This window comes from Pavona decussata, unplaced genomic scaffold (assembly GCF_977016875.1).
Source record: "Pavona decussata unplaced genomic scaffold, jaPavDecu1.1 SCAFFOLD_245, whole genome shotgun sequence".
In the NCBI taxonomy this organism is placed as follows: domain Eukaryota; kingdom Metazoa; phylum Cnidaria; class Anthozoa; order Scleractinia; family Agariciidae; genus Pavona; species Pavona decussata.
In genome coordinates, this window is record NW_028145650.1 from 38 (window position 1) to 71296 (window position 71259).

Here is a 71259-nt window from a genome sequence, read left to right on the forward strand (position 1 = left end):
TTCCAACTGTAAAGATTCTGATAAATTGATAAAATAATTTCAAGCCCAGCCATCAGCTCGGTAGAGTCGTGTTCATGTGTAAAGACAGTCAATTTGCCCATTGGACTGTTTTCCCCCGGGGTCTGAACAATCGATGAAATAGATGATCAGAAAATCAATTGATCAGTTGATCGTTTGGCATCAGTCAATCGATGGCCAATCGATAATCACACAAAAGTTGTTGTGAGCTTCATCGATTGCCTGCCATCAATTGGCATTCAAACCAAATTCAGGTTTCCACTGGTATCTTCAGTGTACGCAGTGCATATGGTATTTTTTTAAACCCCAGTAGTGATGTTTGAGATTATATAAATTTAACCATGGAAACGGTGTAAGACAGAAACAAATACACACCTCGCTCTCATCCATATGTTTGTACAAACGCTCAGAAAACCTTATTAAAAGTCTTTTTGTGTGGAGAGTAAAATATACTCATCCTTCATGGGCACTTAAAAAATAGTGAATTTATCAGTGTATATAAACAATGAATTATGGCATTTTGCCATAGGGCTTAAATATTATCATTGATGGCAAATCTGTGAGTTCCTATTTGTTATGTTGTGTTGACACAGGTACAGTTGTACTGAAGGAAAAACATGGAGGAATGTGTCACTGGATAACACGGTATTAGTGTACGGCATGGTGACTGAACCAGGAGAAACAACTCTTATAGTCAAGTAAGGAACAATTCTTGTTTAAGCAAACATTGTTCTATAAACAAAGAAAGTACATCATTTAGTTTTAAATTGCAAAACTTTGCAGTGGTTCTTAAGGGGAGTTACACCTCAACGCCATTTTTCCGCCACTTGACATCGCTTTAATGGAAATATCTTGTTCACATTTCAAGCAATCCAAAAACCCCATTATCATATCGTGAATCTGTGTTGTGGGGTATTTTGTGAATTTTTGGGTATATTTGGGAGGACTAGTTTTTCTAGAAAGATTGGTAAAATTAAGAGAAATAAGAAATATTGAAGATTTAGTGAAGTTTTAAAGTTGGAATTTGTAGTTAATAATTAATAGACGGATACCAAGTTAGTCCACTAGCAACCTGGGGTGCTCTTGCGTGGGTATCAACTGTCTGTTAGTGTTCCAAAAATCATTTTCTTTCCTCCATCCCTTCTTAAAACCTCTTCAAATTTCATTCAAATTTTAGTGTATTACCCCCTTAATTAAAAAAAATCAGTCTCAAATGGAATCAAACCCATCAGTCATAATGGAAGCTGCTGCAGTGTATTGAACGGCTGAGAGCATGACCGACCCAAATGACTTTTCAGATTCCTTTTTTGTTCTTTTAGCTCAGATTCACTGTAGTTTTTGTATGTGGCCTTTAATTTCTTCGGAAATGTTGCTCCAATCTTAAATCAGGGGATATTCCGTAAGATTGAGCAGGATAATATTTTTTGTTTTATTACACCCATTTTGAAATCACTGGTGATCCCTGCAATCTGATTGGCTCTCAACAGTGGGATTTATTCCCAAATTGCACCATTTTTTGCTCTAAATCGCATCCTTTAGCCCATCAAAATGGAAATGAAGTAACAAAAATAGAACATTAATATTGACAATGATACTCTGTGATTTCAAAATACGGTGTAATAAAGTGGTAATCAAACTTTTTGTCATGCAATTTTGGTCTGAAATCATACTTGTGATTTCAAATCAAACTCACGCTGCGCACTCGTTCGATTTTGAAATCACGCGTATGATTTCAGACCAAATTGCACTCCACTCAGTTCAATTACCATTATTTATTATTCCACACATTGATAGCAAAGCACAGTTTTATTGCAGAAAAACTGGAGACGATCTTTATTTTGCCATTTTTCTCCCCGACACATGAAAGTACTTAATATATTGTAGGATATCTATTGTGTATGGATGGCAAATGTTCAGTGCACCATGACCATAATTATTTGTGCAGTGTTACAATGTGTTGAATAATAAAACCAAATATTTGTTTCCATTGCCCAATGATTCAGGACCACAGTTTGTTTAGAAACTAACCACCTTTAATATCTGTTAATTTTTCTCTCATCAGTTTGTTTGGCCAGTATCCACAAAGGAAATTCCAGTGGCTCTCAGTTAAGCTGAACTTCACGTCAGTTCTGAATCAGAAGTGCCAAGCAGATAACTACACTTACTGGTCTCCTAATGATGAGGTATGTCGTCTCCACTTTCTTTTTCAAAATAGATCAATGAACTTCAGCGTTAATTTGTACATGACAGAATTTTCTTTATTTGCTTGATACATATATACATACATAAATAAACAAAGAAACAATACAATGATTGCTTCACTCAGTCGCAGGAGTGCTCGATGCAAAAACATGCAGAGCGAAATATAAATTTAAGATAGAAAATGTAACACAGTTACTCGAGTTTCACGCACTAAGCGATCATCAGACTGTACCTTTAGAGTTTGTAGAGTTATAATTCAAGGAGGGCGGTTGGAGCGATCTTGCTTCTGATTTGCTGCGTAGAATTTATTTTCATGCCTGCATTTTGTAATTAACTCAGATCGTTTATTGAGGAGGGTAGATTTGTCAGCAGATAGGATGCAGAGCTTCTCAGATAAGCACAAATTGCAGCGCGAGGGATGTCCGTGATATGGATTTGCTCGTTTGATAATGGACCATTTGATCGTGTAACCGGTGCCATTATCCTTCTGGTCCCAGATGTATTTGGAGAGAACAGTGTCATGTGAATGTTTGCGGTGGTTGAAGGAAAGCTTGTGGTTGTTATATCGCGTTTTGAAAGTATGCTCAGGGCAGACGTCACCACCTCATCTGGCGATAATAAGATTTATATAGGAATGACGGAGCATACTTTCAAAACGCAATATAACAACCACGGCACGTGTACTTTAGGAAATAATCCACTGCTAAAAGGGAAGGGTCATATAAGAACTAAAGGTTGGTTCTGAGAGTGAAAGGGCCAACCAAATCAACTGGCAAGTGTTTTTTTTGTCATTGTTGATACTATATTTATTTTAACATGGTATATGTTTTTGTTTATGCTTCCTCAGCGAGTGGATGGTCAGTGTTTGTTAGGTCAGCACCTAATATACGAACGCCGCAAGTCAGGAGATTGTTGTTTCAATGGAGAAGAGTATGAAAGGGCAATCAACATTTCCGCTTGCACTTGTGGAGCAGATGATTTTGAGTGGTAAGGCCACAACCTTTGTAATACTTTTTTTATCTAAGGCCCAGTTCAGACGCCGAACTTTTCATGAGCCGAACTTAATTCAAATTAAGGTCGACCCAAATCACGAAAATCCCGCCTTTTGATTCAGACGCCGAACTTAATTAGCCGAACTTAATTTACTTGAAGCAAAACCAATCGAAATGTTAGTGTTTTTTTTTTTATTTGAAATACGTTATAATAATTTATGCATTAGGTTCGGCTCATGAAAAGTTCGACGTCTGAATCAAAGCCGTTCCAAAGCCAAAATTCCCGGCTGAGCCGTTCCAAATTGAAACAGCTGTTCTCAACTGATTCAGACGCCAAACTTTTCATGTACTTAATTCGAGGTATTAGGTTCGGTTCATGAAAAGTTCGGCGTCTGAACCGCACCTAAGGCCCCGTTAAGGAGGTAGACCAGAGGTTGTGCAACTTGTGCAACTTATATGCACCAAAATTGCATATTAAGATAATATTGTAAATGGTTTGAACCCAGGAGTCATGTCATAAGTACGTAAATTATATTATGATCATCCGGGTGAGTGTAGTCCTGAGAAGGACTGTTTGTGGTGACTTTGTCAGCATTATCAAATGCTGTGAAAGAATTAACATAAGTGAAATATATATAGATATATATACCTGGATTTATGGTTTTCCTTTTAAAATGTTTGTCAAAATCGATCTTGTTGTGAGTATTGTTGTTGTTGTTTTTTTTTTTTCAGTTATTCTAAGAAGATTAAATGTTTTATTTTTTTTCAAATACTGTAGGTAAAATGCTGTACAAGACCCCACCAACTCCACTGATATGTTTTATTTTGTGCACTTGGTCAAATTCCCCTTTTTTTTCACAAGTGAATACAAGGCAAATTTGAAAGGAGAATCTAGCACTATATCAGAAGTCACTTACAGAAGGGCTTTTTTCCAGGCACCCCTTCAAATGTACCTTGGCTCGTCTTGTTGTCTTATCTTCCTTTTTTATTTATTGATTACAGTGACTTTGGTTTTGTGCATCATGAGCTGGATGAAGTGTGCGTGGCCACTGCTTCTGCTAACCTTGTCCCTAATCCATGTCCAGAGGGAAAAACCTACCAGCACAGTCACGGGTGAGTTTATTTGTATTTAAAAAAATTGCTACTAACAGCAACTGTTCTTGGTGAAAGGGACGTGGTCATAACAAATTTGCTCGAAGAGGACCCACCTTGTCTGGTGTAGGGGGGCTATCAAAGACACCACCTTTCTCGTGCACATTACCGACGAAATTTTACGGGCTTAAAAATTTGAGTTGACACAGATAAATTAGAAAAGTGAGGTTTGTATCTCATAGTCGTATTTAACTGCTGGATTTAGGGGTGGCTATGCAATAAAGACACCACATCTTGAGGTTGAGGAAGAGGGGCAGGTAGAGACTAGCATCTATTTTGTGGTTTGGTACTCCCTAACTGATCCTAGTAGCATGCAAGGCATATGTAGACTAAAAACAGTTCCTTGTTTTTCTAAGGGATAATAAAGCATTTGCTGGATGAGCTTGTTTCTACATCTTGAACTTTGCAGTAATGGTGCTCATCACCTTGGTTTCAATCGAACTAAACAGTACTTTGTATTTTGTCTCAGGTACAGAAAAGTTGTTGGAGACCGTTGTGTTGGCGGGATAGAGGGCAGGTTCAAACCAGAGACTAGATTTTGCCCAATAACAGGTAATTACAATGTTTTCCAAATCTCCATTTTGTTGGGGTGTGGGATGACTTTTAGAATTGAATTGGGATGCAGGATATTATCAATATTAAGATAAAAACATGGGCAGGAGGTGGTATCTGCTCTCATCTTACGCTATGATGTCGAGAAAATATTGAGATCTGTTGAAGCTGTATTGCTATGCAAGATGCTAAAAAGAATCATCAATTCTCATTATTTTTAAAGAAGATCCTGTTCATTCGAAGCCTGTTAAACACCCTAACTTAATGTAGCTCGTCACCTCTTTCTAACAGACAGTTGCGTTTAGTGTAGTCCATACGTAGCAGGCAAACCTGCTTACAGGAAGGGGAAGTGTCATTGAGTTTTTGAACTCTTTTGTTAAAAATGCGGAAAGACCTTCACTTAGCTACAAAATAATTCAAGCTGAACAACGAGAGGGAAGAAAGAAACTCAATTCTTGAAAGGAACAACTCATGATTTTTTCTAGTGCATTTTGGAAACAAATGCGAGGACTTGCAAAACGTTAGCCTAACGTTTTTCAAGTTTCAATCCATTCTGACCTACTCTCTCACTGGCCAGAGGCACTAATCGACAGTTTTATTGCACTGAGGTAATAATAATAATAATAATAATAATAATAATAATAATAATAATAATAATAATAATAATAATAATAATAATAATAATAATAATAATAATAATAATAATAATAATAATCCCAGCAGTGTCTGCCATAGTGGTTTCCTAAACGTAAGAGTTTTTTGTTTTAATTTTTTCTTAGTTCCAAAAGATCTTAGCATCAAGTTTTCAGCACATTCAAATGCTGTGGAAATTGACAAACCTGTATACTTCAACTTCATCCAGAAGAAGGTAAAGTATAGTTTATATAGCCCGAGTAAGCACACCTCATTTCGCGGAACCACTACTTGTCTCCCTACGAAACTACGTCTTGAGTAATAACTGCAGAAATACAGTCGACTCCTGATAACTCGAACCTTCAAGGGAAATTGAAAAAGGTTCGAGTTATCGGGAGTTCGAGTTATCGAGGGTAAAATTATATAGAAAATGACCTGAAAGGAAAGGAAAATTGGTTCGAGTTAGTGCGAGGTTCGAGTTATCGAGGGTAAAATTATAGAAAATGACCTGAAAGGAAAGGAAAATTGGTTCGAGTTAGCGCGAGGTTCGAGTTATCGAGGGTAAAATTATAGAAAATGACCTGAAAGGAAAGGAAAATTGGTTCGAGTTAGCGTGAGGTTCGAGTTATCGGGAGTCGACTGTACCATACTGTTGACTTCAGTTATAGGCCATTTCCGAGTTGCCTCACTATGAAAGCGAGGCTAAGTGCAAAGTTTTTATTATGAAAATTAGTTCTAATTCATATGCAAACAACAAAACAAGTGCAGAAAAACGAAGTTTAACATCATGTTCATATTTTGGGGCATTTGTATTTCATTTTAATCTGTTGAAAAATCCGTTAAAAATAAGCAGCACAGTCCACCACGTACATGGAGGGTAGTGAACCTGTGTTCATGCATAATTTTAATCCACAGACTCAAAACTTAGAACCACATTTACTTCATGAATCATACCTGACAGCATCACCTTGTTTAACTTACAGGGTTCCACAAAAACCACACAGTATCTTTGGGACTTTGGAGATGGTAGCTCCATTAAGAACGTGACAGGCCTGAATCACGCTAGAAGAGTGTCACACACGTACAGCAAGCCTCGTCACTTTGTTCTGACTGTCACAGCAACTAACGAAGCTGGACAGTCTTCGGCCAAGGCAGACGTCATTGTCCTGGGTAAGACACGAGGGGCTACATTTTCTGTTTTTTCCATAGAAATCTTTAAATTAGGCTAGAGATTCTTGATGAAAAGCATTTCACAAACTACACACCCAAATTTACCCTGGCACTTTCTCAAAATTCTAAATTTACTTTCTTTAAAAGGTTGTTGCTACCGTGAGCTTCTAAGAAATGTCTACCGATTGCCGAATTTTTGTGCTCAGCAATGCGTCGATGACGATGTTGGGCTGTGTACCCGACATATTAATCTGCATTGCACCGATCATATGAAAAAAGGCAGGCAACGTCGATTGTGAATTAGCAGTGTTTTGGATACCTTTTTTTCATGTGATCTGTGCGATGCAGATTATGTCGGGTATACATCCATATAAATCACCAGGAAAGCTGAGATACTAAACGTTTTGGATTGGATTTGCACTTCTGAAACCTATGTCAGTCCAAACCATATGGCGGATTATTAAGGGAATTTTTCAGACTCTGGGCCAGAAATCCGGATTTCCAAGGGGTGGCGTGTGTGTGTGTGGGAGAGGGGGCCTCCCTTATATATGCTATATAAGTATGTTTCTTTCAAAAGCATGTGGTTTTTTAGCCGTTTTGGTCTGATACTCACCTCCGAGAACAAGTGTACATTTTAGAAGTCTGAAAACGGGTATGGAAAAAATACAAATGCGGGTCTGAAATGGGGTTAGGGTTTAGAGAACTGGGGTATTCTGAAAATCCCCCCCCCCCCCCCCCTCTCCAGTGCAAAAATCTACGCTGTCTGTAGTTGTCACACATTTGCAGTTGTACAATTAGCGTTGTATTTTGGAGATCTGTTTCTTCTGGATTTTTAGTTAACATTTGCATGGCACCACAGCAGTTTGGAAGATTGGCACTTTAGCCTTAATATCAAAGAAAAAATTCTCCTATCTTGTCTCCATGCTTTTCTTGTAAAAGTACTGAGGAGAAGTTATTAAAATATCAAGAAAATTCACCTTGGGTTCTCATATTCTTAATTCTCATGACCTCAGAGGTTGAATAAGCATTGGCATTGCATGGAGAATTTTGATACTGGTCTCAGTTAAGGCTTAAGGGTGTTAAGAACCTTACAACAATTATTGATTATTTTTAAGATCCCATCAAATCAGTGGATGTTGATCCCCCACATGCAGTGGTGGTTCATGAAGAAGCTTGGTTTAACCTCACACTTCACACCAACCACGAGGACGACTCTGATGAATACGCTCCCAAATATGGCTATGTGCACTTCATGTGGACTTTTGGAGAGAATATCACTCGTAAACCATTTCTCACCTGGGATTATGAGGTATCTCATACATTCACCACAGCTGGGGTGTATCAGGTCTCTGTGACAGCTATCACTCTCATTGGAGTTACACATGGTCACGCCACAGTCACTGTGTATGGTGAGTATAGATGGATAGCGAAGAAATTTTTAATAAACTCCCTTTGAACATTGTGAAGAGTGAAAACATTCAAACGTTCTGCCGCCGAGCAAGACATTTCTTTTTATCTTAACTTTGATATTTTATTACTATTTTAGGCTTTGAATGTGATTTTGCGTTATATTTTCAGGCTTTGTATTGTAGTTCTAATATTCTGGTAATATATTTTTTATTAGGCATTTTAAATGTAATAGTTCATGAAAATTCTTGATGTTTTTTTTTTTAAGATACAGGGCCCCTATGAAGACCAGCCTTAGAGCTGAATGGGCTAGCCTGTGTAAATAAAGTTTTACTTAGTATACTTACTTACTCACTCACTCACTCACTCACTCACGTAAATTTGTCATGAGTGCAGAGAGACCTTGCTTTATATTTGGGGTGGGTGGAGACGGTGGTGGTGGTAGTAGGAGTGACATTGCTAGTAACATGACTGTTAGTATTAAGTCCTAGGCGTTCAGATAGTGCGGAGCGGCGTCGTTTGGGCTCGTCACGCAATGCGAGGGAGCGCGTTGCGTGACGAGCCCAAAAAGACGGCTGCGAAAGAGACTACGCGAAGCGGGGCGTAGGTAAAATGAAAAGAGACTAAGGAGAGCTTTTATTTTTCGTTGGCATCACAATTTTATTTGCGCCTTTCCCTAAATATTGTGCTAAATATTTCATGGTTATTTTTTGAAGGAAGTAGAAAAAAATTTGTTTTTTCTTCGTTAGAATAAATAGGAACACTTGAAGAACTCTGGGAGAACTCAAAATGGATGTGAAAACACCGTCTACAGCTTATCTACAACAGTTTCTTATCAGTTTCTCATTTCCGTTTCTTATCAGTTTCTCAATTCTAGCTCTACAGAAGCAAAGAAAAGTTTTCTACGATTTGTCACGAGTCTTAGGTTGCGTTCGATTGATCGTATTCCGGAATAAGAATAAGCGGAATAGGTGTTAGATTTCTCTCTGTTACATTTCTACAACCTTTCGCTGACACATGATTTTTATTGCAATTGTAATTTAATAACTATCAATCAATTAATTAATCAACAAGGAATATATAGAAAAATAGCCGTACTCCAGTGACTCCTAAAACTTTTTATTAGAAATTTTTTTGTCATCATTGCTTGTATTCCTATTCCGGAATAGGGTCAAAATAAGTGATTAAGAACAGTGGCTCCTAATACAGAAGTATTTTTGCACAGTTTATGACTATGCAGGAAAAGCAGATCCTAATATGGGCTACTGAAATTCAAAAAGGAAAATTGGAGGTAATGGGGCATTTTGTAGAGCTAATTAAGCAACAATTATTCTAAAAAGCAGTAAAATACAAAGCAATGCATGGCGTTTTTTTCTCGTAATTGAAGCCTTATTATCTCTGAACAATGCATTGTAACCGCCAGTTTTCTTTTTGGATGCCAAGAGCACTTGCTAAGTTCTGCTTTCTCCGCATTGTTTTAAGCCGTACAAAATTATCTCTGCATTAGTAGGCACCACCCATAGGAAACCCGAGTATCTTGAGATGCGCAGAACGTATGCGCAGTAACAAAAGTAGGCACCGTCCTCAAACAGGTATCATGTACTCAAACAGTTGACCTTGTTCTTTCAGAGTATCTTACCACTGTCCGTCTGTCGTTTGACGTTGCTTTGGATGAAGCGAATGACAACACAGTGCAATGGAGAATCTGGCTGGCCAAGCGTCTGCAAGCTCTTATGCACAGTGTAAGGAGAAGTAAAGAAAGGAGGCAATCTATATCCGGACAAGACACCCCAGCCTTAATCGGGATGGGAGTAGATACAACCTCTACCCCAGGGGGGGGGGGGGGGGGAGGTCAAGGCCCTTTGGACCCCAGAGATTTCACTCATGCATCTAGTAACCTCGTTCCAGCGGCGAGGTTACTTAAGGCGCGTTCTTTTGGGACTATTCCGGAATAGGAATACTCGGAATAGACGGTATTTGTGTTCTTTTGGGAGCTATTCCGTTTTTGGAATGAACGGAAAATCCATCGTGCAGAATGCCTGGACATCGTTAATTATTCATAACCGGTCAAGCGGCAAATTCAAATGCGTGCGTGCCGTGAAATGGCTTGAATAAGAGAAGAAAGGGCCCAAATTAGCCCACTAGGGTTGATAAAACTTACTTTTCGAATTCTGCTCATTCTGCTCCCGATAGCAGAATGAACGGAATGGAAGGAATACGGTTTACTAGGAATAGACAGAATACGCTTTCTTTTGGGAAATTTTTGGCGGTCTCCGCCATGGGTATTCCGTTTCCATATTTTAGGAGCGTTCTTTTCTAAATTGAAATTCCGTGTATTCTGTTATTCTTAAACAAGAATAGCTAGAATGGCCCCAAAAGAATGCACCCTTAAAAATCGGGGTTACAGGTCTAACCGAAAAATGTATGTCATCAGTAAGTGAATCCAGTGTACAAAAGCTTTTTAAAAACCTTTTTAATTAGTTCTTTCCTGGATAGATGAATTTCTTGAATACTACTTTTCCTCTATTTGCATCGTATATGGCAAAGTTTTTCTTCTTGTGTGGTGAAGTTTTTCTTTAGTGTGGTTTGTTCAGACCTTCAGAATTCGCTTGATGTATAACTATTCCTTTTTAGAACATTTGTGTTTGAGCAAAATGTTCCCGGTCTCTTTTTTTAAGCATAGTTTGTCAGTGCTATGGCCGGTCAGATACAGTAGACCTGCACCTTTCAAAAGCTCTATTTTCACTGGACCCTGATAACCTGCAGCTGCATTGTTTTATAGGGTTGGGAACATTGTTCTGTTGTTCGTTCTTTTATCCTCTCGACCAACCATGTGAGACGTTGCAAACGGTGCAGGTCGCCCAAACAAATCGACCTCTTATTGGGCGTATTTATCAACCTCAATTCTTATTACTAACAATATACGAAGTTTAAGGGAGAAGCACATCAAATGAAGATTTGAATCTTTTTTGTCTTGTGTAGCTGCTGGATGTTGATGCAAGTCGTTTTGAGGTTGTTGTGTTACCTGGGCTGCCCACCAAGGCTGATGTATCCATAACACCTGCTCCCACAAATGAAAGCAAGACAAGGCAAGAGGTAAACAGACGTTACGACAACCTCATTAAAGGTGCACTGTCACGGCGATTTTGCTGTATTTTAGTCAAAACAGCTCAAATTTTTGATGAAAAACTTTTTTGCTAACAAGAAATTGCTCTGTTAGAACACCGGGACGAAAATATTAAGGATTTCTCGAAAGAACTGACTATGATTAGTTTTTAGCGTCTTCTCTAAAATACACAGGAAGAACTTGAAAAAGATTGGCCATTTTTTTCAAGTTACAATCCATTTTCATCCTTGCCATCCGCACCCAAACATAACTAAAACTAGTTTCCGTGCACTAGTAGGGTTATTGTTAACAAAACTGAACCATTATTTTAACGATTCCATCGGTTGAAGTATGTTTTTTGGCTATTCAAAGTAACACCAAAATAGGTGACACCTCCCCTTTAAGGAAATGTAGTTTTTGCAAGAACGAGTAGGCTTGAAATCTCTTATCAATAGTATAATGGTGCTTGTCTTTTCCACGCCCTCAGATAGTGGCAAATGATGGATCGGAGAAGTACTTTTCATTGTGTGTTTAAGGGGTTTCGTCACGCAGATGTTGCTGTATGTTTGCCAAAACTGCTCAATATTTGACAAAGAACCTCTTCTTTAACGTGAAATCGCTCTAAGAGCACCGGGAGAAAAAATGAAATGATTTTTCCGAGGAAGAATAAACTATAATTTGTTTTTAGCGATTTATCTAAAATACGCATGAGGAACTTGAAAAACATTGGCCAATTTTTTCAACTTACAATCCAGTTTCCATCTCAGTTAATCGTCGCCCGAGCCTCGTATTTCAACCTACTCCACGGTGTTTGGAAATCGCATGAAACACTTTTCCTCGTGTTTGATATATTACTTACATGTAAATAGCAGTGAACATTTTTGTCTATGACGAATTTCTGCTAACTCATCTTTCCGTTGTACTGTATTATATCTTGTGATAGATTGTGCAACTGATGAGAGAGAAGGTGTACGAAGGAGTGGCAGAAATACATCTACCCGATGTTACTGTCAGAGTCACTGGTATTGAGGTGCTACCTGAAAGAGGCGAGAACCATATCTTTTTAAGTACTACTCATGTAGCAACAATTTGCAGGGAGACTCTTCTTAAGCCACCGTTACACGTTGAAATTATTAGCTAATTTTTGTGTGCAACGGCGCTGCGAAACAAGTTTCAGTAGGCGTTGCACCGTGTAACATGGTCGGTTTCGTGAAACTTTTTCGCACTTCCGTTGCGAGACAAGTTTCACGAAAAGTAGAACCACTTTCTACCTCTGCAACGGTCGCAGTGGTGAAATAACAAGAGTTTAACCGTGAAACTGGTCTCGTTCGGTCTTGTCACGCTACGTTTCGTGAGCCACTCAGAAACCGGAGCAAGTCCGCCATGTTTCATGGTAACAACATTTTGAAACCAGTTTCAACATTCCCGAACAAGTTTCGACATTTTATGTTACATTGTGCAATACCACTGCAATGCCTGCTAAAACTTGTTTCGCAGCGCCGTTGCACGCAAGTCTCAGCTAAAAGTTTCAACGTGTAACGGCGGCTTTACAGCTTAGTTGTGTTCATTAGAATTATCACACTTTAAGGCTGGTTTACACACTACGATTGATCGACCTGAGTTGTCGGGCCGACATGATCGGAGCGCGAATCGTTCGTGTATTTTGACACCTGTTTTACGGCCAATTCAACAAATGTTGCAGTGCAACAGATAGCCTGCGTATCTAGCGGTATTGTCCGCGCTCTAAAGAGAGATTTAAAAATTGCACTCACGGCAAACGTGAGATTCGCGTTTTTTATAGATGTGAATAGTGCAGAATAATTATGGCCTTTGATGCTAACGCAAAACTACTGAATTTTACTGAGAAACTGAAAACAGCGAGTGGCAAATATAGGCCTAAGCATGCCCACGTTGTCATTTCTATCGTTTGCCGTAAATGCGAGGGAGGCTAGTCTGAAATGTCAGCCGTCTCTTCCCCCCAACCTTTCTCTCCCGCGCCCCCTGCTGGTTAGGGGGGGGGGGGGGGGGAGACGGCTGACATTTCAGACTAGAGGGAGGCTGTAAACGTAATTCTAAGGGCGCGTTCTTTTGGGACTATTCCGGAATAGGAATACTCGGAATAGACGGTATTTGTGTTCTTTTGGGAGCTATTCCGTTTTCGGAATGAACGGAATATCATTCTGCTCCCGATAGCAGAATGAACAGAATGGAAGGAATATGGTTTATTCGGGATAGGCAGAAGACGCGTTCTTTTAGGAATTTTTGGCGGGAAATCGTACACGGCCGCTCGCGCGCGCAGACAAAGTAGTTTTCAGGTCACCTCCGCCATAGGTATTCCGTTTCCAGATTTTAGGAGCGTTTTTTTCGAAATTGAAATTCCGTGTATTCTGTATTGGTAAGCCGCGAGAAAATACCTTTCATTTTAAATCGCCTTTTCCTTATTCCCCTCGGCGGCCATCTCCATTTTTCTTTCGTGCCCAACCTTCGCCTTCGCCCAATCTGCCACCAGCTATGAGCGCTATGCAACAGATTTTTTAAGTCGGGGCGACACTAAAACAAACTGCCACGTCAATCAAAATTCTATGTTAAAATCGGGTGTCGAAATACACGTACGATTTGCGTTCCGACATTATCCGACCTTTAGGCTTCATCCACAGACTCAAAAGTTATAACCCTCAAACACAGTAGCACAGGAAATCACTGCTCGATAGCTTTCATTTGGGTGGTGATGGCGATGGTAATGTATGTATATTTCACACATATCACATAGTCTCATGGTGGTTTACAAGTTGCTGTGAACCTCATTATGAAAGCGAGGCTAAGTGCAAAGCTTTTTATGAAAATTAGTTTTGTTTGCTTATGAATGAAAACTAATTTTCATAACTAAAACTTTGCACTTAGCCTCGCTTTTACAATGAGGTTCATAGCAACTCGGACATGGCCTATTCTTCTCTGGGGTGAGCATGTAAACGCGCCACTGGCAGCCGCTATCAGTCCATATTTTTTTTCGCACCCACTCACCCAATCCACGCATGAATGAAATCAGAGATAGAGATAGACCACCACACCGAGGACTACGTCCCCTACTCTTTTCGTGATACTGTAAGATGAATGTTCATGCTGTTGGAAGGATTCACGATCAAAGATTGCTGGTGACTTTTCATTGTCATTGTATTTCAGGCCTTGGAGTTGATCCTACACCATTACCAGGTGGCACATCTCGAGGAACCAAGCTGTTGATTGGGATTGGTATCGCAGCCTCTCTGGTTGTCATTTTCCTTGTAGTGACGCTGGTGTATTTTCTAAGGTTTGTAAGAAAGAACTGATATTAGAGAGATTAGGGCAAACTGTAAACGGTAGAAATGACCACGTGACCATGTTTATCCTTCATTTTCCGCTCGCTGTTTTCAATTTCCCAATAAAACTGAGTAGCTTGCGTTAACATGAAAGGCCAGAATTGTTTTGCACAACGTTCATCTATGTGTACCCATTTTTGATAAAGTGCTTGACAATAATCCTCAAAGTTTTCCTCCCATTTTAGTTCAGAAATGATTATTGCATAATGAAAGATTATGAATTAAAATGTGATGAAATGTGTAATTATAACAGAGGACATTTGACATTGTGACATTTTTTTATTTATACTCTCCACTCTTACTGTTACATAAGCACAAAATACAAAAGTTGGAGGTATTAAAAAACATTGACTAGCACGCATTTCAAAAATACAATTCAAATACGGGAGAGGAGAGTAGAGGGGCACCTCTAGTAAAACTTATACTGTGCCCCTTTAAAGGAAGTATATTGATAAGAAAAGAAAGATATAGCAGAAGGAAAACAAAAAACAAAGAGAAACGAAAATAATTGGAATAAAGTATCATTAATAATGAGTAAGGAATGTATCATCAATATTTGAGCAAGGGAATATTTACAGAGTGCTTATAGAGTTACTAGAGAGATTTAGCGTCGCGTTTTACGGTAAACGGCAAACGCCAGGCTGAAATTTTCTCTGTGATGAAAAACAGTGAAGCTTTTTTTAGTTTAAGCTTATCTCCACCCTGTCGGCGACAGCTATCGAGCAAACACGAAAAAGAGAGAAGTGAGTACGAGAAACACAAGTTTATGCATTTTAGAACAAACAGCGGCTTGACGTTTCCCGTTTGGCGTTAGCCGTAAACGCGAAGCTAAATCTCTCTAATAATTAACCATTACTGCACAATTTCTCAGAACCTGATCAAGCAGATATAGGAGCTCTTTTACTAGCAAGGGTCCTGAGGATGTCCGGGGCGATATCCTTACCAAATATTCGATATCATTGAAACTGGGTTTCCTTGAAATATATCGATACCTGCGATACTATATCGGCTGTTTCGATCCCTTTCGATACTGCTCACGTGACGTCTCATTTGATTATTGAAGGTTGTGTTTGTGCCGAAGACAACCATTTTCCCGTTTGTGTATGTGCTGTTACGTTATGCTCGAAGGAAATATCACAGCCCTGTAACTTAAGTGGTCGTAGCCCGGGGACTACCTTGACGATGGCGTAAATATTTTAATTTGGTATGCGGATCGGTGAGAGCCTTTATGAAGTGTGTGTCACATAGATATGCGTTAGTGATAGCATCTCAGAAAAGTTTTAGATGGTAACGTCACACTATCGGTATCGAAATCGAGTAAATATCGTGCTCGTATCGGATCGATTCGAAAAACACTGCATCGGTCCACCCTCACTTCCCTTCACTTCGCTTCACCTTAGCTACAAAATAATTCTAGAACAACGAGAAGAAAGAAATCAACTCAGTTCTTGAAAGGAACATCTCTTGATCTGTTCTAGCGCATTTTGGAAACAAAAATGCGAGAACTTGAAAAAAAATTGCATAACATTTTTCAAGTTTCAATCCATTCCTACCTTCTCTGTCTCTGACTAGAGGCACTAATCGACACTTTCGTTTCACTGGGGTGATAATTTATAACAAAACTAGACAATTATTATCCTGTTTCTGTTGACAGACAAACGTGTTTGGGTTTTCAAATGACATCAAATTCTCGTGATACTTCCCCTTTAACGTTTTCTTTTATGGTCTTGTTTCAGGCGCTACAACAGGCTACAGTCACGCTACACTCACTTGCGCTTGTATAGTGAAGGTGGAGAGTTAAGGGACAGGGACCCCCTTGTAGCAGATGACACTGACACTGAATATGAGCAGGCTTTGCATCCCCAGCCGGGGGGGACGTTGCGATATATACCCATTCCTACCAGTGCAGAGCCCGATCCGGACAGCGATGAAGAACTCATTGACAACTTTCAGGCAGGTTAGTATTACAGCTTGAGTCTGCTTGCTTGTTTTGGAGAGGGAACCATTGGACGGGATTTGTTGGCATTACATTGTCATTTCGTAGTGCAGGGTATTTATTGACTTTTCACCGTGCCTTGCATTTTTGTAACACTTTCTTTATTTATTACAGGGACACTGGTTGTGACGCCAGGTGGACAAAACGGACAAGTGCAAGGACAGAACGTGAACGCCTAAACCAATAATGCGTTTGCGAAACGCGATAAAGTCATGAGCCGGCTAATAGAGCCTTGTCAATGGTTTAGTAAACTCTTTGAGAGAAGAACGACCCTGCAAAAATCGTGCTTAGTATGATTTTAGCACATTGCAGTTGTTGCTTGTACGTAAATTTAAACCCAGTTTTTGCCTCCATACAGGGAGCACAGTTTTTGGTTTCTCAACAAATCAATGCCCCCGGTGTGAAAACCGACAAACTTTAACAACAACGACTAGCGTTAGAGTTTGGGTTACGGCGACTCACAGCGGATTTTGACTCTATCAGAACATTGGAGGATAGCTTAGAGCAAACTTACCCCCTTAGAGTTACTTTCCTAGAAGCTGTACTCTAATTCTGATTGGATGTGCGTGAATGAGGGCCCACACTTGAGACTCGATTTCTGCGTAGCCACTTATTCCTCCTTTAAGCCGCCGTCACACGTTGAAACTTTTAGCTGAAACTTGTATACAATGTCGCTGCGAAACAAGTTTCAGCAGGCGCTGCACCGTGTAACATGGTCGGTTTCGTGAAACTTTTTCGAAATTCCATTGCGAGACAAGTTTCACGAAAAAGTAGAACCGCTTTCTACTTCTGGAACGGCTCGCAACGGTCGCACTGGTGAAAAAACGAGAGTTTCACCGCGTAACACCACTTCGTGAAACTGGTCTCGTTTGCCGTTGCACACAAGTTTCAGCTAAACGTTTCAACGTGTAAACGTGTATCGGCGGCTTTAGAGTTCTTCCCTCAATGTGCTATTTACAATCCCTTAAGCACACAGCAAAGTACTATTATAAAGAGGAATTCCTTGCTTGGTTTTACATGTAAGACGCCGTAATCCTTTAACTCTTGATCGTGAACTCTCCCAACCTTGAACCCAGTGATTATATAGTTGATTGGGTTCCCAGTCACTTCTTTATGGGAAACTTGTTGCTGTAGTGTAACCGTTGTTTCCTCGGAAGTCATTTTTACTATGAATATCTAGCCGTTTTATTCTGTGTACATATGCTCATAGAAATAATTAAGGACCATCCTTAACCAAGCAAATAATATTGTTTACTGGCCCCTTAAATTAATTCGATAAATAAGTGAAGAAAATCAAGGTGTTATTTCATGAAACGCGGGAGTAATATTGTTAACTAAAAGCGTTAAATAGTGCTGCAAGACTAGTGTGTAATTTTTCATTGTGAAGTCATCATGAAAATCGAATACTAAAACAAAAAGAAGAAAAAAGTTAAGTAGTTCTAATTTTAATACGTTTTTCATGTGATTTTGTATATTTTCTTTCGTTTATAGTAAATGTGAATGAGTGATTATGCATTCTTTCTCGGATGCAATTATCATTATGTAATCAGAAACTAAGGAAAGCTTTGCAGAAAAAAAAGGAAAAGAAAAAAACGACGGAGAAAGGTTCCGATCATTTTTAACGGAAATCCCAAAGGTTTACCCATTCAGTTCTCCACCGTACAAACGCATTGAAGGTGCCTTTGTACAGCGTACGTCACAGTTCCTTGATTGTGCTTTGCAGATAATTATGATAGTGAGATTGTGAAGGCGCCTCTGGTCACGGCTGTCATTCACGGCTCACGCACTCAAGCCTTGAACGAATATGACGATAAGATTGCGTGACACTTAGTGGTCACAACCAGAGTATGCCGAATATACGTGACACGTGGCGGATGTTGAAAACAAAATGGTGAACGTTTTAACTTTCAATTTCAAAAGAGTTGACGAAAAAAGTAACAAGGGCTGTAAAAAAAATTGATAGGTGCATGTGAGTAACGTCGATAAATTTGTAAAAAAGTGACTTTCTTTAACATCTGAATACAATTAAGTTGTTCCTTATTTGCGGTAGTACTGTACAGCAACAACAGCGTTTAAAGTAAATAAAATGTCGTTTGCTGTTAGTTTTTGTGGTCATAGTTAAAAGTCCTTTCATTCCCCTTTCGCTGCGTTGTTTTCCAGTCCCCCTCAGTTCGTGCTACACGTATTTACCAATGATATATTTTATGAAAAACATGACACTCCTGAGTTTTACAACACACATGTTTCGGCAGTTGCCTCTGCCATCCTCAGTGTGAAATGAACTTATAGCAAATTACAGTGGAATATAAATGCTTTTGTCGGATTTGTCGGCAACATTAGTTTGCAACAAATTAAAATAAAAATTAACGAAAAGAGACTACGTTTCGAAGATATCCTGGCTTCATTTTCAAGTTAGAGCAGTATGTAAAGTGCAAAGTGTAGCAGTAGTTTGGTCGTTACAACTCGGCCGTTGTCTGAAACAGGAAGATTAATTCAACATTCACTCATACTTGTGAATGATTCTAGAATTATGCTGTCTGAACGGCCTTTCCACTGCAAATTAAAAAAAAATTATTCGACAAAAAGCACGGTCCTAGTGTGATGGAGCGAGTGGTACAGTGGTGTATGCGATAATTCCAGTAAAAACGAGAAAAGAGTGACCTCTGATCCGCGATTATGGCTCCTTGCTCGGAGGTTATTCCTTCTTGTCTGAAAACTTCCCAGTAGAATGGCCCTTTTCAATCGATTTTCCACCAGAACAACCGATTTTCCCATGCAAATGGAAAGCTTTTGAGTTGTCCAAAATCAACCAGGTTATGGTGAGATTTAAAATTTTTTAGCAATCACATGAAATAGGTCGAAATAAGCTAAAGGTCGTTAGTTGCTAAAGACCGATAAAGAAATTGTGGTGATGCATCGGTTGGGAGGTGAAAACGAATGTTTGGTTTCATCAACAAACATTTGTTATGAACTCAAGCAATCGAGCGGTCAAATGAAGGGGTTAATATTTTGCGGAGGCACACTTCTGGGGGTAACCTTGCGATGAACTGGCATCCCATCCAGGGGGCAGTAGCAATACTCCTAGTTGCTTCATGCTACAGAAACCGGGCTAAGCGCCGGCCGTGGGCCACTTTAGAGGCATACTGCGACTTACCTTTACCCTTTACGAATACAAGTGAAAAACCGGTTCTCCTTTGTTCTCGTCTTCACTGAAGTGAAAAAAAAAACTGCAGTGCTGGGAAAAATGAATAAACGAGAAACACACGGTACGGGCGGCCGGGAGGTAGTGGAAAATGGCGGGAAAGTCACTGTCACGTGGTATTTGCGAATCCCTCTCACCAGGCTGAAGACTGGGCACCACAACTTCAAGTTGTTGACTCCCCGATTAGCTTTGTTTGGTTGCACTCTGCCGTTTGAACTTTTGATTCCGCAAATTTCTCGCATCTTTTTCATTAACAGGAATGGAAGGAGCCATTCATTTCTCGGTTACCACTTAAATTAGCTGCTAAGACCTTGAAACTAGTGATAAATATGTCTGTTGGTACAAGACGAAGGCTCGAAGATGCACTGAGTGCGGGAAAAGATATCGAAAGTCGGGAAGAAAGCAGGTGAGACACCGAGACAGGCAATAACAAATAGTTTTCAGGACTTTTCGATACCAGGGTATGGTATGAAACAAAATGTCATAAACAGCTAACAGCAATTCGTTTTCGCAATTTGGAAAAGTTGTAAAATTTATCAGATTTGCATGCATGCAGGGCTTGAACAATCGATGAAACCGATGATCGGAAATCAATCGATCAATCGATGACAATCGATGCCAATTAATCGATTGATATTGATAATCGATGAACAATCGATGCACGGGTTTTTTGTGATTATCGATTTCATCGATTATCAATTTTTATCGATTATCAACGCCAATCGATCAGTTAATTGACATCGATTGTCATCGATTGGTTCTCATTTTTGATGCGTTTTATTTTCAATCAAGATTTACAAACTGTGCCCTATAGTTCTCTTGTGACCGGTGGTAACTGTGTTTCGGACAGAGGCTGTACATGTTGTGTTGTTGGCTTTTTCCTGCCAGCTCTAAGTTTCTCGATATGGCTCACCCATTTAAGCCTGCATGCAGTAAACTTTATTCATTTTTTACCCTGTTTACTTTATGCACCTCTGTTGTGACAAAGAAGTAATAAAGTGATTACCGAAGCCTATTCACGTTTATTCTGGTTTATTTTATTACAATTCAGTATAATTACATCACCCACCATTCAGAGCTCACTCGTCTCCAGTCGCATCTGCATACAAACAATCCGGTGAACGAATTCAAATCTGAAACATTTGTGGGTACTGCGAGAGCGTATACGTACATGCTGGAACGTGTGGAATACCGAAATTTTTTTTTAACACCAATCGATGACAATCGATGAGTTGCGACCACTTTTGTGTGATTATCGATTGGTCATCGATTGGCCGATGCCAATCGATGCCAATTAACTAACAAGGCATCGATTGTCATCGATTGATCGATTGATTTTCCGATCATCGGTTTCATCGATTGTTCAAGCCCTGATGCATGTCAAAGATGACGATCAATCTCTTGTCTTGGCAGTAGTCATCTCTGCATATTATTATTGCTATAGATACCACCAATGCTAACTTCTTGAATGACTCATAATCTCCGTCACAATTTTGGGAAAGTTTTCCGCGCAACACCATACATCAATAATGCAAGGTTTCTTGTCTATCTGTGGTGCATGTACTGTTATTATACATGCACAACAGCAAGACAGGAAACCTTGCACAAACAGACCAATTGTCCCGCCTTCAGCCAGTTACCAGGCAACCACATCAAACCAAAACACTCCATACCAACCAATGCAGCCGCCAATCAGACCTGCCACTGCAACCACCCAGCAAAGGAACTCCACGCAACATCCCAAATATTTGACCTTGTAATGGGTAGGTCTAAACACAGGCAGCCCAAGTTTGCATCACTAGAGAGCGTGTAATAATTAATTACTAGTGGGCATGATGACCTTTGAGTGCAAGCAGCCATTGAGAATTTAAATGCATTATAAGACTTTGTATGGGAAATAAAATACTGTTGATTACGAAGTTTAAAAAACTCTAAATTTAACTTCCATCCAATAAAACGAATAAAACTGCCAAGTTCGCGGCGTCACTAGAACTGAGAGCGTGTGATAATTAATAACTAGTGAGACGATGACCTCTGAGTGCAAGCGGTATTGGGTTACAGGCAGCCGCTGAGAATTTGAATGCATTTTAAGACTTTGTATGGGAAATAAAATACCGACGATTCTGATGCTTAAAAAAACGCTAAATTTAACTTTCATTCAATAAAATGAAAAAAACTGACTCACCTCTGGTGTATTCTTGTGCGTTTTAAGGTTTATTTTGCTGTTTTAGGCATTCTTTGAAATCACTGTCATTACCCTCATTAGACGGAGTCAAGGCAGCACACTAAGATTTCGATCGTAAGCTCACGTAGTCCGCTCAAAGGTGGTTTGCGCCTCAAAAATCCATCCCAGCCGCGATTTTTTCACGCAAAGCTAAAGCCCCATCATTCACAAACCTGGGTGAATGTTTCGTCGTCAAAAGAGCGAACCGCCTCTGAGCAGACTATGCGAGCTTATGATGGAAATCTTAGTGTGCTGCCTTGACTCCGTCATATGAGGGGAATGACAGTGATTTCAAAGAACGCTCGAAACGGTGAAATAGGCTACAAAATTCACAAGGATACACCAGAGGTGAGTCAATTTTATTCATTTTATTGAATGAAAGTTAAATTTAGCATTTTTTTAAGCGTAAAAATCGTCGGTATTTTATTTCCCATACAAAGTCTTATAATGCGTTCAAATTCTCAAGGGCTGCCCGTAACCCAATGCCGCTTGCACTTAAAGGTCATCGTCTCACTAGTTATTAATTATCACACGCTCTCTAGTGACTCTGCGAACTTGGCAGTTTTATTCGTTTTATTGAATGAAAGTTAAATTTAGCATTTTTTTAACTTCATAATCGACAGTATTTTATTTCCCATACAAAGTCTTATAATGCATTTTAATTCTCAATGGCTGCTTGCACTCAAAGGTCATCATGCCCACTAGTAATTAGTTATTACACGCTCTCTAGTGATGCGAACTTGGGCTGCCTGTGGTCTAAAAAATATCCACCTCCCCCCCCCCAACCCCACAGAGGGGATTATAAATTCCAGGGGGTGGAGGATTTTTCCCTTGTGAGTAAATGACTCAGTTAAAAGTAGCTTGTACTGCGGATGCAATGAACTGCAGTGAATACCATCTGTGAATTAGCATCGGACCCAAATCCTTGTTTTAAATAGGCACGTGTGTCCTCAATGTCCTTTAAAAAATGCCTATGCTTTAGGTTATGCTTATGATTGTACTTTGCATTTTTAAACCCAGCCTTGGTGCTTGGCAAGGACTCTTTTTAATGCATGAAATAATTCATTATCCAGTAAGAGCAGAATAAACTAAATTTTAGTTCATAGAGTTTTAATTTTAACCTTTTAATTTCAGTGCCTCGATAAATGGTGTCTCTAAACAGTCATTGGTCAAAGTAGATTTTGGAGATGTAATGGGAATATATAGTGTTAATTTCTCATTCAATGCACAGTACATGGCAGCTGGATGCGGTAATGGTGCAATTCAGGTGATTTTCTTGCAATGTTAAACAAAAGCATCAATGCGCAAGGATATATAAGGTTTGGTGGTGAAATGAGACCGGGTTTTTGAACTGTCTTGAGGAAACAATTTCCATTCAGTCAATTAAAATAATTTAGATTACCATCTTACTCTGAGGACTTTATAATTACATTGTAATCAGATGGCTGACTGCCTTTTCCTAAATAACCCATATTTTTCCCTTTGACTTGCTCTTCCCAGTGTAGTCAGAATTTTTAAGTAACTTTTGTCACAAAACATCGCTTGGGATCATCATTGCCTTTCTTAAAGGCCTTCCAAGGTTTTGTTTAAGATTGTTGTTTAAGTTCTTCAAGGCTGAGTTTATCCCTTTGAAGTTTAATTTTATATTAGTAGGAAAGCAATTAACAAGCACCAGCAATTTCTAAAATTCTTGAAACATAACAAATAAATAACACCTGTTATGCTGAACACATGCAGTGAATCATTGAGACCTTGATGTGACAGCTTGACTGTAAGTTGCAAGGTCAATGTATTCATAACGCAACAAGTACATCTTTTTGTTTTATTAAGGTGTTTGCGTGTGACACAGGAAGGAAGAAACGACCTTTAAAGCATGGCTCTCTCTATGGCTTACCCATCACAGCAGTCAAATTTTTCCCATTTAAGGATGACCAGTTAATTACTGCAAGTAAGTATTGCTTATACGCATGTATATTCAATTCCATATCTTTTATTTTACACTGTAAGAACTATGGTGACCTAGAAATGTGAGTTTTGATCTGACCCATCTCACCAGACAGAGTAATTTTTGATTGAGAAAAATAAATATTGAAATATAAGACACATATTAATTAATTAAACTGAATTGAAGAAGAAGAAGATACTTTTATTTAAAACAGGGTAATTCCTTCAGTAATTATAAAAACAAAATTACTGTTAACAACAGAAGCCCTGAAAAAAAATTCAAAACACTTGGGGAAAAAAAGAAACAATTATAGTTATTGTTAGTTTTGAAATACATAGGGAAATTTCTAAGGGAACTCTGAAATCTTGCTGGCTATGTTAAAAACTGACAATCATGTAAATTTGAAAACTCCATTCAAATTTCAAAAATGGTGGTCTGATGCATGATGTAGATTGACATTTAAAGAACTGGGCCCTAATATGCATGTCATTCCACATGGGAAAAGCTGAAACCATTCTTTGATTTGGAAAATCATTAGGTTCTGATGGGACTATGATATGCTGGGACTTAGAATCATGGAATGTCTTTAAAAAAGTAGACGAGCCTCACAACGAGATAAGTGCTCTGGATTTCTCACATGATGGCAAGATATTTGCTACAGCTGGCAAAGTAAGCTATTCGACGGTAATGTATAGGTTTTTAAAAGTGCACGTGTTTCCAGATTGATCTAAATCTTCATGTACAAACGTAAGCTGCTAGCACACAGATCAGGTGCAGCATTATGGTTTTCTTGCTCTTCTCTAGCAGTCTGTAAAAGTGTTGAAATTTTCATGGTCATTTTCCAAGAGAAACAGGGCTTGCACAGACTTACTGATATCAAGTTACATTGTTTTAAATGATTCTTAGCAATTTATTGAACTAAGTGGAGAACTGACTATTTAGGGAGTTTTAGGGGGACTATTAAGTGGGACTGAGAGATGTTACTAACTTTTGAAGTGAGTGGGGGACTTAAATTGAAAAAAAATACCTGTAGATAAAATTCTATTTCCTCAAGCAGTGTCACTGCTTACTTTTTACTGTCAAAGTAGCTTGGGTGGCCCACAGATCTTATAACTTGACAACCCTGCAGGGCTTCTGATAATTCGCGGGGAAAAAAGTCAAATTTCGCGGGATTTTTGGAGACAAATTCGCGGAGAAAACGGCCGATTTCGCGGGAATTTCGCGGGAATTTTCGGGGCAAATTTTCGGCGAAAAACAAAGAAGAAAGCCAAGAAGAAAGATTCCAGAAAAAAAGATATATTGGAAGGATGTCAAATTCAGGGCAAGAAAGAAAACACAAAAGTTTATCCAACACAGTTCTCAAGGCAATTGGGCTTGTTTCGAGCAACAAGAAAAACATAAGCTGGCTTTACCGAGTTAACCTCCTTTTTCAGCTGCAATTTAGAGCCGAACACAGCAACGCAATAAATTTCTTTTCTCTCCTTGGTCTCTTGTGTTGCTTTGCAGTTTACTAGGCAAGATTGTTCGTGATCGAAGGTTCAAATCCATTTGTGAAGTCAAAACATTGTTGTGTCTCGCGCGTGCCTGCACGTACGATTAAACATGTGCCTGCATTACTACAGACAGCAGTTTCCTTTCCCACTCCGTATAGTGTCACCGAAAAGTCTTCTCATTTCTTGTGCCCAGCTTTTCGCAACATTAATCTAAGAACGCCTGGTAGTTATGGTACGTTATGTTCACTCGAGGCAGTGACGAAATTTCAAGATAAATTTGCATTTATGGAAAGTAAACAGCCCCAGTAGCCAAGATAAGTTTCAAATATGTTGTACTGACATGTATTCGGTAGGATTTTTAACGAATTTCGCGGTATTACGCGTTTTTTTGTGAATTTCGCGGGATTCCGCGGATATACCTGAATTTCGCGGCCCCGCGACCGCGCGAAATATCAGAAGCCCTGACCCTGCAATTTACGGAGGGAGGAATTTCAACATCAGCCTAGAGCTTTACCATCTCTTATTTTCGTAACAATAATGTTTGATGTAAAAATAATATTAATTTTGTTTCAATGATCTTAGGACAGAAAGGTACGAGTTTATGATACAAGTACCTTACAGCTGAAGCTAACATTTGGAGGAACAGATCAGCTTGATTTGACACAGTGAGTCGTAAAAATACAGTGTAAATCACAAGTAAATTTTTTTTTTGCAATTTCCGAGAATGTGATTACCGTAGTTTGTCAACTTAGCACAGAAAGTTGAAAGTAGACATTTTTTTTTAACCAGATTGAAAATCAGCAGCTAGCATATTATAAATTAAGCATCCAGCGATATTAATCAGCTGCAAGTGGGACAGCTTTGGAAGTTAAGGCTGGACAGGTGAACAACATTATAAGCTATGTCCATCCCCTCCCTTGGGAATTTAATGATCAATGCATGAATAGTATGCACATAAAATGGAGAAGTGATTTAAAACAATCAAATATTTAACTGGATTGATGTATATAATTTTTTTGCAAGCCCCACTCAAGTGAACAAACAAAAAGAAAAATAAAAGATTTGAAACAAAAGAGATATTTTTGGAGTAGCAGTGCTATAGCCCACAAAGTTTTTTGTTTTTGGTTTTTGTAGAGATGAAGGTGTTTTTGCTCCTGAAGAAGGGCATGGAAGAAAAGTATTTGCTCTTAGATTTCACCCATTTGATGACAATATATTCTTAACAGGAGGCTGGGATCGTTGTATCAAGGTGTGTAAATAACAGAATGAAGCTGTGCTTAGTCAAAGGAATTTTCAAGGCTGGCTTAATTTGATTGTTGTGACCCAAAATACCACTTTTTGGACAATGTTTGGTTGAAATAGGGGTTGACGTGTGTAAACTTTTAAACTAGCCATGCTGGTCAAAGCACACAATGTATATATGAACCCGCCACTATAATTCTGCATGAAAAAACATATTCCAATCTACAAACTGATGTTTATTGAAAATTGTCTTTTTATAAAGACAAATTGTGAGAATTTGTGCTCAAACGTTACATTTGTGGCCATGTGACATGCCAAGATAAACTTTAGAGTTGAACTTGTGACACTATAGCGAACTATTCCTTCTTGGATTGTTTCATTGTGGTATTTCCTTCTATAGGTGTGGGATGTGCGGGCTGACCAAGTGGTGCGTTCAATTCATGGCCCATACATCTGTGGTGATGGTATTGATATCTGGGAAGACTCAATTTTAACAGCATCTTGGGTGGCCCATGATGCACTGCAGGTGCTTTTTGGTTACTGAGATAATTGTATATGTATATGTTCTCTTGATAAAGTTGTTATTTTTCAGCCGCATGTTGCTTTGCTCAGCTTCACCTTCATAACAATCTTGTTGCTTTGTGAGTAAAATGAACCTGCAACAGTCAAGATCACTCATAAAAGCAAGGTTCTTTCTCAGGTATATAGCTGTAACAGGTGTAATGGGTTACGACCCTTAATGACAGCTCTCTTTTGTACTTAAATCATTATTAAATGACCCTGTTCTAATTTGTTCCTGTTCCTATTGCCATAATCTGAAACAAAGAGAAATAAAAACTGAATTGTCTTATAAATTTTAAGTAAAATATTTATGTTTAAAACAGGAGCAGCAGTGTTTTATTTTAGATCCGATAAAACATGTGCTGCAAGTTTTTTGAACGGCTTCAGAAACATTCCTGGAAAAGTGTGTGTCAAGAGAGTTCATAACAATGATGCTTTTGTGAAATTCGAAATTAGCATATGAGAAAAACATTAAACACCGCATAATAATAAGGAGGAGGTTTTATCGGCTATAAAAAAACTGCACGTGATGTTTTATAATTTTGATAGGTCAATGGGCTTATGAATTATTAATGATTTTTTGAAAGTAACCACCAACTATTTGAACAACTGAGCTCCGATGTGTACTGTGGAATCGGCAAACAATCAATGATCACAACTCATAATTTAGTTAGTTTACTTCTACAGTAAATTCCTTGGCCCTGCTTGTCACACAATTTAAACCAACTCTTTGAACCGAGTTCCAATGTGTACATTAGACACTAAACAATCAACAACTCATATGATGGCATGGATCAGAGAATTAACAATGTAGTGTATTTTAAAGTGCTAAGTGAACCCATGAAATTCCTACTGAGCATTAGCCCTGGGCTCTGATATACCATCCGCCTGGCAACTCATAGTCTGGTTACACACATAGCAGTTTATAATAATTATCATTCAAATATGCATTTTTTTTTCTTCCTTTTCACTGGCCGAGAGCAAACCACGTGACATGCAAATAACTACCTACAAATAATGGTCTGCTCATGCGCAATACTGTCCAAATGTGTTTTGCTGCGAATAATATTCTGCTCATGCGAAATTGAAACCATGCTCTTGTGTGGAAATGGCAGACTGCTTCCCTGATTTGTCAGAGAGTGATTTGATATCGTCAGTTGATCAAAATTGTGAAAAACAAACTTGGTGATTGAATGATAAAACAATAAATATTATTGAACTCGGTTATCGCAAAATATTGTGATTTGTCAGTGTCTCGCAGATCAATTATTTGCCTCAGCCGGCCAATCTTCTCGCTTCTGACAAATTAAGATATTTGTTCAACCTCGTCCAATAATTGTTAATTGTTTGTTTGTTTTTCTGTTATGTGTCTGTGTGTTTCTTTTTCTGTGCTGTAGATGTGGGATTATGGAAGTGGCCAGCTGGTGGAGGTGATCCCATATCCGTTTGATCATCATGGAGAGTTCCTCTATGTGGGTCGGTTTTGTGGCTCAAGTGATGTCGTAGCTGCTGGAGGGAGTGGAACAAACGATTTAAAGGTCATCAACAGAAAAACGCGCACGGTGAGAGTAGGTCACTAGCAATGGAGGGGGAGGTGTAGCTTGATATGGAGATTAATCGATATGTCGGCACAGCAAACTCGCCCACATTTCTTCAGTTAATTCGCCCACAGTTCAGATTTCTTTATTTGCCTTTATTCTTGCCATGATGGCAATGAGAACCTTTTCATTGCCCAGCTGCACACAGACCTTTTGTTTTTTGAAATTCTTACGTTTATGGCTTGTGAGTTATATAAATTGGCAGTGCAGGCAAATCGACCAGCCTTCTTTGATTGTGCATCACCTACGATGCTTGTTTGCAAGGCTTCACTGTGGCTTCGCCCCGTAGCGAGTTCCCCTTTGATTCACTGGTACTCTCAAGAACGAAGAATAATATTTCCGCTGTGCTTTTCTCAAAGGGGGCGAAACCACCTAGCAAGCTATGGTTAGCCACGAGTACAACTCAGTAAACCTTTTGTTTTAAGTTTTTCTCTTTCTGTTTTATGGTTCTTCAACAGGTAATTTCCCGTGTTGAGGATGAAGGAAAACCCATTCAAGCACTAGATGTGTCACGTGATGGAAATCAGCTGGTGATCGGCAGCACGGGAAACAGTGTTCAAATCGTCAAGCTTGCACAAACAGATTAAGGCACTTGGGCAAAATGTGACATCTTGTAGTTACATTAACCAGTCGTGGCAATATCTCGATAAGAAACTTCTTTTTGCCGTGCAAGTGAGGCAAGCTTTTAATACAGCAACAAAAAAAAAAGACAAACAAACAAAAGTTAACCAAAAAAACAAAGAATTTGCTCAGGAAGTTCTTCCCAAAAGGTGCGGCTTCAAGTGGAAGTTCAATCTGCCGTATGAGACCATCTTCAGAGTTTTATACACAGTGAAGTTTTTAATCCAACCCTTACTGAAAGTTGCAAAAGCACCTGTTGTCGATCGTGCCTTTTTGCAAAAATGGATAGTTCTTCGTTTCATTTACATTTTAATTTTGTAGAAAACATCGTGATTTACAAAACGCGTACGTACATGTTCCTTGTAAGAGATATTATATATATGAATATATTTTAAAACATTAAAATTGCTGAACCACGTTATAGATTCTTTCATAATTCCTAAGCTGAGATTCCATCTTATTAACTCTAGCACAGGGTTGTCACATTCAGGGAAAAGCATTTTTCAAGGTCAGGAAAAGTCAGAGACTGTTCTGTATAAGTCAGGGAAATACTAAGTTCTTCCTCAAAGTAAGTGAAAACGGAAAGACATCTACGAAGGTATTAATTTCAGTTGCTTAATCGCTGGCTTTACTGGCGAAGAATTCGTCTTCTGTGGTTAGTGAAAAGTCCGGGAATTTTCATCATCTTAATAAGTGGCAACCCTGCAGCAGTTTCCCCATAATAATGACTCCTCTTAAAATAAGGAACCCTCGGATATTATAGCATTCCCAACAACGCATCATTCGTTGCTATATGAAGACATGGAAACATGCTGTCTATTTGATGGAGTTCAAATTCAACCACAAACATAAAATTGACGCACGGTTTTCAGTGTTTCGCCACCTAACATAGCGTGTAGTTTGAATTGGAGGCTAATGCAAATCGGCATTCACAATTTGCGATCCTATTGCAGCCCTGGCCAAACATAACTGCACCAGGAGTCAATTGCAGTTATGTATTTCCGGACTTACTGGGTATCTGGGGCAGATGGACAAGTTTCCGGCCTTTCTCTCCGTGCTTCAGTTTGTCGGATTCCTATCACCGTCTCGCAAATCTGCCAGTTGTCGCCCAGTCTGTTCCATCCCCAATAGGTTAAAGCCCTTTACTAAATGACCCTCCAGAAAAAAACTCCCAAGTTGACGAAACGTTCCCGAAAGTAACGATTCTAAGAGCTGCTCTTGATCGAGAAACTTGGTTTTTGTGAGCAGGCATGCTGTGTTACAGTAGCCAAACATGAGCAGCTGACGTGAGATCAAAAGCGCTTTCGTTTGTCTTGGCCAGGAGGCTTCGGCTTTTCGCAATCGGATTACTTGTCCGGATGATGCGGGCCATCGTGACGTCACTTCCTGTAAAACCCGGGAAGTTTGAATGATTGATAAACTACAACCTCGCCAAATTTTTTTCTTGGATGATCAGTCAAATAATTCTACGCCAGGCCATCAAAGAATCATAGCTATGTATTAACCTATTACCATAATACATGAAAACAGCATCATCGCTCATGAAGTTAATATTTCAAGTATGAAAACACGCAAAAGTTTGACACTGGTTGATAGCAAATGCGACTAAAGAGTGCCGGCCTGCGCCTCTTTGAAGAAAGATAACTTGAGAATCCAAAAGAATTTAACAAGGAGGGAAAAGTGAGATCTCACTGTGGTTAAGAGCTTTCGATTGGCCATTAAAAACAATTATCTTACAACTTAATAAAAATGATCAGTGGGTTTAAACGCATTTCTCCGTTACTGTCTGGCCGAGCGCTCGCGAAAAGAAAGGCGAAAACACTTTTTTCTCCAGCTATCGGACAAGCTACGTTGCAAAGAACCCTTCAGTACTAAGTAATTTGCCAGTTGGTAATTGTTAATGGGCAATGGAGTTTGCTTTTTTGCTTAATTATCTCACAAAAACAGGAAAATATGACAAGACTTTCCTTGCGAGGTCGAGCAGCTGACGCCAGCTTCAAGGCAAAATAGTCCAAACATTCTGTATCTAAACACCACAATTCTAGGGGCAATGCACAAGTTTTTTTCTCACAGGTTTGGAATACATAAGGAGGGTTCAATTACTCACTGGACTAGTACTTAAGTTTAACTCAACTTTATCTCTTTCATCATCTTACTAATGTAAATCAACTGAAACACAGCATTTTTCGTCGCCTTGCTCATTTTTTTTGTGGATCATAAGTTTATTTCTATGACATGATGTCTCCGTATCAGAGATCTAGAGAAAGCTGAAGATATTGTGAATATGTTTGGGCAGAAAACTGAGTCCGGAGTACACGATTTGGTGTGAAATTTCGAGAAATTTCTCGCAAAAGGTAATGATCAGTTCAAAAGAAAGTCCGTGTCCTCGGGCGTCCGCATATTTTGCAAGCTTTTTCAAAATTCTAGGTTGCTCAGCAAAAGTCTTCTTTACAAAGGTTAAATGGCATGGGTAAATTAAAATAGACTCCTTTGAATCATCATTTTGTATCTATCTATTATTTTAATAATGTTAGAGGCAAATTCTATAACTTCAGGTCAAGTTTCAGCAATAAACACAAACTTATAATTTTCACTGTTTTTCACTCGGCGAAACAAACGCACTGATCATTTTTACAGTTGAATATAACCTATTAATCTCAACTGGAACGTTTTCACTAAGATTTTACCTCGTCCCGAGCCAAATGTCAGTTTCATCAGTACTTTGTATAATTAATAAGATGTATTTTTTCTGGCGCGGACAATCTCAGCTTTTCCAATTAGCGCAAGTACACGTAACTCTTCACTGCAATAATTTCTGCATAATTAATGGATTGAAAATAAATGAACACTTACCTGTATCGAGAAAAGAAGATTAAAAATCTATTCAGCAAGAAAAAAAAACCCCATCCGGAGCCTGGCTGGAAAAAAAAGTCGTTTGATGCAACAAAATCACCAGCGCCATTTTCGAAACTGGACAAAATCCCGCGCTTCACAGGAAGTGACGTCACGATGGCCCGTATCATCCGGACAGCCGAGCCCACGAGTTGACCTCTCCCTCCTGGTCTTGGCCAGGAGGGAGTGATAAACTTAGGCCTGGGCGCTAATGCAGATATCGGCGTTGAAAAAATTCGAGGTGTCCGGCCATCGTGACGTCACACGAAAGCCGGCCCGGGAATTTTAAATGGCAACATATTTTGGGAAGCCATTTGTTTACCTAAAGCCCAATATTTCAAGTAATCCATAACAAAACTATGAAAGAACTCAAGGTATGCTACACTTAATTCAATATAAAGTATTCTGAGTGCTATGTTGTACATAAAACTGAAAATCAAATGACAAAACTACTCAAACGCTGCGATCGATCGATAAGATGTCAACATCAAATTGTAGCAGGCTGCGACCTTTCATGAAGTGTATCTCACGAACCCTAAAATATATAGCATGGAGATAAAAACATAAGCTTTAATGGTATGACATCTTCCTAATTTCTGAAAAATTAAATCATGAAACAATTTTATAAAAATGATCAGTGGTTTTAAGCACCGTTCTTTGTAGGTAAATTGCGTGACAGCCGCGATAAATGGCGAGAAAAACATCAACTAAAACGACTAAAAAGCTCTCGTCGTAAACCGATTACGACCATTGAGTTATATTCTACTTACTAAGTTCAAACCTCAAGTAGATAATTGTTTGATTTTAGTTTAAACCAAATAAAAAAGTTAAGAAATGGTATATCAATAATCGGCGAGCAAGATGAGCTGACGCGGAATTTGACGCGAGCTTCCCTCTGTAAAAAAATAATTATTATGACAAATTTACAATTTATAAAAACTATCGACCTTACAGAAGAACGTAAAAAGTATTCGAAGACTCGGAGCAGACATACAGGAGCAATATTGTAGCCTGGTAAGTGATCTGACCAATTTATGTTAGAATGTAAGGTTACATTTACAGTAACTGGACGGAGTATGTTTCCTCGATCAAGCAACATACTCGTATTGAAACGCGATTTCTCTGAACGATCGAAAACATTCCTTACGAAGGGCCCTCGAACCAATATCGAGAAACTAATGAAGTTCATATTTTCAACGAACCATTGTCAAAACGGGTACGGTTTGATGGAAATATTGCGATAATAAACGAGGAAATTCAGAAAGACTTGTTTCCTCGGGCGTCCGCATAATTTATCCACCATTTACAATATTTCTGCAGCAGCTTACTGGTCTGTTTGACTACAGTAAGCTCATTGAAGACAGATACGGATACACTTAGAATATTCCAGCACTGTTCTAAACAATGGATTTATAGTAATCTTACCCGATTCTTCCTACATATTGAATTTTTATTGTGCCAAAAAATGCATCTCCCCACCAACACATTATTTACATTTCTCTGATGTACATCCTTCAAAAGTGTATCAACGATGTTAATTTGTTACATGTATTTCCTAGGTAATTCTGCAATGTGATCTTCAAAAATGCAGCAATGAGATCAATAGAAAGAAACACAGAGTAATCAATCAAATAAAGAGAGTACCTATGCCAAATAATAATGATGTCAAGGTTGGTATTCAAATAAACCAATATTTATCACTGGTGGTTTAAAAAGAAAAACTATCAAACGTTTATTGTGTACACTGGTTATAGAGCCCCTTACAAAGCCTGAACTTGTCCATGTACCTCACTATGCTTTAGACTCATTTCAGAATTTTTACACTTTCTACAAATGAACAATTAAAATCCCAACTTGTTTAACTGCAGGGAAAACAAGCACTGATGAGGAAATGGAAAAAACTTGCCAAATTAAACAAGAAAAAGAAAAATCATGTGTTGAAAAGTCAGAGAGTGTTATTAAGGATTCAAAAGTTCTGCAAGCAAGAGCCACTTGTCTACAGAAGGCAGTCAAAGGTGTTTCATCATTTTCATAGTTTTTGTTTTTGTTTATTATATGCAATAAGTGCTTTGACATTATACAGTAGCGTTCATTCACTGAACAGAGACTAAATTATTTCACAACAGATTTCGAGAGGGAGGAACCTGGATGACCCTGTCGAAGATGTCAAGAAACTATTTGAGCAGACCTCTACTACAGGTACATTGGAGCATTTCAACAAACAATGATCAAGGAGAGATCCATGGTCTAAAGGACAACCGGTGCTAAAGAAGAAATTTGGGCTCGATATTACAATATTTTATCCTATGATAGCACTCTATGATTCAGCTTCAAACAATTTACACTGGAAATTTTGTATTTGTTTGACAGGAAGCCCTTCTCTTGAGAAGGAAGGTGGGGGGGGGGGGGGTCTGCTCCTGACAAGTATTACTGATTTAAGAAAACTTAAGGAGCTTTTGCAGGGTTTTGTCGACTTTTATTTCAAGAATTATTTTTCCTATAAACCATTAAATTATAAAAGTCATGACCCACTCCCAGATGTCACTAGTATTGCATGACCCACTCTCTTTTTCATGTATCTAACTACCCTCCCCCCCCCAACCAGTCCTATCTTTTAAAAATGCTCAAGCAACAAGACTTGTGACGTTATTGATAAAACATATATTAATATTATTATAGAATGTACATGCTACAAATAAATTGGGCATTTTTATGACCATAGTTGATATACTGGATGACGATGTGGAGGCCAATCAAAAATGTGTCAAGGAGCCGTGCCAGCCAGTAGACTCTCCACTGCTGCACTCATGTAACAAAGATGAAGTTTGTCCCTCAGAACTGTTTCGTGTACTTCCTGTGGGTGGAACAGGAGAAGGTTAGCACTGCTTTTCTCACCACTTGTATCAATACTACCATGATTCAAGAAAATAGAAACACTAAGATTACAGCTGTCTGCTGTTGACTTACTTTTAATTGCTAAACAGTGATCAAGAGTACAATGTAAGTGTTCACTGGTCAAGAGGATTGCAAAACTAAACTCATTTTCAAAATGATAAGTTTGTTACACTGAATGGTATATTATTTATTTTCTGCAACCATCACTGTTCTCCTCTTAAAGCAAGATTTTTTTTCTTTTACCTTCCATTATAGAAAGTGCCAAGTGTGCTTTAGAGGGATGCACAAATAACTGTGGGGCTGCTTCAAAGACATTGCGAACCCTACAAGGATTTTATGAGGTCAAATCAATATTTGCTACTATGAGCAACCTCAAGGTGGCAAAATTAAAAGTCTGTAATGTTCATTACAATAGAGATCGTCGTCGTCATCAACAGTCAAAAAGTCAAACCCTACCTGTGCACATCACAGATTATACGTGTAAACTATGTCACAGAAACGTGAAAGCAACTAAATCCTATGCCTGTCAGAAACATGTTGTTAAATGCAATAACGGGGAGCTTCCAATGTGTGCAGTGCCGTGCACTTTTTTCTCAGAGTATGTGGTGCAGACTGCGACTATTGAAGATCACGAGGAGTTTTATCACAAGTGTAATCCAACTGCAGCATCACAGATACAAGCTTTTGTGTGTAAAAAATGCAATGAACCATTTCTTGAAATGGCAAAAAATCAAAAGAAATTGGAACAGTCTCAGAAGAGATTAAAGGCAATTCTGGAGGAAGTTGATGTCAATGCAAAGAATGCCAAACAAATGGAAAGTAAACTACTTTGTGAAAGTCCAAACAAAGAGAATATCTTCTGCAAAGCAACCTCTGATACAAAGGAATTAAAGGCCCATCAGTATGAGATAAAAGAAGTACTCTATAAAATTCTGGAGGTGACCAAAAATGAAGATGACATGTTTGTGGGGGTCACAAAAAAATCATCTTTGATACTTTCAAAAAACATCCTTCTGAATGGCGTGGTGACAAGCAACAAAAAATTAATTGTCAATTTCTTGAAAGATTCAGTACTTGTGAAATATGAAGTCATTGGAAAGACTGTGAAAACCAATTTTATACTGAAACCACAACACAGAACGTCCATGCAGTCCTTAACCAGAGAAATACTAGTTGCTTTTGAGGAACTACAGAGTCTTTCTGTATGTCTTGGTATTTTTGAAGAACACTGGGTATCTGCTTGCCAGCATTACAACTTGAATAACAAATACAAAGGAAACAAGACCATGTTTCAGATAGATAATGAATATACCCTTAAATACCCTAAACAAGTCACTGCTGTCATCCGAGAAACAGTACGCAGTACAATACACAATGGCAGTGAATGTCAAATTGTTTTGCCTAAATCAGACCGACATGTACATGTGCGTCAGTTGAGATGTGAACCCTGCAAGCTCCTTCTGCGAAACTGTATTCGCAAACTGCCTCGTGCACTTGTCAATCGTAACTTGGAGGATGAAAGAACATCTCCACATTCATTTACTCCACTGACCTCCTTGGGAAATGAAGAACTTCTAAGAAGATGCCGAAGGATGGGAGAATACATTGTTAAATTAAAACAATCCCGCAACAGGCTTTTGAAGTTGTATGAAAATGCTACAAAGAAGGAGAACTTAATGGAATTGCCTGAAAATGTGTCTCTAACATCAGGAAAACTAGGCACTTTGATGGAACTTGCTCTATCCAAAAATCTACTTCAAGAAAATTCAGTCTTATATGCATTGTTATGTGACACTGTCACCTCTTTGATGAAAGCAGAAGTTGAGGGCAAAAAATCTGGTGAGTCTAAGAAGAAAATGCACCCTAAAGGAATGCGCTTTCATCCAGTTGTGTTGAAGTGGTGTGCAGAGTTGGCTGGAAAATGTGGACAAGGAGGTTACAACTTGGTGCGAGAGATACTACCAATACCATCTCTCCCTACAGTGAATAGCTACAGGCAATCTCATAAATCCTACAATGTTGTTTCCCAAGAAAACTTGAAACTTTTTTCACAAGAACTCACAAGGCGAAACTGTAAGGGACTAGGCGGCATCCACTGGGATGAAATTTACATAAAGAAAGGCATTAAAGTATGTGCAAGAACAAACCAACTGGTGGGCTTTGAAGATCTAGAAATTCCAGAAAATATTACAGAAGTGATCAACCTGGAGGAAATAGAGCACACACAAACAAACTCTGATCACATGTTTGAATACAACATCAATGGAGATTCCTCAACCGATGACAACTCTACTTCCTACGATACTGACGGGGAGCTGGGCATGGCTTCATGCAGACCAATGGCCAAAACAATTTTACAGTTCTTTTGGTCCTCTATTGAAGGAGATTTTACCTGGCCAGTTGCAAGCTTTCCTATAAACAACATAAATGCAAAAATACTTGGCAATTGTGTATGGAACACGATAAGTATTCTCAGTGAGATCCAATTTGGCAAAGACAATGAAAACAAAGTTCAAGTTTTATATGGAGTGTGTGATGGAGCCACACACAGCTCAGCATTTTTCAATCAACTTGGCTCAATAAATTGGATGACTGAGAATCCCTACAACAATAACAACCCAATCTTCTGGTTGTCTGACCCACCCCACATGATAAAGAAGCTGCGCAACTTTTTGACATCCCAAAAACGCAACCTCAGGTTCAATGACTTTGAGATATCTATAGACCACCTGACTGATGTAGCAGAGAGGGGACTCACAAAACTGTCATCAAAGCATTTATTTCTTACTTCCCGTACCAAGATGTCAGTTAAACGTGCTGCAGAAACATGCTGCAAGGAAGTTGCCGATGACATCCTATATAACAGCAAGTATGGTTTTCAAAAGACCCTGATGACCAGACAGTATATAAGGAAAGTTTCAGAATACTTCAAGATAATGAACAGCATCTCAGTTAAGGCAGACACCATACAAAAACTGATTAAAGTACTTGTTTTTTTTAAGAGATGGTTCACAGAAATAAATGAGCAAGCAAAAGATCACAGAGGAGGCCTTACAGAACACTGGAAGAAATTTATTTCAAAGCACACATATTTTGACCTGACACGTTCTATCCGCGGATTCATAGGTTTAATATCCTATGTGAAGATTAATCACCCTGATACCATTATAGTTCCACGAACAACAAACCAGGATGATGTTGAGAACTACTTCAGCTTGCAGCGAAGTAGGATTGCCGGTGGGGAACCAACTGTGCAACAATATATGGAAGGAAATTCAAGTTTATCGACAAGTCTCCTTATTAAAGCTGAAAAGGAAGAACACAACAAACATGCCTTTATAGGGTCATATGCTGCCCTAGTTACACCAAACTTTGTCTCTGTGCCGTTAAAAAGGAAAAAGAAAAATTCTTGCAAAAAGTTGTTTAACAATCAAGATGTCTTACGACGCGATAGCAACCATGGCAAAAGTTATCTGTCTGTGAGTGAGAGTGAAGTTGAAAGTTTTCACACACAAAAAGATGAGCAACAGTTATACAGACACGCTGAACAAGTCCTGGAACACATAACTGTTAAATCTCCAAGTACAATCATTGGTCAGAGCCTTAAACTGGTCAGCATTCTCCGTGAGAAACAAAACAGACAACATCTCCTTCAATTCCTAAAAAAATTCAACTTCCTACTGCGACATCAGCATTTTGTGTGTGGGAAATGGCACACAAACAGCCTTAATGATGCCCTTACTGCTGTACAACAAGATAACCAATTACAAGGATTCTGGCAGACACTTTTGGTTGAAGTTAATGTTGCAATTCCATCAAATCAAATGTTTCATATGTTTTCAAAAAAGTTTTGCAAAAGGAGGTGTGTAACATTCCTTGCAATTGATGAAATAAACCCAAAGAGTGAGGACCAAAAAACAGCAATAAGGCAAATGCTTCGCAGCTTCGACAAAGAACCAGTTAAACAGAGAATGAAAGAGGTACATGTAAAATCTACCGACATATGCTTCAAATGTGGTGAACAAGGGCACTGGGCAAAGCAATGCCAAAAGAAAATCCCACATGACCCTGCTTGGCTTGAAAAACAGCAATGCTTTGCTTGTGGACAGACTGGCCATTTGAAAGTAGACTGTAAATCAACAGTTAAGGTGTCTGGTGTTAAGGATGCAAGAAGGAATTCAAGCATTGGGGTAAGAATACAATAATTATTTAAGACAATGGCAGAATGAGCGTGTGTACCTTTTCTAAATTATAGAAAAATAACAACTTTCTGTTTTTGCTTATTTCATTTAAAAAAAAGGAATCCTTGACTCTGGCAAATGCAAGCATTGTTATTATTTAAAATAATTATGGTGTTTTGCACTGCTACTATTATATAACTGAACAAATGTTTCTTTTGAGCTTTACATGAAGTAAATGAAGTTATTCAAAGTGGAGACATAATTGTAGACTGTGCATAGAATACATGTCTTTGAGTTTGTTTATACTCACCAAGGGGTTTCATAGATTATATATTAAAATTGGTTTCTTTTCCTCTTTCTTAGCCTGGAGACAACTATAGGTTGAATGATCCATTAACAATACAACTGCTTCGTTTACCTGAGTTTAATTTGAGAGAACATCCAAAACTACATGAGGTAACAATTCCAACCAATGGAACTTGTGAAAGTGTTAATAGTGAGCGGTTCCTCAAGCAAGGATCAAATGCCTGGAAGGAAGCACGAAGGGGGAAGATTAATGGAAGCAGAGCTGCCATCGCATTAGGTAAGATTAATGTGTATGATTGTAAGAATACTATTTCCTGTCAGCTGTCAGTTACATGGTGATAAATTAAATGTAATAAATTACATGTATCTTGAATTGCTTTACTATGCTCTCTGGTTAAAAAAAAAGAACTTGTGCCACTCCCTCAACCAATCATATGCAAGAACAAAACGACTTGATTACAAAAGTTTTACAAGTGTAGCACAGTTTACATGTATTTTCTTTAAGTTCTCATTGGTTTATTTCATTGTTTACCAAAAATTGGGGCTTGGTTTTGCAACACAATAATATTGAAGAACACTCTATAACACTGTGACAAAACATTCTCTTTCTCACCTTTGAACTTAATTTTCATTATCATCCCTTTTAAGGTTGGAGAGGAAGACAAGAAATGACAAATTATGCACAGGAGTTAATGCCAGGTTCTGTGAGAACACCTAAGACAATCAATGATGCAATGAAATGGGGATCAATGTGTGAGGATCACGCTGTTGCAACATACATTCATGGCATGTCATGCCAAAAATTTGAAAAAACAGGTCTTTGGATAACAAAAGATAAAGAAGGTTCACCTTGGCTTGCTGTCTCGCCTGACGGTATTGTCGACGACGACACAGTGGTAGAAATAAAGTGCCCTTATATGGGAGGGAATCCCTTCCCATATAGAAAAGTACCATTGCTATATATTCCACAATGTCAACTGGAAATGTTTGCAACAAACACTCAAAAATGTCACTTTGTTTGTTGGACACCTAGAAGAACAGTGATTTTCCTGATCAAGAGAGATGAAGAATTTATACAAGAGCTCCTTGTCCAACTAAAATGTTTCTGGAAAGAAGCACAAATTGGGGAAGTTCTGAAGTGGAATATGAACCTTGACTTTCTGAAAACTAAAGCTCAAAACATCAGTGATCAATCAGTACTCCTTAAAACACTAGTCTCTTGCAGAAAAGAAAATGCCATGGAACATAGCCATTTCAATCTATTCTGGAAAAAAAATGAGGTGGTTCCTAAACGAAAATGCCATGGTTGTGGAAAACTTCAAGTCATTTGCAAGCTGAATCCCTGTGACAAGAAGATAACTAGTACCAACTGCCACTCTCTTAACATGTTTCAGTCTTACACTTATGCTTCTGGTCAAATACCTAACTCCTGTTACATAGACACGTTTTTAGAAGCCATCTATCATCCTTTTACTCGACAAATAACTCCAGCAACAACAAACTTCATACACACAACCTCAGCTATGGATACACTCCTCGAGTCTATTGTCATACGAGAACAAGGAAAGTTTCACTCAAGCAAAATGGTTTTCTGGTCCTATCTGCGGAACAACACGACCAATGGTCAGACAACATTTCCACTTGGCCAGATGGCTGCAATCTCAAACATCTTCAGTGCTCTTTGCTCAAATATGTCACAACAGGAAAAGAATGCTCTCTTTGTTACAGAGTCAGTAAACATAAAATGCTGCAACTGCAATCATAGTCGTGACACTGTGAATACCTACAGCACTTATTTCATTCATAACACTAACATCAAAATGACAGATGTTATCAATTCCACCTATGATCCAATAAGAGTGGCAGAGAAGCTTCTCATTCAGCAGGACATTCTTTGCTCGCAAAGAAGTGTTTGTTTGAGGTCAAATGAGGATGGTTCTGTTTGTGGTGGTAAACTTTTGCAAACTTCATCAGTAGTTAACGATCCATTTTTAATTGCAATTGAGCTTGACAAAGATGAAGCTAGACCAGTTCAGCCAGGTCTCTCGAGCAAGCTTCACCTTAACCTTGGCAAACACAAATATGACCTTGCAGCAATTATATGCCATCACAATCATCATTTCTGGTGTGAAGTATTTGTCTCTGATAAACGATACAAGGAAGGATGGTACTTATACAATGACATGTGGAACAATGGCAAAGCAGAATACATTGGAAAAAACCCCCAAGTTAAAACTCCATCTCATATGTACATATTACTGTTTGAAAAGTCTCAAATTAACAACATTACAACGTCAGGGTCAAAAGACCACTCAGCATCCATCAGAAAAATTGTGTCCATGGCTCATCAGAATGATATTACATCAGATGCAAAGCAAGTGAAGCAGAATTACCTCAATATTTTGAAATACTGTGCTATACCTATTAATGAAACAACGTCATGCAAAGAACTTAGATCTCTACTCTTGGAAAATGAAAAAAGTATTCTTGACTCTCTCAACAGCACTACAACAAAGAGCACGAACCAAAACACTGGTTACCTGAAGCGCAGAAGTGAAAACTTGGACGACACAGTTTCTTCAAAGAGATCTAAGTCTCTTTAAACTTGGGTACTAAAACGTACAAGTAAAGGAGATCGTATTGGCGCCGCATTGATTAATTCAAACAGTTCAACGCGCGTTACTTTCACTGAGCGACAGTCAAACCGCAAATTGACTCCGGCGACAAATTCCACTGATCATTTCAATCGTTTATTCTTCGACATTATTAATACGCTGGGTATTTTGCTAGAATTATAACCTACTCTGGAGTCAAGTGTCAAGTTTACTGATACTATCTACGTCGAAAAAAAACAAATTTCTCCGGGCGAACAAACACATCTCTCTGGCACAATTTTTCATACAGATGGACAAGCCGAAACGCTTCGAAAAGCCTTTCCGCAGGATTCTGAAATAACAATGAATATTCACTCACCTCTCCAGCAACAGAACAAGATTTTAAGTCTCCTTAACCAAATGACAAGCCATTTTCAAGCTTATATAATCAAGATAAATAAGCTTGAAGTAGTGACACGAATAGCGACACGGCCGCCATTTTCGAAAACTCTTCGCATTTGCACGCTGGCTTTGCCGTGACGTCACGATGGCCCGAGACCTCGAATCAGCCGCGCTCACGAGTTTATCACTCCCTCCTGGTCTTGACAGTGGCCACAAAAAGCTGACCAAAAGGAACGCAGCCTCTGGGAACGAGATTGGCGTAAGCACTGGAAAATACATGCGCGCGCATGACACGTAATTTCAGTTCATGACGTAAAAAATGATAGCATAAGAGTAAAATCGCCGGGAAAAATGTTATCAGAATGTCGATCGTTAAGCATGAAGATTTGAGCTCTTTTTAGCCAGTTTGGGATTACGCAATTAAAATATTTTTGCAGTCGGACAAATGACAGGTGCCTGTGAAGTGCAGACAGAAGGAGAAGGTATTGCCTCTAACTTGTCAGCGTTGTTTGGTGTCCTTTGTTGCCCTTTTTTGCCATTTTGATCTGCCCTTGGGAATACGTCCTTTAAGAGAACCGAGAGAGCGCAAAAAAATTCTTTAAGAAAAAGAGTTGAATCTCATGCTTTTAGTCCTCTAACGAGAAACATGAGAAATAGAAGTAGAAAGAATGTCATTAGGCGACTTACCACTTCATGATCGGTTACGCAAACAGCAGATCTGAAATCGGGTATGATTTACGTACGCGTCCAATGACTACTACGCAAGTGAAACAATGCTCATTTAAAATTTTCACAATATTTTGGCTCTCCACACAGTTTACCCCCTAAGTTGGGAAAATAACGTATTCTGGTCTTCGATGTCACAGAGGAACAGAAAAGCGCATGTAATTAAACATTTCGAGGAGTACCCCTAGGTAAAGTTTGTAGAAGATTGTCCCGTCTACCCAAGCAAAATCTTTCCTTTACTCCTTAAGATCCAGAAGCAGGCGAAAATAACGTATATCAAATGCTATACCTCTCACAAGTGTAAGTTGTAAATCCGTAGTAATCAAATATTTCAGTTTTTCAGTTGTATGTGTTTCTCTCCAGGACAAATCCAGTCGACAAATGAACCCCGACTCGACTTGGAGAGAGTACAATCCCCACCCCCACCCAGAGGTTTTCGACGGTATTTCACATGTGCTGTTGCCGTGGTGCAGTTGTTTATGTTTCTCTGGATGTGCTGGGCAACAACATTTGTGGAAATTGGATTGTCACCAATGGCATTTCAACGAATAGGTGAACTTTAACTCTTGTGGCAGACACTCATACTCCAAAAAAAAAAAAAATAAATAAATAAATAAATACATAAATAAAATACGGTGACAGTGAATTACTTTTATTTATTTATTTATTTATTTATTTATTTATTTTTTCATTTATTTATTTATTTATTTATTTATTTATTTGTGCCATAACCCCGCCTCGATTAGCCTTTTTTTTCCTGATTTGTGGGTGAAATAAATCTTGTATTTAAGTTTCAAAATATCAATAAATGTTTTGTTGTTCTTCATAGATGCTGCTGGCTTCTCAGAAATGTCATAAACGTTCGTGAAAGAAAGCTTTTGACTTGTAGAAGTACGACTTGTAAAAGAGACGAGTCACAGAATAAAAATATCATTTCGTTACTTTTCCAGAACCTGACACATTTCGCGGTAATGTTACTGTAACGCACGCCGTACTACCAAACCCATTGATTGGTCCCTCGGGAACACAACTGGTGTCTTTGGGAGCGCTCTTCCCGCCATGCATCAGGGAGGACCATTCACTCAACGTCCAACAGGTACAGGCTTTTTATCCACGCCCTGGCGCAAGTGGAGAAGGACTGGGATGCTGTGAGGTTCCACAATTGAATATAGCGGGAACAGCGATGAAGGTAGAATGGCAAGGCCAATTGCTGCTCAGTTCAGAGCGGTTTTCAATTGAGTGTCGAAAGTAATTTCGCATTTGCTTTGGTTTTGCATTGCTACGCTCTGTGATTGGTTAACAAAACTCGCGCCACTTTCTCAACCAATGGGAATCTTAACCAAAACCAATCGTGTTTTCGCCGCACGTGTTTTCCTACGCTTGGCGCCGGTTACATGTATTTGCTTCGAATTCTGATTGGCTCGTTGTGTTGTTTACATCTGTTGTGATTGGCCAGAGTAATTACCTTGGTCTTGGTTTTACGACACTTAATTGGAAACCGCTCTAACAAGCTTATTGTATTTAATTATTTGTCTTCTCTCTCACAAATTTTATTGCAATGTTTAACTGTCCAACAAGATAACGTTACTTTGCCAGTCAGAAAAGCTTGACCAGGATCGTGTCGCAAAAGAAAAACCAATCAGATGCGAGATGAATAAATGTGTTTTGTTCTCACTTCTGGAGGGGAACAACATTCTCAAGTACCAAGTCAATCAAAGATTGCTTTTAGTCAATCATTTTCGGATTTAGTTAAGTCAGATTTTTTGGCCTGTTTTGTAAGCTGAAAAATTCCCTGCCAATACATATTTGTTCCCTATCATAGTAAACACGAGTTATAGGTTCAACCATCCCCCTCTGTACGTGGATAATTCAAGTTGCAATTTAAGATTGTTTTGTCTCTAAATGGATAGGAAATCGAATTTAGAATAGTCTCGAGATCTAGATTTAGATTGATTGCGGGGAATGCAACCAGAAAGGTTAACATTTATGTAAATTTCTACTTTAAGCTTCTTTCATGATAAAGCAGATATTTATTTAGATTTGAGAGAGTTTATATATCATCTGACCTCCGGTGGAACTGTCATGTTGCTGAAATATGTAAAAAAAGTAACGAGCCGGTTATATTTTCTTAAACAACTGAAGAGAGCGAATATCCCCATCAAAGATCTGCTAATCTTTTACTTGACCTGTATCCGCCCAGTAACGGAATATGCATGCCCGGCGTTTCACAACGCGCTTTCCGCTGTGCTAGAACATGCAGCTACAGAAGCGCGCCTTGCGAATTATTTTTCCGTTTGTTCCATATAGCGACGCATTACATCAAGCCAATTTGGAGTCGCTCTCTCGACGCAGACAGTCCATCACAACTAAGCTTTTTGATTCCATTACTTGTAACCCAGACCATAAATTGCATGAGCTCTTGCAATTTGAATTCACGAATTGCATTTGTGAATTCAATTTAAGACGAAAGAGGAATTTTAATGTTCCTCTGGCTAAGACGAAGAGACTTATGAACACATTTATATATAGTAATTGTGATTAACTTTCTAGTTATATGTATAGTGTACATTTTTCTTATTTCTTTTTTACCTTTTATTAGATTTTTTTTATTAGAGTTATTGTAACGATTAATCTAATTCAGCCTCTGGCTGCGATTTTGATCCGAATAAACTATCTATCTATAGCTATCTCTATCTATCTATCTTAATGGTAATGACGTTCTGACGAAGCTGGGAAGGTGGGACAGGCGGCCGGACTAGATGGCAGCGAAGAAGATGATTGATTTTGATGTTTCATATGTCTTGTAGGAAGAATGCAGTGTTCTCTCACATGGTCGAGCTCAATGGAGACCAACACGGTGTAGTCAAAGGTCTTCGTCCCAGTCCCGTGTGCAGCATATTCTACGGCCCTGTTGTGGAGAACTCAGTGGGCAGTGTACGCTGACCAGTCCGCAGCACTGTCGGTTTATGAACGGACGATTTCATTTTCACGCAGAGCACTGTACACAGGTACCGAAGGCTCATCTTGAGCATTATTGTTAAGGCTGGTTTGCACGTACGACGCAAGCATAAGCACAAGAAACCAACGTGTAGACCGGGGCGACGCAAGCATAAACACAAGCACAAGAAAAGGATATCGTTCCTTTTTCTTGTGCTTGCGCCTATGTTTGCGTCGTTCCGTCACCCATGTAATAACGCAAGCATGAGCTCAAGAGAAGAACATACAACAATATCTCCTCGTCATTGAATACCTCCTCGGCGTCCGCCATCTTGGATTTAAAATTTTGGTGCCAAAATTTTAATTCGCTGCGCCTGTGTATGTCACCTTGCGCTTATGCTTATCGCACGTGCAAACCAGTCTTCAGTGTTCCTTCAAGATTCTGCTTCAAACATTAAAAATGTCGAACGGGTAGACATTAAGTCCGTGTCCACTACAATTGGTTAACACGAGCTAAAAGACCCAACGATGCTTTCCTTAAGGTGCCCAATAAATCAACTACGAGTATTATTTCTCCATTAGGTGGGAAGACGGTCTGTACCCGCAGCAGTTTGTTAGGTACTCGTAACTACTTATAAAACCTGGGTGTAGAGGGCCAATGTGAAGCCAACTGTTTCTTGTCTAACGGAAGGAAGAGAAAAGACTGGAAATACCCATCGATACCCATGCTGATAAATTAGCAATGTAATGCATCAGTCAATTCCAGCTGTGCCCATCCCCTCCGGGCAATAGTGGAGCATTTTTCCACACTGTCCATCCCGGGGGTCGGGCATTAGCCTTCCACCCAATTACCCCAGGGCATTTGACCATCTCACTTTTTTCACCCTGCAGCATTGTCGCTTCCTTGATGACAAATTCATTAAGTTTCTCATACAGTAAGTTTCTTATTGAATACGTCTAGATAGGACATAAAATGGGACGCTAGAGCTGTAGAATGACCTATTTTTGCACTAACTACGGGAAACAAGACCCAGCTAGGACTTAATTTGGCCTGAAGTAGCTTAGATTTTACGAAAAGTAAGACAAGAAACGAAGAAAATAAAACATTTTTGACATGTTTGAGCTACCACCCCGGTGCATTTGAACAACTATTTTGTCCCGGCGGTGGGGCATTTGCCAGTTTATTTTCAAAAAATCCTAATTCCCGGGGGTCGGCCCAAAGGGGGGGGGGGTGGGGGATGGGGGATGGGTACTGTTGGAATTGACTGATGCATAACCCAAAGAATCTTCCCGTGTAGGTCGACTGTCTTCAAGAGCTTTGTATTTTGGGAGAGGAACCGCGGCAAGACATGCCTGAGAACTACGTAACGGAATTCTCCCCGCGACAATCAAACCAGTGGTGGAGACTTGTTACATCCATTTACCTGCACCAAGGCGTTCTGGACAGTTTGCTAGTCGCGTCTCTCCAAATTTGGCTATCGTGGGGCCAGGAAAACTCTCAGGGATGGTTGCGGATGGCCCTCTTACATCATACTGCTGGTATTGGTGGACATTTGGTACGTACGGGTTCATGAAAAAAATTACTTGCTTATATTATTATTATCATCATCATCATCATCATCATCATCATCATCATCATCATCATCATCATCATCATCATCATTATTATTATTATTATTATAAAATTAGTATTGAAAATTATTTTCAATAGCTGAAGTAGAGTTTAAAGTTTTAATTACAATTTCATATATCTCCACAGATTGGCTCATTATTTACGAAGCACGACTCGCCTCAAGCCGGCGCAGGTCCTGCTGTGGTTGGCATTATAGGCCTGGCACTAGTTGAACACGTGATTCTCTGGACAACAGTGAATGAACCCAAACGAAGGCTTGCTGTGTTAATAGGCTGTTTGTTTGTCCTGCTTGTTGTTGGAACGCTTCCACAAGTGAACAATTTTTCACTGATAGCCGGTTTACTGTACGGCTTTCTTTTTGCGTTATTACTTTGGTCTTCCGTTGTGTTTAAGCATAAAGTGATCTTGTTTCAGCTTCTATTAGTTTTTGTTATAGTGACAATGTTTCTATTCAGTGTCGTCTTATTTTACAGGGTTCAACACATTCACGTTCGTTCATTCCTTCGTTATTTAAATTGTATTCCTTATGCGGAAAATTTGTGTGATTAAGAAAGAACAGAAAAGGAAAAGGCAAAGCGATTCGAGAGCCGGGTACCTTAGATGAATATTTTTAATTCTAAAAAAAGCGAAAAAAAAAATACACTGGGATGTGTCGAAAACACCTGAAACACAGCATACCCTTTGGATAATCATAAATATAACTGTAAGAGTGTAGTAATAGTAGTATAATTCAATTTTCACTCACAATCCACAAGAAAAGCGCACTTTTCTTTGACACGAGTGAGTCTCTTGTTTTTCCTTGAGATCCCGGGATAGTCAAGCAAGCGAAGCACGCGAGAAATCGCGAAAATTGACTTCTGCGAGGCAAGATACGGCGCTTGGCATGGGGGAGGGGGGAAGGAGAGGGTGCTACCCCATCGTCGGCAAAGAATCATACATTATTATTCAACACATTGTAACACTGTCCAAAAATGGTCATGGTGCCCTGAATATTTGTCGTCCGTAGTCAACAGATATCCTGCGATACAGTATACGTAATTTGTTACTACAACAACTCAGATGCTACCTTTCGCCTCTTGATTTCTGGTAAAATCAATCCTAACTCTGGACCGGTTTCTGCTTCGACTGCTGGTAAGATCAATTGCCTCGTGATGAATGCCAGAAGCTTAAAAAGTTATTACAAACACAGCACAATAAACTGGCAATCCGTGTGTAACCTCCATCGCTTCCAGGACCTGGTGTACGCCGAAAACTCTGACGTTATATGCGTCAATAAGACATGCTGGTTGAACCAAAATATCAGCAACTCTGAATATTGCATTCTGGCTTTATAATATTTAGGAGAGATCGGTCTGATCGTCTGATCAAGATGATGGTGGAGTTCTCATCCCAATCAAAACAGCCTCCTTCAAAGCTGTCAAAGAATTTAAACCTGAATCGGAAGCCGAGCTGCAACAGCTTGAGATCATTATTGCCGAAATTACTACGCTTAGTGGTCAAAGAATTTTATTCTGTTTTTGATATGGGCCACTCAACGAAGACCCAAGTTAGAGGGATGTATTCGATAATTTTTTGCATCAAGTTTGTGACCAGTTCGACAATATGGCAATTTCGGGTGACTTTAATTTGCCAGTCATCCTCTGGGATTCCGTTGACAGCGCATCGGGTGTTAATGAACTAGCCTTTATTGAAACCCTTTATGACCACCTCTTGACATGCACAACTCAATAAAAAACCCACTCGTGGCAACAACATACTTGACCTTGTAATCACGAGCGTGCCGAACCGTGTCAATGTAACCGACACTGATTGTTTTTAAAAGATACAGGGTTTTTTACAGACCACAACGTCATTATTTTCCAGTTTAACACTTTTATAAAAGCCCTGAGATTTGTCTACGATTATGCAAAAGACGACTTTGAGGATCTGCTATCAGCAATTAACCCCTCTTCGATCATAGCCAATGACGATATAAATACTGACTGGCATCAATGGAAAGACACGTTTCTTGTAGCGGTCTCTGACTATATACAGACCAAGAGGAATAAGGGACGGAATCCCATACCTTGGATGTCTGATGCCATACTTAATTTGATTAACAATCAAAGGCTCCTGTGAGCCAACTCGTGAATGCAGATGACATATAGTAATTGAAATTTAGACGGCTACGGAAACTGCCTCAAAAGCTAAAAGAAATTATATCTTTGCCCGATTATGTAACGAAAAATGACCATTCTTTTAAAAAATGATTGTCAAATTATTCTGTACAGATTGAATAAGCCGATTATTCTGATGCGCCGATTAAAAAAAATCACGTGTTTTTTTTATTCAAAGTTCATAGGAACACGCCATGTGCAGTACGTCATGCAAATTCGTGTCCCCGATAGTCCGGGGCTACTGGATTTCGCGATCGGGCTAGTGGATTCTAACCATCACTTGACCGATGGGCAAGTGAAGTTTTTTTGGGAATTAAAATTACAAAATTACTGTAGGGCAAGCCGATCTCACAAAGGGAAATATGTTCAACAAAGTATCGCATTACATTTCATGCCCGACATAAATGCGTGAAATTTTTCCTTTGGAGTTCAGTCCACGCAATCCTCAAGTAAAAATAATGAACTATGACAAGCTCTTGCTAAATAAGAATTATTTATCGACCGCGTCCTTTTGCTTTCCCATAAATTTCCAGTTGTAAATTTCGAAAATGAAACATTTTTTCCCTGTGAAACCTCTATGAAAGCTGACAAGATCTTAAAGGGTTCATTTCACCAGAAATTTGCATAATTTTGTTTACGACGTCAATGATGCGTGACATGGCACGTTCCGCTTTCGCGTGAAAACTGACAAATTAAATTATTTTTTAATTAAATTATTTCTAAATTAAATTATTTTTAATTCCTAAAAGAAACTGCACTTTGTAGAAAAAAACGAAAAAAACGAAAAAAACTTATAACTTTGCTCAGATTCAACGAAAAATCTCCATTCTTACACTGAAATGATTGTCAAATTATTCTCTACAGAATGAATGAGAGAATTCTGACGCGTCGTGAAAAAAAATTTTCACTCTTTTTTTTTTCACTAATTGAGTTTACGACCCCGGACTTACTGAAAAACTGAAAAAACTTGTAACTTTGCTCAGATGAACGAAAAATCTCCATTCTTGCACTAAATGATCGTCAAATTATTCTCTACATATTGAATAAGAATTTCCTGATGCGCCGTGAACAATAAATGTTCGCGTGTTTTTCCAATCTCGTTCCCAGAGCCCTCGTTACCCTTGTCCAGCGGAGCGGGAAACGAGAGACTCTGGGATAAAGCGTTTCGGATCGCATTCTCATTGGCTGAATATCTCATTGGTGTTTTTCCCACTAATTGAATTTGAAACTCACTCACTGCGCACGCCCGAAAGTTAACGACAAAACCGACCGACCGACCGACTGATCGACCAAGTCAAAAGCCAGCTATCGCTATAACTCGTCCATTGCGCTACGCGCATTCACGAGTTAAAAAGGAATCTATAAGACAAAAGCTGAAGCTATCTCCCTCGAGCCACCTAAGGGAGAAGTTAATAAACTTGAGCAAAACAGTTAAGCGCATGCTGTGGAACAGCCGTGATGAGTTTCTTGGTTCCGTCGAATCCGACGTTAATACAAACCCAAAGCTTTTTTTGTCGATATTGAAGCTGGATTCCAAATCGCATACAATTCCTGCTCGAGTCTCGACGCCAATATCAGCCAGTGCATCCACTGACCCAGGTAATCGTACGCCGTTAAGATCTTCAGCTGAAAATTCTCGGGAAATAGCCAATCCGTTTAACTCCTACTTCGCATAAGTTTTCGCCCATGACGCCACCTTCCCCCCCCCTCCCCCCTTCATCTGCATGCGCCGCCAATGCACCAGCTTCTCCTGATATGTCGGAATTAAAGCTCACGGTTAGCGAAGTTCAATCCGTGCTCGAAACCCTTGATGTCACGAAAGCTACCCGAGTGCACAGAGAATTGCAGGCCCACTTACCGTCACTGGTATCCAAAGTCTTGGAGCGAAGTGTATTTTACACTTCAAAGATAGACTGTACGAGGTGGTAAGAGATTGTCAACATGGATTCATTAGAGGGCAATCATGCATGCACCTCCAACCTTTTGGAAGTTTTGGACCACGTGGGATCCCTACTAGACAACGGAAAACAGGTGGACATGATCTATATGAATATGTCTAAGGCATTCGTTAAGGTGAACCACGGCTTTCTGCTGCAAAAGTTTCACGAGTTCGGATTTGGAGGCAGCCTCTTGCAGTGGTTTAGCTCTTACCTGATGGGTCGCTGCCAACTTGTAACAGTGCTGGGTGAAACCTCTGATACTTTGCCTGTCAGCTCCGGAATACCTCAGAGCTCCTTTTTAGGCTCGATGTTATTTCTCATCTATGTAAATAACTTGCCCGATTCAGTCTTGACGAGCGATGTTGCCATGTTTGCCGATGACAAAACAATATATAACAAATTAAGTCTCAGGAAGATGCTGCGTACCTACAAGCTGACTTGCTTGCTGGCTAGTTGACAGACATCACACTTACAACAGGCTGGAATTTTCATTTCTTAAAAGTCTTGCTCGCTGCCAGTGAAGAGCGGGTATTTTTTCCCAGGAATGTTTAATAGTAACCAAGATTGACAAAGGGACACTCGGCTAGTGTTTCGTGTAACATACGATTAATTTTCTCTAAAAGAGCCGTTGGGTACTTCTGTTTTGCCACTCTGTCTTCACCCGTGACCCCTCGCTTGCCTCATATCAGTCGACTCTCGTATCCAGGATCCAATTGTTTCACGCCCTAAAACAATAAATAGTGACCGGCTATGAGTAATCCTCGGAGACCAAAGGCGGATAGTTGGGTCTTCAGATCATCAGCTATTGTAGGTTTGAAAATGTGAAAATGTACCGCGGGAGATCTGGGCACGAGATTAAGAGGATGGTTATGAGGGGGGGAGCAACTCCCAGATAAGCGCCCCAGTATTGAAAAGCACGTTCACTGCGCAAGCCCTCTTTTCCGACGACTATCCGTCATTAGATAACGTCAGGAGATAACGTATACCGAATTTAGCTATTTTTTCTGTTTACCTGTAATCCCCCGCCTGCGATGTTGCATCCGCTGTCATATTTCCAGGTAATGATACATGACGTACACACTGGTCACGAGATCCGTCACACTTCCGTGTTTTAGTTTCGGGAGTCCAAGTTCTGCATGTTTTCGTTATCGTTGCAGCTGCATATATAGCGTTGGTGCACGTTGTCTAATCAAAACCATTTTCCTACTCGCTGTCTGATGGGGAATTGTAATCCACGAGCCTTATTTGCCTTCGCTTACGCATCTTCTTTGGTTGCAGAAGCTTGTTTTTTGAGCATATTATTTCTGGAGGCGAAAATAGGGAAAAACAATGCGAACAATTCCTGTTGGTCGAACTTTGAGTCAGGCTCTGCCGAGAAAGGAGTTCGCTGTCCTTATTTTGTGCTGTTCTTGGCTACCATTGTGAACGGACTATTGCTGTTGTATACAGCGTTGGTCTTGCTAGGCGGACTTCTAAGGAGCACAGAATGTTCGTTGAGGCGGATACCAGTTTTCAGAGTTCTTTTTCGCTATGGGCCGTTCTTTACCAATCTCCTCACCACTCTTCTAATGGCCACGTTTATTGGGCTGCTGATCGGTTTCAAATCGAAGAAGAATTACGCTGGTGAGATTTTCGACCGCCAACACCGTGTATACTTCGTAGTGGTTTGCGCTGGATTTGTTTTGATTTTAATTACATCTATCACTAGTGGTATGCTGGCATACCGACGGCGTGGAAGAAAGCTAGATGACGAATTTGAGGACGCTCTTAATCGCAGCTACTCAGATCACAGCGGACACTTTGTGGACATTAACTAATAGCTTTTCGACCGCGTAAGGTGAACTGGAGGCAAAGGAAACTTTAAATCTTAGTCAGTTAGAGGAAGCTCGTTTCTACTAGCAGAGGAGGCTCGTATGTTGATTGTATTCAAACTGCAAAGCAGTGTTACATACTGTAATTAACAGATTCTTGTTATAAAGGCCAGAAGGGCTAGCTATAAGCCAGGGTTGATAATTTTTCCCCTTGCTAAAGTTGCCCTTCCGTGAGAGGGAGTGAACAGGTGAATGTCACATGCTGATGTCCAATCCCATTTCAATACATTATATCAAAAGTGCCCTGTTTACCAAGTGACAATAATTATGCACTTGCATATTGAAAAGCATACATAATCATGAATCATAAATCATCATCATCATCATCATCATCATCATGATTACAACCATTGTTTTCATTAAGGGTGGGCCGATATATCGATACCAGTTTTTCGAATTGGCCTGATACAAGTACGATATTTACCAATATTTGGCTTTTTTTCCCGATATCAATACCAATATTATGACGTCATTATCTAAAACTTTTCTTTGATGTTGTTACCTACACCCTAAACACACTCTTTATGGTCCGTAAACATATTTAAACAAAAACTATTCAGCCATGGCAACCCTGTTTCAACTTTAATTTTGTAATACTTCCTTCCAGCTCAGTGCAACAGCACATGCAGAAATGGAAAAATATTGGTTTTTGGCACTAAAGCAGCCTTGAAAATTGAAACTGATCAAAACAGCCAATATTTCTCGAAAGTATTGATATTTTTCAAGGAAACCTGACAGTATTGATGATATTGAGTATTTGGTATCGGAATTAGCCCACCATTATAGTTGTCACGAACAAATATTCTCTGCAACATGATCCGCGAGCTTTTTACTACTTTAATATTTTGGTTTTAATGTTTCAGTGTGTGTGTGTGTGAATAACTTAGGAGGTAGGTTTCAGAACTAATTAAAAGTAAGCTCATTTAAGTAATAGCTATCAGGCAACATTTTCATAAGCGTGATCTTAGTGAAAACCACAACAAAGTAGCTAGGTCACTCCTTGGTTTCAATTAAAACCTTGAGCTTTAATTTGCTGGTTGCTGGAGAATTATAGTCTCTCACTATAGATTCCTCTTCTTATAAATCAGCATTGGTCAATAATTTGGCCTATTGTTAAATATTATGACACAAACAGCAGACATGAACTGATCTGTTTATATATTCCATTTTCATTGGCCTTGATTGCACTGGCCGGATGTCAAAAATAATTTTTGACACCATTATGTGTCAGTTAGATCACGTCAGTAACTGTGAAAAATAATACTTGCAAAAGGCACTCTAGGGACTGGACAAAGTTTAAGGGATTATAGCTGTAGGATTCTTTTAATAATTACCAGTACTCAGATTTTTTTTTTTAGATAATTTCTTGCCTAAATAATTTTAGGCAGTTATATTGTGTTAGTGCATATTGTGGATTTAGCTTTAATTTATTTTATTTAAATCACATGATGAATAAAATAAGAGTATATAAATGGAAAGCAATGTTAAATTGCAGTTTCACTTTTGCTGTGCCAACAGTGTCCTTCCTAATTGTCTTTGATCTGTTGTTTGGCTCTTTTGTTCTCACAAGTTTGGGGTCTTGGATATACTGGCAAACAAAAAGAATGTTTGCCTACCATTGGAATGGCTTCTAAAACTTGCATAATTTAATTCATGAGTGATGCATAAATCACATAATTTTGGCCCAAGTTGATGACACAAGCCCAAGCTGTTGAGGGTTCTGTGATGACAGGAAACCCAAGAACAGTACCATTTGTACATTACTCAGAGCTTCGTTATAGCTTTTATAAGTACCCTATTGCAGGCCGTTTTGAGAGCAAATTATTTTGAAAATGAGCATGTAGTTCCAAAAAATCTCCATACCATACATTGTTTTACACCTTCCTCCCCTCAGGAAATTCCAGTTTAGCTTCATACTTTACTTCTAAAATTTTGGCTTTGAGGACCCCCCTCCTCCTAAGAATTTCCAATGACCTTCCGTAGGGTGGATATGGATTTTTCCTGGAATTGCACATTTTTGAAAGCCAACACGTGGGATACCGCATTTTTTGCACATCTTCTATTTTGAAACTTTCTGGTAGGGTTTTAGCAAACATCAAATTTTTGCAGTTTCTGACTTTTGCTTGGCGTCCCACTGGGCTTTGACTTGAAAGTGGGAGTTTTTACGCCGCATACAGGACGTATCCCTTGAGTGATGTGAAGCGTTGGTTCATGGGAGCAGTGTATTGACCAATCAGAAGATAGCTGCATACATTCGCGCCAAAATGTGTCCTTGTCGGCCATAGTTTTCATCTAGATGTGTTTGTAATTTTTCGTAAAATTTTGCATCTCGAAACCTTAGAACAAGAGAAGAGCTATGTATATAAAACAGGTAAGGTATTTTTTATGTACATGCGTTTTATTACAGCTATCCGTTGGTTGCAACCTTTTCAAAAACGTAATTATAACTTGCCGTCTTCCCGGTCTCGAGGGAAAATGATTCTCATCTGTTTGGTTGAAGCTTGTGGTACTCTTAGCAGATTTAAGCTTAAGTGAATAATGTATTGCACTTCCATATTGATTTCAAGTTGTTTGCATCTTTACAGCCCTCCGTAGGTTAAATTTTCCCGAATTTATGTTAACGAGAGAATGGCTTCACTATAAAGAAAATAAATCACGTCAAAATAAGCGATGTGGAAGCTCTCGTAAAAAAAAATATTGACAGGTAGATCTAAGAAAAATAGATTGGGTAGTTGGTACTTGTTACATGGCAAAGTTTTCCAATTAGGATTGTCACTGTCACTTTCACTGTCACAACCTCAATAGTAAAAAGTCACATCACCACAGTGCAGTTGCCCCACACGTGCACAGTGCATGATGAGGTCATTTTCCCCCTTTCTCTGTTTGTATTTTCCTTTGTTTTTATAATTAAGGGTCATTAAGTCAGAGTATGTAAATAAAAAAAAAATAGAAAAAGGAAAAGGAGGAACCACTAGGGATAGTAACCTAACATCATCTGAAAGTGACTGTTGTGATCACATTGAAAAGCACTTGAGAAGGATAACAAAAATGATTTTTGTTTGGGTTTGAGTTCATAAGACAGCATTCATAATATTTTATTCTTAAAGGGGTAGTGTCACTGATTTTTAGTGTGCCTTTGAATAGCGAAAATACATATTTCTGTAAATGAAATAGATAATAATAAATACTCGATGAAAATTCTTGGACAAAATTTTCGAGCCCCCAGCTGTTTTGTTCTGCTATCTTCTATTTTTGTACCTATATTTTAGCAAAAACAGGGAAGGTGGTCTCTACTTGTTAAAATAATATTAACTGAATGTCACCTTTCCTCCAGGTTATCATTCAAGGCTTCAGGAGTTATCGAGACCAGACCATTATTGAACCATTCAGTCCAAAGCATAACATTATTGGTAGGTCGATTCTCTCTTTCTTCTCAGTTGCATTAACAGTGCTTCGTAACTGAGTGAACGTTTACATTTAGTTGGCAGGAATGGATCTGGAAAAAGTAATTTCTTTTTTGGTAAGTTGATCTTTTACACATGACTTCACTGTTTTTGTTTTATTTACATGTATTTAAACAGTTAGTTCTTTAATTTCTGAGCATGTCCAACAAAACTCTTCTTACAAAAGGGGCAAGACAACAGAAAAGTATTGAAATTAAAAGGAACTTGTGCTGAATCCTGGTATTTTGCTTTCAGCCATCCAGTTTGTCCTCAGCGCTGATGAGTTCAGCAATCTGCGGCAAGAGGAGAGACAAGCACTACTTCATGTAAGTTGTGTTGCTTGTTTAAGGTACCACTTAGGTAGATTTAGTTATATTACCAGGGGTTTCATAAGATTTGTGCACCTAAGCAAGAGAGTTGACTTGGGTATGTTATTTTATGGAAAAAGTTGGTTAAGATGTTAAATGCAACCAGGCAAAGTTGTGTTCACAGATGGTCAATTTCCTGATGCCCAGTCTTTAGTGAACCCCCTGCATTACCGCGTAATGTGAGGCTAGAGTTTTTGTGGTTTATGGGTCTTGCGGCAGCCCGTGATATATTTGGTAGAATTGGTAGAAATTCTCTGATCTTTTGTTACTGTGGAAACTAGAGTAGAACACCATCAGCGATCAGCACTGGATATCTTTTTGTAACAATAAACCATATAGGTCACAAGAGTAGAGGTAATAATCAGGGTAATATTAATTACCTAGTTAATGTTAAAACCTTCAACCAACTACTACCATATAACAAATCTGGGGAGAACAGTAGTGAGAACTTTTGTGTTGGCAATGAGTGTTAAATTGAAGGCATTCGCTGTAAGGACCACTTGTCTTGCAACTAAAGCCTTCTGTTTCATCTTTTTCTGACTGGAGAACATGTTTTTACTGTAGGAGGGCACTGGGCCACGTGTACTATCAGCCTATGTGGAACTGATATTTGATAACAGTGATAACAGGATTCCGGTAAGTACAATGTACTTTAGATCATTTAACTTTTCCACTCTTAATTGCATAAAACAAGCTAGATTCAAATATCTTTTTATTTTTGTAAAGTATTGAGGAGAAGGATTTCAAGTATAGTGAGTGTGGTAATAAAAATAATTTTTGTAAGCCGTCATGAAGTCTTGAAATGTCCTAAGAGAAAAGTGAATTAGAGCTGGTGCCTAACTGGATGTCACTACTTCAGGGCATAACATTTTACAGCCTGGACTATTAAGGTCTCTGTTTGGGATTTCTTGAAATTTTCTAAAGCAACAGCCTCAAAATCCATTTGCTTGAGAAGACCTTGAATTTTTAAGGGTAAGTGTAAGCTGACCAATGCTTGTTGCAAGATTTGATGCAGATGCAGGTATATGTTTGTGACATTTTAACTAATATTTTTTGTCATTCTTTGTAGATTGAAAAAGATGAAGTATCCCTGCGCCGTGTTATAGGCTCTAAGAAAGACCAATATTTTCTGGATAAAAAGAATGTGACAAAAAGTGATGTGATGAACCTGTTGGAGAGTGCTGGATTTTCTCGCAGTAATCCATACTACATTGTTAAGCAGGGGAGGGTAAGTTACATCCCAATTAATAGTATGAAAATTCTCACTTAATCCTAAAACAAAATCTTGCTCTGACTAGGAAATTGAAATTTTGATGGTGATGAAATAAATGTTAAGCCATATTTTGCCCACTGTGACAATGAAAGCCCACCAGGAAGCCCCTTTTCAAACACAGTTTCCTAACTGAAGATTTCACTGGTCACCTGCACAAAAGTATACAATCCTGTATAATTTTATAAACTGCAATATTGTGGACAAAACTGTTAAGAAACATTTAGTCAATCTACAAATTCAACCACTACAGTGGTAGATCAACAACTCATCTCAACCTGCTGAGAAAAATGGTGGGTCATTGTCTGGCCTTCAAAGCAACATTGAGTGAGGTGGAGGGGGGAGTGAAGGGTTGACTCTCCAGATAGTGTTTTCCTTGAGGAAAATTGAAATGTATGCACAAAATTCACATTTTTTCAACTAGTTTTGTCCACGATTGTAGGACTTTTTCCAGACTCATTGCTTAATTGATTTATTTGTCCCGTCATTAAATATTTTGCAGATTAATCAGCTGGCTGTAGCTAAAAATCACGAAAGACTGAAGTTGTTACGGGAGGTGGCAGGCACAAGGGTGTATGATGAGAGAAAGGAGGAAAGCAAGACAATTCTAAAGGACACTGGTACATCACAGTATTCTCTTAAACTAATGTGCAGTTCCAGAAAATATCCATATCCACCCCGTGGAAGGTCATTGGAAATTCCTAGGGGGAGGGGATCTGAAAATTCAAAATTGTAGAAGCAAAGTAGGAAGCTACAGTGCAGGCCAGAATGAAGCGAACCAAAACATACGCGTAAAACGCGTCTGCTGCGGACGCGTATACGCGTCTAAAAATCTGCAGATGCGCGTCTAGTCAGACGCATTAGTATGTATGAGCTAGCCCATTGTTTTCATATTGTTGATCTTTCATTGTTCTTTTGAATGGCCTGGGAAAAGCCTTTCAGAAAGGTTTGACAAAGTATGACTACACTTGTCGACTTTCTTGTAGAACCGGCTCAGCGCAAGAACAACTTCATGTTGTTAAGCGCATGGAAGAACTTAAAAAAAAAACTTGTCGCGAGGCTTACGAAACGAAACGAAATGATGAATAAAATCTGTAGAATTGAAGATATAAGACTACAACAGTCAGACTTCTGTGTGTGACAAGCTAAAAGAGGAATAAAACGCTGGGAATGCAGAGTTTCTAAATTAAAAGATCTGTACTTTGCGAAACGAGCTCTGCGTACGTAGACTGTGTAAGGATTTAACTTGTTGGTTTATATTTCTAAACGCTATTCTTATTTATTCCTTGTCGCAATGATGATTCGGGTAGTTCGAGAATAATACAGTATTTGTAGGTAAATCTTAAAGAGAAAACAAATAACTTACGACCCGGAATAAAATCAGGCAATCCACCAAATGATTTTCAACAGACTTCGCTCCTCTCGCGCGCTTCGGTTCAGATTTGCTAACTTACCGTGAACTTTCCCTCATTCTACCTCAAGCACTTACTATCTTCGGCCGCAAAATGTAATCGTTCAGTTGACTATAAAGATCCAAGGCAATTCCGTTGGTTAAAGGCTTAGGGTAAAATAGGAAACTTCAATTTTGCAAAATTTCATTCGGGCTTAGTGAGAGCGATAATAAAAGATCGATTCCCCGGAACAAAACTAAACGTAAAACACTGAGAGTCTACTGAGTACCGCAACGCTTGATGCATTCCTATATTTACGTTCACTTGGATAAAGCCATAATAGCAACTTTTACAAGATTGAAAACTTCTTCTAATATTGTAAAACACTGACAGAAGTCGCCGTTTCGACATAGAAAGAAATTGCCACACTGATAACATCGGGAAGATTTCAGTCACGTGCTAGGCAACTAAATTCCTACACATGTATCAAGTTTCATTCGACAACAACACAATGTCCGGAGGCTCTTGGAAGGAAAAGTGGATGTTCTTTCATTCAATCAACACGGGAGCCACAGTGCTTTTCCAATTATAGCCAACTTGTGCCATTTTCACTCCTTCGAAGAAACATCGAAACGCTCTCTCTTTCGAGTCACAATGTGCGTGTAATTTTCAAAATAACTGAAGGCATAACTCGAAACACTCACCTATCATTCACGAGTTCGTGCACAGAGCGCTTTGATTGCGAACAAGTAGTATTCGACTAATCAGCTTAGATTTATATTTTCTATATCATACAGTGAATATTCAATATCGGCTAGGAGTTGTTTTTAAAGTCGCCAGTATTTACGAAGCGGATAAGATTCGAAATATGATAGCTGTCGCTGGCTGATTTCATAAAATGCTAATTTTGTGGTTGTCGTTAACCGATTGAATTCTTTTGTTTTGTTTGACAATACCACACAAAAAGAACTTACGGAGATGCATAACAATGGCAAAAACGCGCACATTTAGACGCGTCTGCAAATACGCGCATACGCGTTTTTGCTGCGTATAAAACGCGTCTGCGTAGTTCGCTTAATTCTGGCCTGCACTGTAAACTGGAATTTCCTCGGGGGACAAGGGTGCAGAACAAAAAACCTTCCATGGGGGGAGTATGGATATTTTCTGTAACTGCACAGTAATAGTAACTAATATTATAGTTTAAATTGCTAAAAGCCCTGAGTAGTACAGTACATCGTTATTGTTTGTTATGCCAGCGTAGGGCTGCAACAGTCCCTTTACTATTCCATGTATGCTTAAGAGGTTTGGATTCCTAGCACTTTGATAATCAGGGAAGGCAAATATAAAATCTTCACCAAGTTTTGGTTATATCTGGTTTGCAGAGGGAAAGAAGGAGAAGATAGATGAGTTACTGAAGGATATTGATGAACGGCTAGAAACACTTGATGAAGAAAAAGAAGAGCTAAAAGCATATCAGAAGTGGGACAAGGAACGGAGGTAAGACAACACTGATGTTCCACAATTCACTTGACTCTGAAGAGGACTTCCGCTCAGGTTGTCGAAACATCAGTCAAAGTCACCACAAACAGTCCTTCTTAGGACTACACTCACCCAGATGATCATAATTTACGTACTTATGATAATGTTCAAGAGTTGTTAAGCCAGTGGTTTTCAAGGTCTCAGTAAATGTAAATTTATGAGTGTCCTCCCCCAGAGGGGGGGGGGGGGATACTCCCATATATACAATGTAAGCTATATGGGTATATGTCGCTGTGCAGGGTATGGTTTTCAAGCAGTTTAGTGTGGGATAGGGTATAGAAATCAGAGAGTTTTGGTCTAGAATAGGGTATCATTTTTCAGGAAAGTGATCAATTCCTTAACAAATTTAGTCCAGACTACGTTTCCTGGGAATTGACTCTTAAAAATTGTGTTTTAGTTGTTGTTGTACACTAAGAACATTTTGTTTTGGGTGGACTGTGATAGTGACCGAGTTTCTGGAAAATAGTGAGTCTGGGATAGGTATTTTCGGTCTTTAGTCTGGTATAGGGTGGCAAAATGCAGCTAAACTTGGCCTGGTTTAGGATAGGGGTTTCAGAGTCCCAGCAGCACACCTCTACCCAAAAATGTCTTGAACACCACCCCCCACTCCCAGGGCTCTATTTTTATGAGTACCCTCTTGTTTTCTGGTTATAAATGATAAAATATGGTAAACGGTGTTCCAATTAATTTTCAAAGACAAAGGGTCACTGAACAATTTTAACCATTTTAATCTGTTGGGTCTTGAAGCCAATATTCTTGGATTTATGACTTGAGATTCCCCTCTTATCTGGAACACTGGGTAAAACATGTGCAATATACAGAAATTTTTAAAGAGAGTGGAAAGAAGTTTTATTTTACATGTAGCCTTGACTGCCTCAAGTGTGTTGTACATGTCAAGCTGTTTTTCCCTTATCATTCTTGCAAGTCCATCTCCTATATGATTGTTTTGGTTTCGATGTACATACTGTATGAATAACTCAGGGGCACCCAACGGATCGTTTCGGTAAACTATCTGTTTGGAAGGCCCTTAATCCCCTACAATTTTCTAAAAATAATTTTCACCTCAAACTTTTGTGATATGGGAAATTTAAGGCCTGGTGTTTTTGGATTGATAAAAATGTCGTTTCGGGTACCGTAAAAAGGTCAGCTAAGATTTTCGAAAAGGAAATAAGACCTAAGTTTTTTGAGAAATGGACAAAAATGCCCCAGTAATTTCGAAAAGACTCAAGTTCCCCTAGAATGACCGAACAGATAAAAATATTATAGCGCAGCTTTAAATGAATCTACAGAGCTTTAAAGGCACTCCAGATAGCCTAAAATAGTGTTTCAAAGGATCTGAGAGAAAACTCCCATTGGGTGCCCCTGATAACTAAAAACTATCAGATTTTAGTGTAAGCTGTGAATAATTTGATGTTTGACATTGTAGGTGCCTTGAATATACTATTCATGACAAAGAGTTGCGAGACACAAGAGAAAAGCTTGAACAGGTAATCAATCCTGCCATACATACATCTGGATTCAGGTGTACATTTACACATACGTGCACATGTAAATCTGAATTATAGCAGCTAATGACACAGTGCATTTTTGTTTTAGCTGGAAAATTCTAGACAGCAAGAAACAGACAAAGCTGCCACATTACAAAGAGAAATTAAAGAAGCCAGTAATCAAGTTCAGGTTTGTTGTAGATGTAGTTTAATAACATGATGATATTTTATTTTGCTGTACACAACTGTTTGAACTGCAAATTCTTGGTTTTCACATGACGTCATAAAAAACTGAAATTCATAACTAAACACAATTTCGGGTTTTTATCTTCATCACATAAAAGAAAATATAAATTTCAATCGGCTTACTTGTTTTCAGCAGGATAGCATTCTTTGTTTTGAAAATAGAGCAGTTTGAATTTTAGATTTTTGCGTAGTGCGTGACAGAAGCGATTGCTGCTCTAAACATGTCGCGTACATGAAAACATCGATTTGCCTCGTGTTTTTTTAGGTCTGATCAGCTAACATGTAATAGAAGCGTCTATGTCAATGTGTGAAAGTTCAGCAGAGAGAAGAAAGGCTTTAAAATAGCCAAGGTAGACTCCAGATGTTTCTGCTGGTTTCCGGCCGCCATGTTGGTGCCCATCAGACGGAGCACCAACATGGCGTCCCATACTAAACTCTGTAATTTTCCGTGGTACATTTTTTCGAATAACTCGATTATTAAATATCGCACAGCCCCGTGGCTTTCACACGTTGTTTATGTATCACTCTTCTACAACATAACAATTTCTTGACTTTATCTATTGAACGGTTGAGGATTTCATTTTTATAATTGCGTGACGATGTGTGAGGTGAAAACCACCAATTGTTTACAGTCAACTCCCTTTGTTGTGGACACCTTCAGGACTGCGAGTAGTGTTAATAGTGAAAGTCCATAATAGCAAGAATTTATTTCAGTGAAACGTCTGTAATGTGTGCTTCCAGAAAATATCCATAGTCCCCCCACGGAAGGTTTTTTGTTTTGCATCCTCCCTCCCCTCAGGAAATTCTAGTTTTCCTTCATACTTTGCTTTTAAAATTTTGACTCCTAAGATCCCCCTCCCCCTAGGAATTTCCAATAACCTCCCATGGGGTGGGTATGGATTTTTTCTGGAACTGCACAATTTATTTTTGCTGGGGATTTAGCTGCCATCCGTATTATCAGGATGTCTGTAATAGCAAGGTGTCCGCAAGGCAAGAGTTGACTGTAGTTTGATGAAGGTGAAACATTTCTTATTCCACGCAGACGTTGTCGCAAAGCCTGCGGGAAGTAATGGATCGCATAGCTGCTGCAAAATCAGAGAGCCGACAGCTGGATGAAGAGTGTCAGGATCACATCAAAGAAAGAACAAAGCTGGAACTTGATATCAAGGACCTTGAGAGGACTGTTAGAGAGGATAGCACTCTGAAGGTAAACCATCAAAAATGTTATTCTCACGCGTACTTGTACTATCCTGGCTAGTATCAACTTGGAAACTGAAGGCAGGTCAAATTGGGTTTGTTCCCTCTCATTACTAGAGTCGACCTTTTGCCAGTATTTAATGGTGTGGTAAAACCTGCAATTGATCAAATTAAAGCTCTTGGAATATGAAACCATCTGCCTTTAATTACTTCCAACCTGGAGTGTATATAGTTATCAAGAAAAAGCGATATTCTGTACCTTACATCATGTTTGAAGGGTAGTGCCATAAGGCTGGTATTTCAGTGATAGAAAAAATAATTAATAACACCGAGTCAGTCATTGGACATAACTATTCTGAATATTTTTCTAAGATGTCTGACTAATTCTAAAATTTGCTTGGACAGGGTGTCTGTACAGAAGGATGATAATCAAACGTATTCATTGTGCAGTTCCAGAAAAAATCCATACCCACCCCAACTTGGAAGGTCATTGGAAATTCCTAGAGGGAGGGGAGACTTACAGTGCAACGCGCCTTACCGTGGCCACCCAACAAACTTTTTTTTACAAGTTAGCCAATCAGGATATGTGAATTTGATTAACAGTCACGCCTCCTTGCAAAGTCCAACAGGCAAGAGATGCAGCAACAAATTATACAAAACATGTTGTTTTGTATTTTATAAACAAGGAGGAAGAACTCCTGATTGGGTAACTTGTAAAAAACGTTTGTTGGGGGGCTACGGTAAGACACGTCGCACTGTAAAAGCCAAACTTTTAGAAGCAAAGTGTGAAGCTAAACTGGAATTTCCTGAGGGGAATTTGGGGTCAAAACAAAAAACCTTCCATGGGGGGAGTATGGTTTTTTTCTGGAACTGCACATTCCCTGTGCAAGCTTTGAAGACTGCTTTTCCTACCTGTATGTAGGTTCAACACAGAGAACAACTGGGAACCTTACAGGAAACAATCCAATCCAAAGAAGAAGAACTGGCTGACCTGCTACCTAACTATAATCGGCTTAAGACTGAAGAAAATGAGTGCACTTCAAGGTTAGGCCCACCATAGAACCCTTTAAGCCTTAACAATGATCAGCATCAAATTTCTCCTTGTGCTATCAATGCTTATTCAACCCCTGAAGTCATGAGAATTAAGGATATGATCAACCAAGGTGAATTTTCTTGTTATTTTAATAACTTCTCCCCTGGCTAGTACTTTTATAAGAAAAGTATGGGGAAAAGATAGGAGAATTTGTTCTTTGATATTAGAGAATAAAGGGTTAATTACTAAGTACAACTGTACCTGCCCTTACATTTTCTTGGGAAATGGATTACTAGCACTTATTAGTGGCTTTGGTGTTTCTTGTACAATCATCTGAGAAAAATCATTGTAAATTTCCAGGATGAAAGTATGTGAAAGGAGACGTACAGAGTTATATGCCAAACAAGGCCGTAAAAATCAGTTTACAACAGCAGAGGCCAGAGACAAATGGATAACAGAGGTGAACATCTTTATAAATGTGTTTAATACTGTTGGATTCTTCGTGTTCTAACTGGTCAAAAGAAATGAGAAGGAAATTATTGAAAATATTATCTAAGTTGCATAATTTAAATTATATACTGATTGGTTTTAAATTGCATAAATTTAAATATAATTAATTTCCATAAATTAAAACAAATTGGTATAAATTAAAAGGAATTTTTACATTTGTAATTATAATTTACTTTGTAATCAGTAGAATTTTTATATTAGAATGTATATCAAAGGAAGACATGACATTTAGGAAGTAATGTTACAGTACTCATGAAAATGACTAAATGGTTTGGCTAATAGGAAGAATCTGGATATGTCTGAAAGTGATCCATTAATGCATTTATCTTGAAGGAACCTGTAAATAATAGTATATATATCCCACTCACCTGAAGCTTAACCTGATGCCGCAAGGGGTTTAACCCCTCTCCTTGTGTAGGATACTAGTCCATCATAAGGTTATCACCTAGTGTTTTGGTGTATTTCCTTGTCACTTGCAATTTCCAAACATATGATTAATTTTTAGGTTGTTCTCACAATATGACAATATAACACATATTACAATAATTATTTCATTTTGCAGGAGAAAAGCTCTCTCTCAGTGTCAATAGCAAACAAAGAATCACAGGTTTGTAGAGAGTTTTCTGTTCAATTAATAAACTTAAAATTAATACATGTACAGTATGTATGTTTCTTTTTCATTTGCTAGCCAGGAAAACTGTCATAACGGATTGTAATACTTTGCTCTTACAGATTGCTGCCATTCGAGTGGAGGTTGAAAAACTGAGAAGAGAAGTGCAAGAACTGACTGCTGAAATACAGGTTTTTATTCTTTATTTGATTCAGTGATAATAATTATTTTATATGTACAGTGTAATGTTTAGTTTTGCCCCTCTGAAAGGTTGGGTAAAGAACTTTATCCAGAATCGAAGAACCTTATGGGTGTTTACAAATATTATGCTTTGAGGTGAAAAACCATGCAACTACACATTCACAAAGCACTAATCTTAAAATCTGTAAGGAAAAGATAAGATTAACTTGAAATCACCCCGTAGAGACCCAACACAGGTACATCGAAACATCAAAAATCTGCAGTTACACTATAAACCATAACATGTTTCTCTATCAGAAATCCTGCAAGGCTTGCCTAATACTCTTATTGACTGTTTACTGTGTTCTTCCAGCAACACATTTTAAATGTTTCCTCAGTCTGTAAATAAAAATTATATTCCTTTTGTGTTTTGTTCAGGAACGAACAGACAATGTAGACAAGAGGAGGCAAGATATTGAAAAAGCTAACAAGAAACACGCTGAGTTCAAAAAGAAGAGAGATAATGCAACAAACAGTAGAAAGTATGTCTGACTCATAATAATTTTATTTTGATTAAGGGTTTGTTTCTTTGGGGAAAATCCAAATCCGGATTTTTGAGCCAAGATCACTCGGACAGTGTTCCAGATAAGAGAGGGTCTCAGGTCAAAAACCCGAGAAGCCTGGCTTCCTGACCTGACAAAATGAATGGCAAACTTAAGAAGACTTAGAGAGAACCAGAGCTATTGACCCTTCAAAATTCTTCATTGACTCTCTGATTTTGAAAGTTATCTGGAACACTGCTCGGATCATGGTGCATCAAAGGAACGGACGAATCCTTACTCAGAGTGGATTTGTCAGTTCCTTTGATACGACATGATCCCAGTGATCTTGAATCAAAAATCCGGATTTGGATTTTCCCAAAGAAACGCACCCTAAGTTAATAAGTTATTGTTTACATTCGACAATAAAATCAACTGGGAAGTTAACAGGTACACTTGCTGTGTTTTGGGGGTGATCCAGTTTTTATTTTGTTTGTCGTTTCACATTTATCATAATTTTAATAGTCTGCAACTGAGGTATGACAAAGGAAAAGGATCTTGATGGCAAATAACCATGACAGCCAAGATAAGAATTCCAACGTAGACAACTATGAAAAGTGGTCAATGTCTAGAACTCTTATCTCATTAGCAAATATTACTGATCACAACTGATCAACTTTTACTGCAGCCCACAGTGCAATAATGGTGCAATAATATGCTGCATAGATGGGGTATTATAGAGTTGTAGCTTGGCAGAAATGTTAGTGTCTGAGCTGAGTCCCTAGGGTTTTTCTGATCATCTTACACAGTATTAATGCAGATAGATGTAAATGTTTGCAAATACATGTCAATCTATACCAGTTTATTTAATAAACGTATGTACATTGTAAAGTAGTGCATATTTCGGCAGATTACCTCATGTCATTATTTAATTTCTGCTTAGCTAGAAAACTGGTGACATCACTTTCTTAAATGCAGTTTGTCGTTCAACATTGCTGTACGTTTTATTTAGAATTACCTCTTGCTTACTATATGTAAGTTATATACTTTAGTCCTATAATTATTTTCTTCACAATAGAGAACTGTGGAGAGAAGAAGCAACGATAGAGCAAAGCCTGCAGAATACGAGGGAAGAATTGAGTAAGACTGAGAGGAATTTAAGGAGCACAGTTAGTAAAGTAAGTCTATTATGTTCTCACTGTGCATTAAATGGAGGGAATATATATTAGCCAGTCTCACTTGAGCTACAGTTATGCTCAGTCCAGTTTCAGTACAAAAATATGGATAGTAGTCCATTCCAGCTGTCTACCTGACATTTTGTTTGAATTTCCTCTTTGTTTGTCAGTGCCCGTCATATACCTAATGTTAGGTTGTATTCTGGCTAAAATAATACATGTAATAAATTGCATTGTATGTCCATCTTTATTTTTGCCGCAAACCACTCTCAACCTTCGTCTATTGGAATTTACTGCATTTAAAGTTTCAAGTGGCCATGCAGTTTCAGATTGCCCCAAAATGCTATAACAGTATTGTGTCTGCTGGGGGATAACAAAACAAAGTAATCAAAATCAAAGATAACAGGTGTTTAGACATTTTTTGCAATGTCTCTGATCAAAATGAAGTTTTGAAGTTAAAAAAAAAAAAAATTATTTCCAGTGCTGTAGAATCAGCATTATTAGCATGATTCTTCATAACATTTACGAAAGATGTATAACTGCATAGCAATAAACCTTCTCTTCCAAACAAAACAACTTAATGACCAGGCAATCTATCCAGTTGCTCTGGCCTAGTTAGCAAGACAGTGCGACCTGTCATGACCTGCTAATGGGCCTATCGTTAGTCCATCTTGCAGGGCTGTCATTAAGTTTAGAGATACACATTGCCTTGATCTTCACTCCCGTAACAAACGTTTTGCTTTGTGGGTGAATAATGTCAACAGCAGGCAAGTTCAACCATAATATCAAGGGTTCATCAAGCATTCTCAGTTGTAACAGGTGTTTCAAGTTATGGCCCTTAATAACAGCCTGATCCTGGGGAAAAAAAGTAATTTAATTATAGCTGTACTTCCAGTTAGCTTAGAGTTGCAGATGCAGAGAGTTGCTTAGTCCAGCCACAGTTGACATGCATGTGGTAACTGGTATTGTTGTCGTTTTGCAGCATGTTAGTAATGGTATTGACTCAGTGAAGAAGATTGTTCAAGAGAAAGGTATTGATGGAGTTCATGGCCCTCTCATTGAGAACTTTCAGTGTGATAAACAGTTCTTCACTGCTGTTGAAGTCACTGCAGGAAACAAGTAAGCAACTATTACAATACATGAAATAACAATAATTTGTTGTTAACCACATGTAACACTTTTTTAATCGTTAAAATATAAATTTAAATTTAAATTCCACAGTAATGTCTGCCAAAAAAATCCTACTATCATTTTGAATTTATTATGTTTGTCCTTTTAATTTGCAGACTTTTTCACATCGTAGTGGATTCTGATAAAACTGCGGCACAGATATTGTCCATCATGAATAAACATAAACTACCAGGAGAAGTAACATTTATGCCACTCAACAAACTATTGAGCAAGGAGCAGCAGTTCCCTAACTCACCAGTTAGTCATTCTTTTAACATTACAGTATTTTATTGACCATGGAAAGTTTTTTCTATGATAAACACCAAGGATGGGTTGCATAATAATTCAGATAATTCTTTGTCTTTGGTCACTGGTCCTCCGGCAGTTGGCAGGCTTTAAGCAAGAGATCAAAAATTGAGAGTCTGACAAGCTTAAATTCCATTAAAATTTTAAGTTTTAAAAAGTGTGTGTCTATGGGATACCTGGAGACCCTGCTGGTCAAGGCCTTGACAGCATAACAGATACATCTGGCATCCTTCGTTTGCTTTGTTCAAACTGTGTAACTGATGTAAAATTTTATGGCAGGATTAATATCAGTATTATTGCCTTAGACCAGGGTATATGACCCTTATACACTCGATTGCAAAAACGTTGACACCTAAAAAGCATAAACCGTGAACGATGAGACCCAATGGCTTTATGGGTGTAAGTGTCCTAAATTTATTTGAATAATAAACTATTCTCGTGTGACGGTTAATGACCAAAATTAGTTGCACATGGTGAAACTGTCCAAGCTTTCTGTTAAAGTGTCCAGGTTGGCCAACAAGGGCCAATTTGAGTGATATAGAAGCAATATTTGGTAGACAATTATTCAGAAGAATTAAGTCAGCGCTGTATTTTTTATTGCAAAGAATGAGAATGGTAAATTATTAATTATGGAAATGAGGTTATTGTTTAAACACTACCCACAAATCCGTTGGGTCTCATTGTTCACGGTTTATGCTTTTTAGGTGTCAACGTTTTTGCAATCGAGTATATAAATGTATTCACTAAATTTCTTTTGACTTCTAGACTGTTCATGAAGTAAGTATGCCAACC

General features: G+C 38.7%; 5 protein-coding genes across 7 annotated transcripts in view; all 5 read left to right on the forward strand.

Moving 5' to 3' along the window:
• Positions 1-611: 611 nt before the first annotated feature.
• LOC146457134 (VPS10 domain-containing receptor SorCS2-like) lies at positions 612-18684 on the forward strand (the record flags this gene model as incomplete). The annotated part of the gene is made up of 14 exons (XM_085092270.1): positions 612-716; positions 2081-2201; positions 3068-3207; positions 4215-4325; positions 4834-4916; positions 5696-5784; positions 6533-6719; positions 7835-8128; positions 9756-9868; positions 11109-11222; positions 12176-12278; positions 14413-14539; positions 16325-16545; positions 16699-18684. Coding segments are annotated over 14 exons (1873 nt in total), but the record flags the coding sequence as incomplete, so codon positions are not given.
• A 1275-nt stretch (positions 18685-19959) lies between these two features.
• Positions 19960-29893, forward strand: LOC146457135 (uncharacterized). Its single transcript, XM_085092228.1, has 9 exons — positions 19960-20192; positions 23145-23277; positions 23841-23958; positions 24494-24624; positions 26031-26113; positions 26583-26697; positions 27091-27216; positions 28649-28813; positions 29308-29893. The coding sequence occupies exons 1-9, from the start codon at positions 20116-20118 to the stop codon at positions 29434-29436; spliced, it is 1077 nt and encodes a 358-aa protein (XP_084948354.1). The 5' UTR covers positions 19960-20115; the 3' UTR covers positions 29437-29893.
• A 114-nt stretch (positions 29894-30007) lies between these two features.
• On the forward strand, positions 30008-48811 carry LOC146457136 (inactive rhomboid protein 1-like). Of its 3 annotated transcripts, XM_085092199.1 has the most exons (7): positions 30008-30068; positions 43178-43222; positions 43830-44018; positions 44417-44655; positions 46274-46474; positions 47702-47959; positions 48163-48811. In XM_085092199.1, exons 2-7 carry the CDS (start codon positions 43186-43188, stop codon positions 48583-48585), a joined length of 1347 nt encoding a protein of 448 aa, XP_084948325.1. In that variant the 5' UTR covers positions 30008-30068; positions 43178-43185; the 3' UTR covers positions 48586-48811. The 3 variants fall into 3 exon arrangements, with proteins under 3 accessions (XP_084948325.1, XP_084948324.1, XP_084948326.1); XM_085092198.1 differs by lacking the exon at positions 30008-30068 and having other exon boundaries at positions 42723-43222; XM_085092200.1 differs by lacking the exons at positions 30008-30068; positions 43830-44018 and having other exon boundaries at positions 42723-43222.
• LOC146457137 (uncharacterized) lies at positions 32546-42347 on the forward strand. The gene is made up of 9 exons (XM_085092271.1): positions 32546-32736; positions 33317-33376; positions 33922-34032; positions 34231-34377; positions 34489-34561; positions 35085-35237; positions 35513-39447; positions 39802-40021; positions 40393-42347. Exons 1-9 carry the CDS (start codon positions 32722-32724, stop codon positions 42345-42347), a joined length of 6669 nt encoding a protein of 2222 aa, XP_084948397.1. The 5' UTR covers positions 32546-32721.
• A 7417-nt stretch (positions 48812-56228) lies between the features above and the next one.
• The window catches only part of LOC146457138 (structural maintenance of chromosomes protein 3-like), a 27390-nt gene continuing 12359 nt past the window's right edge, over positions 56229-71259 (forward strand). The window contains exons 1-19 of the mRNA XM_085092301.1: positions 56229-56374; positions 57338-57413; positions 57485-57523; positions 57702-57772; positions 58379-58450; positions 58884-59042; positions 59587-59704; positions 61858-61972; positions 63441-63501; positions 63611-63691; positions 64790-64954; positions 65867-65988; positions 66338-66437; positions 67050-67094; positions 67220-67288; positions 67716-67819; positions 68895-68994; positions 69974-70110; positions 70278-70419. Of these exons, the coding sequence (XP_084948427.1) occupies positions 56360-56374; positions 57338-57413; positions 57485-57523; positions 57702-57772; positions 58379-58450; positions 58884-59042; positions 59587-59704; positions 61858-61972; positions 63441-63501; positions 63611-63691; positions 64790-64954; positions 65867-65988; positions 66338-66437; positions 67050-67094; positions 67220-67288; positions 67716-67819; positions 68895-68994; positions 69974-70110; positions 70278-70419 (1791 nt within the window). The 5' untranslated portion in view covers positions 56229-56359. The remainder of the gene's footprint in view (positions 56375-57337; positions 57414-57484; positions 57524-57701; positions 57773-58378; positions 58451-58883; positions 59043-59586; positions 59705-61857; positions 61973-63440; positions 63502-63610; positions 63692-64789; positions 64955-65866; positions 65989-66337; positions 66438-67049; positions 67095-67219; positions 67289-67715; positions 67820-68894; positions 68995-69973; positions 70111-70277; positions 70420-71259) is intronic.

Excerpts from the sequence above, each read along its gene's own strand:
- LOC146457135 (XM_085092228.1), top strand. The coding sequence starts at position 20,116 with ATGTCTGTTGGTACAAGACGAAGGCTCGAAGATGCACTGAGTGCGGGA. Across the intron at positions 26,698-27,090 it reads GCTGGGATCGTTGTATCAAG|GTGTGGGATGTGCGGGCTGA; the intron begins GTGTGTAAATAA and ends TTCCTTCTATAG. Across the intron at positions 27,217-28,648 it reads TGGCCCATGATGCACTGCAG|ATGTGGGATTATGGAAGTGG; the intron begins GTGCTTTTTGGT and ends TCTGTGCTGTAG.
- LOC146457137 (XM_085092271.1), top strand. Across the intron at positions 35,238-35,512 it reads TGTGGGTGGAACAGGAGAAG|AAAGTGCCAAGTGTGCTTTA; the intron begins GTTAGCACTGCT and ends CTTCCATTATAG. Across the intron at positions 40,022-40,392 it reads CAGAGCTGCCATCGCATTAG|GTTGGAGAGGAAGACAAGAA; the intron begins GTAAGATTAATG and ends ATCCCTTTTAAG.
- LOC146457136 (XM_085092199.1), top strand. The coding sequence starts at position 43,186 with ATGACAGGTGCCTGTGAAGTGCAGACAGAAGGAGAAG. Across the intron at positions 43,223-43,829 it reads AGTGCAGACAGAAGGAGAAG|GACAAATCCAGTCGACAAAT; the intron begins GTATTGCCTCTA and ends GTTTCTCTCCAG. Across the intron at positions 44,656-46,273 it reads TAGCGGGAACAGCGATGAAG|GAAGAATGCAGTGTTCTCTC; the intron begins GTAGAATGGCAA and ends TATGTCTTGTAG.